General features: G+C 45.7%; 1 protein-coding gene across 1 annotated transcript; it reads right to left on the bottom strand.

The window, feature by feature from the left end:
• Positions 1-29,031: 29,031 nt before the first annotated feature.
• Positions 29,032-50,353, bottom strand: LOC119449076 (protein regulator of cytokinesis 1). Its single transcript, XM_049666632.1, has 7 exons — positions 50,321-50,353; positions 50,098-50,238; positions 43,500-43,655; positions 39,312-39,455; positions 34,961-35,209; positions 31,403-31,510; positions 29,032-29,052 (listed from the first exon to the last, which is right to left on the bottom strand). Exons 1-7 carry the CDS (start codon positions 50,351-50,353, stop codon positions 29,032-29,034), a joined length of 852 nt encoding a protein of 283 aa, XP_049522589.1.
• Positions 50,354-72,089: the final 21,736 nt, after the last annotated feature.

Raw genomic sequence — 72,089 nt, forward strand, 5'->3', positions numbered from 1 at the left:
ATTCACTAATTAACATCTTATAATTACTTAACGCCAAATATTGCGATTTATCAATTGTAGCTGGTAAGCATGCAGCACGTATCCCGTTGATGGCATCAGTTACGAGATACTATTTCCCAAAGTGTGGAACGAAATACCTGGGCGTTCTAGTTACTTTTGTGCTTCAATACACAAGAAGGTTTGATGGCAAATATCTCCAAACTGGCGCCTTCTGGAAATTCATTCCAAGTGTATACGCCTTGCATACTACAATTCAGGAATTGCAATATGTGTCATAGGGTAATTAATTCCAAAAATAATTCAAAAGATTCATTCAAGTGTATTTTTGTTAATTAGTGGAATATGTGTTTCCATTTCTCGTGCAAGAAATGTCCGCCTGTCTGAGTAACCCACAACCCCAGCAATTCCGGACATCACCTTTAGTTCCCAGCTTTTACACCACGTGGCGTACGGACCTTTAAGATTCGAAATTCGCGCGATCACGCACGAAGTGTACTGTACGATAACAGAATACACGTTTTAACAATACAATAAAAATAAAAAAGGACCACGCCAACAGCTTTCACCGTCGAGCATGGACGAGCGCGAATCAGGAACAACTGATCTGATAACCGCCGCGCGTATAAGACGAGCGGCCAGCTAGTCTACTGTGAATCAGCAGTTTTGCGGCTATTGATAGTCGTTTAGAGGCTCAGCCCCGCTTCAAGAAAGCGGGTGCAGAATCTTGAAAAAGCGGCCTCCGACCCCCGCCCCCCCTTCCGTCCATCTTTTCCTCGTCCAACTTTTTGTCCGATCGAATCAAAAAAGCAAAAATGCCCTTTTGTCGCTTCATTTCTCGAAAGCTGATGCTAAAATAATAATGTAAGCTTGCTAAATGGTCGCGATGGGCGCATGTTTCAGGATATGCATTAGCATGATTGACACCCTTAATCTCGGTTGGCCTCAGTTTACGAATCCATTTGCGCATTTGCGTGCAGGTGCCTGGTCGAGTTATGTTCACTGCCGCGGAATTTCTGTTTTTCGAAGGCGAAAGCCTTAGGTGCATGGCTATATTTTCGGTGCCATTGGCAGTCACCTTGGCGAAACTGCGCCATAACGAAAATGGCCGACACCGCAAATCACGTCAACAAAAGCTCGGATTGACGTAAGTTTTCTCAGGGAGGTTCCTGTGAACAAAGTAAATTGGTGGCTTTGTAAAGAAAATTTGGTACATTTCAGCCGAACACCTTTTCTAAGTTCTTGGTAAGCGACGGGTGTTAATGCAGAAAATCATCTGTAACTGGTCAGTGTTCGAAGACCTGCTTCCCTGCACAGTGGCATAGCCAGAAATTTTGTTCGGAGAGGGGGGGCTCACGTTGCAGCGCGGCCTCCTCCTTATAGAATTGGTCGAGGGATCAAATATATCAATAATAACTGCATTGCCATTGCCAATGTCATTGTATATTAGAGGCTGCAAATGAACTACTGAGGGCTACCCACTGTCAAGTAAAATATGTATTTTTTTATAAAAGAATATATTTGTATGTCCCAAAAATTGTGGCAGAAATAACTGATATCAAAGCTTCCGCCTTTTTTGTCTATTTAATCAGTAAAGAAAATATCACACAAACTTTAGAACATCAGAATATCATAGAATTTCAAACCAGCAAAGCAGTGCATACAGCTGGTGCGAAAAACGTAAAGGACATGAAAAGAACAAGTTGGGCACAAATATTTTGATAAATCTTTGTCATTAAAGAACCTTGTTTACTTTTTTGTACAGTCGCGAGCAGAAGTTTGGAGACCATGGCATCAGCAAAAAAATTTAATATATTCAAGCGGAGCTCCACGGCCCCGAATTGGCTTAATACGTTGTATTGGTCCATCACGCGCACGTAGGCTTGCGCTCTTGATTTCAGCCGGAATGCCCAGGCTGCGAAGGAAAAAAAATAAAATCGTGGCAGCAGAGAGACTCGGCCTTTCTGTTCCGACGTGGGAGCGGCCCGCTACGTGCTGACGCGCGTTCCGAGGGACCGTAATAAAGCTTTATCATACCATCATACCATACCTTTGGTCCACAAACTTTTGCTCGTGACTGTACATATGCAACGGCCAGGGAAAAACCTCAATGGCGCTGTCCTTCGTTGCAATAGATTGCGCATGAGCAGTTGTTACGGGTCGTGTATTGTAATTACACCGATAATATAGTCGCAGCAGTGAGTACATATAAGAAGCAGGAGTTCTGCAAGATGTAGATTAGAAATGCGAAAATAGAATGGAATATACAAGTGCGAAGATACAAGTTGATAAAGGGCACAAAAGTGTCACTGGTAACAAAATGCACTTTTTGTATACACAAAGCCTCGCAACAAGATGTTTAAATATATGTATAAGTATCCAATAAATTCAAGTATTTAAGCAAACGTCACTGTATGTAATGCGTCAAACAAGACAAATAGACATGTTGCGGAGTCACACATAGTAGTAGCTTTACGCATAGAAAGACAGACGATCCCGGCAAGAACAAAACTACGATCGCAGAAGTCGTGATATGTTCCAGAAGGACCGCCTGTTGGGCTAGTTGGTCTAACATAGTTACTTTCAGTTTGGCAGAACAGTTTGGTTCTCCTAGAAGCTGACAAGGAAGGTGGATTTGTTGTGATGCCGAAAGGCATGTTCAATGAAAAAGCCCAAGCGGCAGTGGACAAGAACTTTGTGGCTGTTTAAAAAAAGTGCAGTGAGGGTTAAGACTAAGTTTATCAAATTTTGTAAGGACTTGGAATTGAATGATCTTGCTAGTGCTATTAGAAATAGTAAGGGGAACAGTCTGAAGGTTTTCTTTTCTGCAAATACACATAAGGCAGATGTCCCTTTGAGAACCATTGTGAGCGAAGGGGGGGCTTGGCAAAAGAAGGTTAGTCAGTTTTTACTGAAGAGCCTTATGTAACTCACGGTTGTTGATCCTTTCCGCGTGAGGAAATCTGAAGAAGTCGCTGAATATGTGAAACACAACGAGAGTATAGATTATGGCTTGTCAGTGGACGTTGAGGACTTGTTTTCTTCAGTACCTCAAGATGAGCTTTTAGTTGATGTTAGGAAGTGCATTGAACAGAGTGGCGAATGCGATTTCCAAAACTCCGCTTGCTTGTCGGTTCATAATTTAACGCTTTTAGAATTTTATCTTAGTGTAACATTTACTGTTTTTAACGAGCAGCCTTTTCTGCAACGTAGAGGATTGTGTATTAGCTCTTGCGTGGCTCCGATTCTATGCGACATATTTTAGCTGATATTGACAGTGCGCTTGATTTGGCTTTTAATGGGGGGAAGGTATTCAAAGTGCTTCGGTACGTCGATGACTTTTTAATTCTTTTAAAGAAAGAGAACGATTTCACTGCCCTTGGGAGTATTTTAGATGCTTTTTATTCATGCTGGGCAGGGCTTGAGTTTCACTCATGAATTGCTTGGAACTGAGGGCTTACAATTCCTGGATCTCAGGCTAAAATTTAGAGTAGGCCATGTTTGCTGAGAGTACCTCCCACGGGTTAAGAAGTGTCTCCTGCCTTTTGACTCTGCCCACGCTAAAATAGTAAAAAGGGGCATCGCATTACAATGTCTGGATGCTGCGCTCCGTAAGTCATGCCCGCATTCAATGCAGCATAGCTTTCCCAATCAGATTGGTCGCCTTTTAGCAGCGGGATTCCCTGAGTTGCTTGTTGTTCCGGTGGCCGAGTCTATCCTGCAGAGGGTAAAGAAGAGACCTGGAGCGGAAAGGGCTCCGACCCAGCGATGGATGGCTACACCCGTAGCCATGCCTTATATGCATCAGGTCTCGCACAACATGAAGAAGGTCGCGAACAGGCATCGTATTCCTGTGGTCTTCACGGCTCCTAATAAGCTATCCAGGCTCTGCCCTCGAATTTGCGGTGATAGGAAAGGAGGTTGCCAAACCAGCCACGATAGCCGCTTCGTGGTGTGTGCGACAGGAGTGGTATACTCCGTCCCCTTGTTGTGCGGGAAGGTGTACATCGGCCAAACCGAACGGTGCATAAACGACCGGCTCAGGGAGCATGCGCTAAAATTTAAGGAAAAAGAGGACAAGTATGCACATATGGTTGCCCACATCATTACGTGTGGTTGCGAGGCACGATTTGATGAGACCACTATCTTAGGCAAATCAACAAACTACACGGCTCGAGTGGCTCTAGAAGCATTCTACATCCAAAAGAACTCAGATATTTGTATAAGCGAGGCGTCAATTCTTTTGCACAGTGCCGAACTGAACTATTTGAACTCTGTTACCTGAGGGACATAGTACTGTTAACTTTTTTAGATTTCTTTTTGTCACCTCGCATGGGAAAGGGGCGTGACACTGGTGTACGTGGTTCACCTCATAAATCGGAGGGTTTGTTGACGGAAATAAACGGTGGGTAGTAGCGCTCGTCCGCGTCTGTCGTGTCTTCGTGTGTGTTGTGCGTACTTTTTTGCGCTATGTCTGAAAGTAACTCGTGATATATACTTGGGCCATGCGGCGGTCGCGACAGCACCATATGGGTAGATAATGAGGAATAATGCAAAAATCAGTACGAAAGTGTGTTATTTAACTGCCTGCAGAGCGGCGACAAATTTTCTGCACCCAAAATTAAGGAAGGGTATTGCTTCGGCTAAAAACAGAAGTAAAAGCGGGTAGCTAAAAAGGAAAGAAAAGACCAAACGAAAGCCACAGATGATGCGGCAAGTTAAACTACCCAATATCCGAGTGTGTTTGTTGAGAAGCGCCGCGAGGGCCGGCTTACAATAAAAAGGTCGGTAAAAATTGGTTATTGATGTCCTCGTAATTTTCGTTTTCACACGATAGCTTTGATCATGGTGCTACCTGTTTGAATAAACGGCGATAATTTCTGCGGTTTTACAAACTAATGAACAGTCATACGTTTTCATAATTACGCGTTTATGGACCTGAAGGAACAGAACCTTTACTTGCATTGATTTTTGCCGCTTCCCAGCTAAAGGACAAACTTCACTCGGCGGGGAAGTTTACTGAAGCGGTCAGTGACTTCGGACACGTTGATGCCGACGTCTCTGTGGACGTCGGCATCCTTGTCGAGCCAGACCTTGTCGTCCGCAAAAAAGAACCACCTCAAAAATAGGCCGTTAACTTTCTTCTGTTTTCTCTTATTTTACTTTGCCTGCCTAACCATGGCAAATCTGTCTGGTAAAAATCTATTGCAACGACCTCGTGGTACAAAGTGGTTATCAAGCCTCGTGCGAGATACGACATGTCCACTCTGCCCAACCGTACCATTCGAGCGGCTCTGGATGCATGCCTCGAGAAGCCCAGATTTCAAGGTTTCGCCCTACACAAACCTACCAATACCGTCTCAGTATGGGTGCCTGCTATGGCACTAGTTTATAAGCTTCAAGAACTGCAACAGATCCAAGTCTCAGAAGAATGTGTCCTTCCAGTCCAGGCGTACCTCGCCAGTGGTACTGATTTAAGGTGCTATGTGGTTAATGGTGTTGACCATGACGAAGCACCTGAAAAGCTCCTGCAGGAACTATCATGTCCTACGCACAGGGTCGTCGCTGCTCGCTACCTAGGTAGCGGTCGTACGTGCCTAATCACGCTTCAGGGTCCTAATTCCCCACCTGAACGTATCCTGTACTACGGCTGCGTATTGCGCCCGCGCCCATTCAAACCCTCCGTTGTGTACTGCTACTCCTGCTTTAAACAGGGACACATGAAGTAATCGTGCCCCTTTCCACCTAAGGACGACAACATGGAGCCTGACCCATCAGCATCCTTTCGTTGCGGTCTATGCCAAACAAATGATCATGACATCACTTCCCCGACATGCCCTACGAAGTTGAAAGCTACTAAGAAAGCTCGACAACGCCGCTCTCGGCAGCAACCAAGCACCTCTCAAGGTCCATCGATGAAACAAGTCCCTGTGTACAACCGTTACGCCGTTCTAGCATCGCTGGAAGAAGACGCTAGCCAGGTGACAACAGCAAGTACAGCGACAAGTGATGCGGCCAAACCTACATATAGCGCAGCCGTTAGGGCGTCCATTTCGCGACCACAACGGGAACGGGCGTCACAATCGATAGAAGAGACGCCGCCTCCCTTGGAGAATGAAGAATTCCAGATCGACGCTCGCCTCGCCACTCTCGAAATGGAAATCCAACGTCTCAAGGAACGCCGTACACTGCTCCAGCTTCGTCATGATGGAGCGCGGGCATCACAATCGACGTCGATGCCCATTCCTGCTAACGTGGTTAACCCAGCATCTATGTCACAGTCTCTTTCACCCCAAGAACTCTTGCGCTTCGTTGCGCAGCAGCTCCAGCATCTCACCTCGGTTCTAGTGGCGAACCTCAACCTGTGATGGCTGCTACGTCTTCAAGTGCGCCAGAAGGCATTTTACAGTGGAACTGCCGCGGCATCGCCGGGAAGGTCGGAGAGCTGCGCCAGCGTCTCAGATATGGGAAACTGCGTGTTTGGGCTCTACTGCTTCAGGAAACTAACGCCCTGCCACCCATTTCAGGATATGTGGCATACTCATCGCCTTCAATGCTGGACCGTAGGAGTGCTACGCCTGATGTCCCTCCAGGAAAGGCTGCCGTTTATGTACGATCCACCCTTTATCAGACCCGTGTTGATCTTTCACGGTGGTGCACTTTATGGCAAGAAGTCGTGGCCGTATTGGTTCGTCTCCAACGCACAGACGTTATCATCGTTTCATACTATGCACGCCCCTACAGTGGTCGTGCGACTCGGTTGTGCCTCGGCTGGTTGGCGCACCTACGACAGAAACATCCTGGTTGCCCCATTATGGTAGCAGGGAATTTTAACGCGCCGCATACCCACATGGGGTTACGCCATTTCCAGTGCGTGTGGTACGTGTGTGCTGGACACATTTGAGGACGCCCAATTCACGCTGCTTAACAATGTGTCAGTGCCTACTCGTCGGCGGGACCACCCTCGCGCGCCGCCACACTCACCGGACCTGTCTTGGTGGCTAGGAAGGACGACCGTCTCGTGTTCATGTGAACCCGACTGCTGGGGAAGTGACCATCATCCGATTCACCTTGGTTTACCTTCGGGCGGAACAGGCCGCCTTCGCCGGCTGTGCCGCGTGGTGGACTGAGATAGATATAGGGCGGTATCGGAAAGCACTGTATCCAGCTTCATGCAGGACCCGTCCCATTGTCTTAGTGCGGCACTAGTTCAAGCAACCCGTACTTCGTGGGTGGATGAATCGCGAACCACTCCAGATTTGCAACTTCTGCGTCTCTGGGCGTCGCGCCGCCAAGCAGAACTTGCATCAGAACGTGACCCTTCATTAAATTCCCTCCGGTTGGAGGCCCAACGTCTTACTGCAGTAGCTCGGCGCCATGAACACCGCTTAGAACGTGGCCGCTGGATAGACTGGTGCTCTTCCCTCGGCCCTTCGTCGTCCAATGCCTCTATTTGGCGCACCTTCCGTGTAATGGAACGCGGCCGGCGGCCTCCAGAACCTGCAGGCTGCGCGCTGTTAGCATCTGGCCAGACACCAGCAGTATTCGCCGAAACGGTCGCCCACACCTTTTTTCCTGCTTTGGACACAGCACCGCCTCCTTTCGTTGTTCAAAACAGCCTTCCCACGGACGCAGGCACGCCCCCTACGCTCGCCGACATCGAGGGTATACAAGCTGACTTCACTATGGCGGAATTTTTAGCGGCAATAGACCTTTCGAAGCCAGGCAAGGCACCAGGGCCGGATGGCATACCATATGAACTGTATAAAACCACGGAAGGCAAGGTTCTCGATGTGCTGTTGGGTGCCATAAACGAAGCTTGGGCTACAGGAGCCATTCCTGATTCTTGGCGTCATGCAGAAATGGTCCCTATTCCCAAACCCGGAAAGCCCCCGGACAATATCGCGTATATGCGCCCAATAGCGCTAACCTCAACGTTAGGCAAGCTGATGGAGCGTATGCTTGCGACACGTATTACATGGTGGCTCGAGCGATACTCTTGGTACCATCCTGGCCAAATTGGGTTCCGTCCTCATCTGGGCACCGAGGATGGCATTGAGTACCTTTATTCTATGGTTCTCATCGGAGGTCGCTCCCGAAGAATTCGCACTATTTTGGCAATGGACATCCGCAAAGCGTATGACCATGCGAGTCACGAAGCAATTGTTCGAATTCTCCATTGGCTTCATTTCCCCAGCCGTGTCTGCTCATTCGTCCAAGCCTTCCTGCATGCTCGCACTTTCTCCATTCGCCTGGCTGGCCACGCAGCAGGTCATTTTGTCGCACATCGGGGTGTCCCACAGGGATCTGTGCTCGCACCAGTCCTTTTCAACATCTCCCTCCTTCCTCTAGCTTGGAAGCTAGCGACGATACGTAACGCACAATACGTAATGTATGCAGATGACATCACCGTTTGGTCAGTTCATCCTGAAATCTGCCGCCAAGAACAAGCGCTTCAAGAGGCCCTGAACGTAACACACAACTGGTGTGCTCAGATAGGGCTTGAAATTTCCAAGGACAAGACAACGTACATGTCAGTAGCGAACAAGTATGGGCGCCGTCTACTGGCACTCCGGCCTCTTCTGTTAAATCTGGATCAGCAGCCGCTACACGAGGCTTCAACTCTCCGTGTACTCGGCCTTGAAATGGATGCCTCCGGATCTGCGGGACCATGGGTCAAGAAGGCAAAGCAACAAACCGCAGAAACGATACAGTGGATACGTCGGATTGCGAAGAAATCTGGCGGAGCGCGCACTGACATGGCCCGCCTTCTTGTCCGTTCCGTACTGCAACCACGACTCGTCTACGGAGCCCAGTTTCAACACTTCACGAAAACAGAATGGGCTCGCCTTGAGGCCGTTAATCATGAAGCAATGCGTGCCATAACGGGACTGCCACGTCTAACTCCGCTGCCAACCTTACAGGCCGAGTCCCAACTCAACACTCTTGACGAACTGGTGCACCAGCGTCGATGTGCGCGTGCCCTTAAGCCATCGAAGCTATGCTCGGCTGCTGCACTTGCCCGGTACATGGGACATGAAATAGACAACCCAGCTTCTACGACACCCGATGTAGCTCCTTGGAACAGGGTACAATTAAGTGACAATAAGCCTCTTGGTCGTCTGCATAGCCCGGTTCCTCGCCAGGCGAACGCTCAAGTTTCCCGACTTCGTCGCACCGATGATAATCAAGACGATTCGGCTCTCGTAGCATACACTGACGCCAGTGTTAATGGCACCACGATTCACACAGCTCTCGTGTGCCCATTGATACCAGAGGCAGGCAAGACGTGCTCGTATGTTGCCGATCCTGCACCGCCGGCTTATCTTGCCGAGCTTGCCGCCATACGGGATGCCTTGGCCGCGTTGCTCCCCTTTGTTCAAGCTGCTCGATATTCTCAGCTCATCATTCGCACGGACTCGACTCAAGCCATCCACGACATACGCAGGGTATCTCGGTCCTCTCTTCTCTCGGATAGCATTCACCGTATTGCTGCCACTACGAATTTAGTGATACGCGTTCAGTGGGTGCCTCGAGCAGCCCTGCCGGGTCTACTTGAAGCAGATTTGGCAACCCACCCTGAGAACATAACGTACCCACTTCCGCATTTTCCTGAAGACGCTTGCGGACAACTGCTCCGAGAAAAAGAAAACCTCCGACGTACCACACGAGCTCTTATACCTCCGTGTGGGTCAGACCTCCCTGGTGGGTTAACCCGCCGAGAGGAGGTTACGTTACGGAGGCTGCGTGTCGGGGTCGCACTCACCCCGTCTGTGACCGCTCTCTGGGCACAACAGTACCACGGTCCCTATGATACATCGTGCCCATTTTGTGACACTACGATTCAAAATGTGACAGTGACACACCTATTATGGACGTGCTCAGGACTTCACCTAAGCCGTCTCCGCCACCTACGGGCAACAGGCCTTCGGCCTGGCCGCCCACCCGACCTTGAACGTTGGATTCATGGACCGTATCATCGTTCACTTCTGGATTTTTTACATGAATCAAATCTGGTTCGTGTATTTTTGATATGCTTTGTATTATGCCTAAGGGCAAGCTTTCGAAATAAAAAAAAACCTTCTCTGTGATAGCGTTCATGATCCACCAATAAAACCCGCCGTGTTTGGCTACGTCATAGTGCACACCTGTCGCTTTAATATCAACAATCTTTTTAATCTTCGGCGCGAACGTTCGTCACATCCAATTATCCTCGCGTTGCAACGGCAGCCCCTGCCACATCCGAGTTTCACCCCACCGCCCGTATATTTCGGCCAGCAGCATGCTGCACTGTCAATGCTTGAAGGGGTCTGCTGCGTCACGGCGGGAAGCTCCCCGCCGTGACGAAACCGGTGAAGTTTCTGCGGGCGCTAAGAGTGCATGTTTATTTCCCCTTAAACACTACGATTAGCAACCAACTCAATACAACCAGTCAATAGCAAACCAGTCAAAGCAACCAGTCAATAGCAAGGTTTTAAAATTTTAATTAAATTATCGGATTTTACGTGCCAAAACCACGATCTGATTATAAGGCACGCAGTAGTTAGGGACTCCGGAATAATTTGGACCACCTGGGGTTCTTTACCGTGCACCTAAATCTAAGTACACGGGTGTTTTCACATTTCGCCCCCATCGAAATGCGGCCGCCGTGGCCGGGATTCGATCCCGCGACCTCGTGCTCAGCAACCCAACACCATAGCCACTCAGAAACCACGGCGGGTCGGAACAGATAGGAAATTGAAATGAATCACATGCATCAAAGTTTGCATTGCGAGTATTATGAAGTACAGTTTTAGTTTTTTTCTTGCAATTTATGATATATGACAGTCTTTGTGATGACTTCAATTTCCTGTTTTACGTTTAGGCTACTGACACTGCACAAACTATATTTTTGTCATAATACTGAATACAGGCACCAGAGTGCGGCTCATAAACACATCGGTATAATGAGGTGTAATTTGTGGATACATTTCTCGCTATGGGTAATATAGGAGCTCCTTTCTCGCAAATATGTGTCTTGGGTCAGAGCGCTTATGCTGAAAGTGGACTGATTTTCCGCGTTTTTTCGTGGAGCTACCGAAGTGACTGTGAAAGCCTTTCGCTGTTTAAAGGTGTAAGCCTTTCGATGCCAGGCGCCTGAATTATACACAAAGAACGCGCTCGTCCGGAACCAGAAAAGTCACAAGCATCATGCCAAAGTCGGGATTACCCTTCTACGGGTTAGTCGCGTCCTTGACAAAAAAAAAAGAAAAACCGGGGAGTGACAAGTCATTTTTAACGACGGGTGGTCGTTCTTATCGTGATCACACATGACAACTTGCGCCAACGTACCGTGTTTTGTCGGGAAGCTGTGATGGTTCATTCTTTAGAAAGGGTATTTATTTTTTCCGCAACGTAACTAACGTCATCGGGGTAGATTTAAAAATATAAAGGTCACGAGTCAGGCAGTGGTACCCTAGGTGAAATGAACGCCCGAGAAAGATGGACTTGTTGTCGCTTTCTTTTGGAAACGCTGATAACGTTGCAGTTTAAACCACAATTGAACTTCGTACAGAGTATTTTTACCAACAGCTTAACAGAAGGCTATTCAGTCGTGATATTAAACTTATCTTTTTAGCAGAGACACTCTCACATGACTTCAACATATATACAATAAAGGGCTCTGTAATTTCCACCGTGACTTAACCTAGGTACGTTGGCGTACTTCATGTAATCTCGTCAGCCTACTCACATATACCGCATTACTAATCCCATCTACCATGGCCTCGGCTACATCCCAAGAAGCAATTGCCTACCTCTTCTCATTGCTAAAGATTCGGTAGGCGTAAGACAGGCCAAAATTAGAATATGAATGCCCTGTATGGAATTAGCATGGAACCTTCAGTGATATAGAACGTATGCATTACACTCGAGTCTGTCCAGAAACGGGCAGTAACATTAATTTACTCTGACTATTCATTTATCTTCAGTGTTAATAAACAAAAATCATGCTGAGCTTCTATCGCTAGGTTTGCGTCGTGAAGTCACCTGACCTTGCACAAGTTCTACAATTCTACGCTCTAATATTCCATCATCAAGAGCTCGGCGCTTGTCATCACGTATAAGCTTTTTTAAAAAGCAGCCTGGCCTTCAGAACGTATAGTGAGCGTCCAAAGCTTTCGCACGCCTCAAGCTGAAAAAATATTAAATTTCTACGCCTGAGGCACGCATCGTGGCATTCGGATTTACAGCGTATACTAGTCTAGAGTAAACAAAAGTTTTGCATACTTTTACTGGCTGTGGGCGTAGCTGCGTTGAAAATGAACTTATTCGCAGAATCTCGGCCGCGTAAATTTTTGAGGGTGACTGTGCCATTGAACACCTGTATTTTCTTTATTCTGCATATATTTTTTAATGAATGGCCTTCCAAGCAATGTCATGCAATGCTTACACCTGGTTAATTTTCAGGACAGCCATCTCAGACATGATGTATTAAGTATAAGAACTGAACTACTATGTAGTGTCATTATTATCACCAAGGAGGTGTAATCAATTTGTAAAAAAATAAAGGATAATAAGATTGCCTATGAAATTTTACTAAAATCTCAGGACTACTTCAAAATTTCGCCTGTTCGTCTTGTGTACCTCCCTATGCTTTCTAGGAAACTGAAAGGGCGAAAATCAAGTGTGAAATTGACATGTCCTGTGGCACCATGGCAGAAAAGGGAAGGTTTGGCATTTTATTTATAGGCAGTAGACAAAATGATAAATGATGCTCAGTGCACGCTGGCGTGATCATGACAAAACGACCGTACCGATATGGGTCATAAACGATTATAATAAAGGAACATTTCTGCAAACCGTCACGGTCCTTTCTCATGTTTCTTCAATTATTCAAACATGTTAAATTTAGGGTAGGAGAATATTCGCACATAATTACTAAAGAATTGCACCAGTAATCATATCATGGTGCTGTGACCTGATTCAGCAATAGAGTTAGTCAAGAACAGAACAGCAGAATGCTATATGGCAACTTCGGTAATTGTAGCCGAAAACAGTGCACAACTTTGTGGGCATAATTCAAAAAAGGTGTGGTCTGTGATTGGAGTCGTTCTCTATTTTTACACGACAGGCTACATTAACACGTCCCAGAGTCTTTTCGCATAATTTTCAATACTCCTCTGCGTCAGTTGTGGTAAAAGGGTAAAAGGATATGAAGACTTTTAGTATTTCTGGAATTTTGTGAAGGTATATTGGAATGGTTCAAATGATAGGACACGTGCGCTGCATATTGAGGGTAGAATGTTTATGTTTCGAGATACTGGTTTGTACTAAGCAAACACGCTTGTGCAATAATTCGGATATCCTTCATTTGCACTGAAGCTCAGGTATACGCAAAAATTCTGCTTTGATATAATGCAAATACACTCAGTCAAATAGCTTCAACTGTATTCCTTTGTAAAAATACTACGTCTGGGGCTGCAGCCAACTTTTCTACTTCTGTGTCTTTTAATTGCACACACTGGGCGCTATTTATTTTTGTGGCACGTTTCAAGCCGCACAAGAGTTGCACAAAACACGCCTTTCCCAAGACATAGCTGAAAAGGCAAAATATTTCTTAGTAATGTCTTCATAAATATCCACCTTAAGAAAGAAATGTACTTTGAAAACACCGTTACCTGGGTTTATTTTCCAAAATACAATATACCTAAAGTGCAGAAGATGATTGGAAACACGTTCGCATGTTCTCGAAACCAGCCAGCTATTTTTTTCAGGAAGACGTTGGTACAGTAGAAAGAAACTAAACCGAGAACCGTAACGAAATGTCCTGCATTTCGGAATATGCCATCGGGTGGAAAACTGCCAAACTAAGCAGCGACAAATTGATAAAAGAAGCGTGGCACAGCTGGCTTCGAACCTGCGAACTCACGATCGTGGTTATCAGTGATCTTGATCTGTGGTCGCTCAACACGCTCGGCTACCGCTTCGAAGCGCTGATGTTGGCGAAAACTAGGTTTATATATGTACCACAATAAATTCCGCGACCTTATTATGAAAACTGCGATTTTGGAACGACTTCTTTGCCATTTCAAGAGCTGCTGCTGCAACTAGCTGAAAGCTGATTCATTGAAGTTGATAAATCATTGAAGTTGATAAATCCCTAGGAATACATCAGTCAATGCAATAGGTTAATCGCAAATTGCTTTTTACTGGCCAAAAAAGCCTCCAAAATTTTGGTTTTCAATAGACTCCCATAATTGAAAGTTCGCCCCCAATTTGGAACGAGTTTTCTGCCGTATGTAATGGTACCACTTGCATGTTCTTTCGGGCTAAGCGCCAAGAGCCTATTTACACGGGAATATTTTAAAACATGGCTTCTGTGATTAGTTATTTGGAAAAAAACGACGCTCTCCCGTAGAAAACGCGTATGTTTTCAGAGGCGGCCGGTAGAGGCGCTGTTCGGCGATGTCCGAAATTCCTGGTAATGTATAACAATTTTACACGCCTTTAATTTCAAAATCTTTTTCTTTTAGGCTCATGGTAACTACTGTATGCTACATACTGGGGCCGGATTCACAAAAACGTTCTCACGCTAAAACTGTTCGCAGAAGCAGGTGTCAGCCAATCGTGGTGCAGCACTTACGATCGAAAAGCTTTGTGAATTCTGCCCCTGGTGGTTTGTTACTCTGTTTTAGATCTTGTTTGGTTTGGGTATCACTTCTTATAATGTTACCTTGAAAAAAAGTTTTAATGCGTGTATACATGCTACCCGCTATAATCCTCCTCGAGCGAATATGGGACTGTGTGATAAATAAATGAAAGGCTGTTCCAGTGACTGAATCGTCCTGGTTCTGTTTTCAAGAAGGCTTAAATGTGCGTGCGATGAGGCGAAATTTAGTCACGGTGTTACGCAGTCTAATAACGAAATTGGGCCATGCAACAATAAAACATATACGTACCGCCGCAAATATACACAGGCTTCAAGCGTTGAGTTGTACGAACAATGCTGAAAATGTGTTTTTATAATAACGTTTTACCGCATGGCCTGCACATTGGTTCTTGGTTCACTAAAGTCATGTTGTTCTATTGATGGTCTAGTCGTATGCACGCCGTCATATGCAACAGTTGTCCCCTCGCGTCACCCTTGAATCACCTGTTAACAATAAGATTGTCGAACTTAGTGTGTCCTAGTGCTTTTTCCCACATTCCTTTGGTGCGAGATATCATTTTGTAGTTGGATTCATGATCCGTCTCGTTAGCGAATTTATTGTAAGGATAAGACCATGCCGCGTGCAGTTGGCCTCTTCTCTGTGCTCTATTATGTCTGACTAGCGGCATTTTCAAGCTTAGTACATTAAATAAAAGAAGCAAAACAATGCAGCACTTACACCATAGAACATTCATTTGAAGAGCACAAATTTTTCATGTGCCAAGAAAATGACAACGTAAGGGTGTGTAAATGGTGTCATGCCACCCAAAAAGCGTTTAGCATTTAACGAGAGTGCAGCAATCAGCTGCTCAATATCGTATTTGACCGTTTTTTTCTCCGAATCTCTACACAACGCCGCCACACACGTCGCACTGCGGTAGAAGACGAATACTGTCGAAAATGTTAACTTCCTATTGAGAATGCTTATTGTAACCAGAAAAAAAAAATTCTGCCGACATTTTTCTAGGGCAGTATGGGCTTGAAAGAAAACAAGTGCTAAGATCCAAAGACAAAGAGTTGATAGACTGTCACTATATGCTTTCAAAAGCACAAAGCCAATTTGTCTTGTTTGTGGTAAGGTTATGACTGTTATTTGACCGACTAGGGGGTTGGGACGTTTTTTTGGCGAGAAAACAAAAGTAGTAGCCCTGGCATTGTCCGATAAATGACCATACTCTGACAGTCCACGTCTCGGCCGCACGAGAGTGGAGCCACGTGTGCAACTTTCAACAAAAAACGACTACAGCTCAAAAGCTTGTAATACTCGCCTTCGCGCACTACCGTTAAATGTCGCACGTTTAATAAAAGGAAAAGAAAGATGAAGTAGCACTGTGCTTTTTGATCACCTCGGAAGGGGACCACTTCCAAGAACGCCGAACGCAGATGACTCTACCTACTGCAAAAATGTTTAGGTGTTTCAGTCGAACGAGACAATGACCTTATGTTAATGTATTGAGACGCTGCCCAAAACAAACAGGAAGAAAACAACAAGAGACGGGAAAGAGCGCACACTACCTAATACCACCATTTTTGGGCACTTGTACTTTCGATTCACTTTTAAAGCAACGGCTTGCGCGAGAGAATATATCCATTTTTCCAACAAGGAATTGACCCACCACCCGAAATTCTCTTTCTGCGTGCTGATATGCGCCATCCAATAGAAAACCGGATTTACAACATGTCTATGCCATCGTATCCGCAGTGGCAGACACCAAGCTACTTTTTGTAAACGACACGCTGAGCCCCATTTGCTCGAAAAAAATTATCGGCACTCAGTCGCAAGAAGACAGAACTGCGCCTGTATTCGAAACTTGTATGTGTATTGCGCCTGGCTTGAGCGTAATAAGTAATAATAATATTAACTACAATAATATTAAGAATAAGGTCAATTTAGCCCGACAGGCGAATCACTGATTGCGACAGAAATTTATTAGACAGCTGTGCAAACTAAGGTTAGTCGTTTTATCAGCTGCATAAACGGCTGTAAACATTCGCTTACTAACTAAATTACCCAATTAAGGCTAAGCACTACCAAGTCATTCCCAGCATTTTCCGGAATTTATTGATCATTTATCGATTATCGATTAGCTGCTGGTTGACTATCGATTGTCTATCGATGAGAGACTAAGCTTAAGTAGTCCCAACCATGCTTAGCTAGACTTAACCAGGCTCAGCTTCGCCAGTTCACAGAGGTGTGTGTCATTGCGCTTGGACCCTTTCTGCACTACCGCCTGGATCAGCCTACAATTTCTGTCCGCAGGTTACGAACTAACGCTCGGTTTAAACAGCTCCGCTGTTAAAAAACCGCGAGAGCTACTCACTCTTATATGACGTGTGCACACTAATTATGCATGTGAGACCGAACAACAGAAAAATATTATTTTTCGATTCTAGGCCTTTTTACCATCAGCCATCCGCAATTTGTCAAAAGTTTTCGGGCTGCGTCCACTTCGCCTGTCTGTCACCTTACGTCCAAAAACCGTAAAAAATCACTGCGTTAAGGTGGCTTGTACGCATTAAAGATGCATTATTACGCCGATCAAAACTTAATTTTCTTTTTAATAGCCGGACACTGCCCAGTTCCGACATCAATAGAAGGTGGGTACCCGCCGATCGCTCTGGCACTGGCTAGTCGGAGCTGCCGTGGAGAATGGATTTATTTGCCTATATTGAAAATTTTGCGTGACATTATATGGTTGTCGAGTCCTTTCAGCACGAAAACGACATCGCTATGTCAAGTTTTCTTCACTGAAGATTCGTTTTAGCTACATTGTTACGTTTCCGTTGCACGCCGACGTAATTTTATAGCAGACACCGAAAGCTAAGTAAGAAGAAGCAGGGCAAACGCAGACGCCGGCAACACCCTGCTCATCAGGTTATCTACTTTCACTGCGCTAGCCCGGCCCCACGTTACCCCCTCGACTTCTGCGTGCTCATCGCCCTTGGTCAGCCAATCAGGTAAGAAATATATGTTAAGTTAGGCAATGCTATTCCTTTTGAAAGCAAACAACATGTGACCTCCTACAAAATAGGAGAGCGTTTCAATAGCCTTCTCAAACAATGCTGCGAGTCACCGCCCGATGCTTGCGTTGGCGGTTACGTAAATTGGACATCAGGTGATTAGAAGGAAAACAGATTGGAATAGTTTTACGTTATAGGGTCCCAGCCATCGGCCCGCCTAGACTTTGTACCCAGCGCAGATCGCTTTCTAGATCGGGGCCGCGCGGCCGCGCTCAGCCGCGCCATACGTAGCCGCCACGGGAGTAAAACGTCCCCCACTTTCCCTGCGGCCTTGTGCGCGATGGAAGACGGAACGCTTTTTCCCCGCCTTCCTCCCTTGCGCACGCGAGACTGAGCAACCATTCTTTGCTCACCCTCTCATGCTTTCACTTTACCCATACCATACGGCGCGCAGCCACGATGTTATCGCACTTGGACATTATACGAAACATCACGTCGACGACGACGGCGGAAATGTGCCTGGAGTGTCCATATATTTGCAATCGCAATAAAATTATGTGGATCCAACTCAGTGTAGTAAGCAGAGTAAGCGAAGCTTTCTCTGCTGTTTGCTTTGACTGACGATAGTACGCGGTGATCTTAACAGTGAATGTTTAATTTCTTCAGCATTTAGTGCAACCCGAGAGTGGTGAGTTGATGTTCTGCGTGCACCTGTTTGTCCGTGTAATACACACAATACCCAGCGAGACGTGCTTGCTTGAGGCATTGTTGTGCGCAGTTTTTCATAACCTTCGAGATTGAGCCACCAGGCTTCTAAGATGAATCTGGCACGCTTCCACTCGCACCGGCAACATACGGCATCCGGACGCGATGTTATCGCAGTCGGACTTCACACGGAACATCGCGGCGACAGCGAAGGCAACGCGGATGACGTCGGCGTAAATGCGCCTGGAGTGTAATAAAAAAAATAAAGTTGTGTACGGGAAATACCGCTGCCATAAACTAGAAGCTTGTTTCCCCACAGTACGACTGAGTTTGTGGAGAAACAAACGCATTGTATGTTTCCTTCGTATTTCCAAGCGATTTGGTGCGACTGCATTTAAAAGCCCGGAATCAGGTTAGTCATGTCCGAACGATCGTCAGACCAGTGTTTTGTCGCGCTACGAGGACATTGTAAGAGTCACCTTACGAGAGGAAATATTCCCGACAAAGCGGGGCTCCGAGAAGTATTCTCAAGAGCTTACCAATTTGCTCAGCTAAGCAATCGTGTGGCTCACAGCAGGCCCTACAACAATTGACCCGGTGTAGTTCAGCGGTTGCGGCTCCACTTTCTCAAACCTTCACAACCTTACCTTCGCGTATAACGTGCGAGATTTGCGTACACTTAACAGGCACGCATGATTTTAGTTATACTTCCGAACTGAAAAACGAAATCGCGCAGAACCTCCTGTGGGAGTTGTCTAAGTATGCGCAAGCATTGTGCCGCTTGCTAATCCCCACGCTGCCCGGTGTCATCATCAATGTTATGAAAGTTGATTCGACCAGCATAAACCCTTATAAACCCTCATCGGTCGTTATCAACCTTATCGAACACGATCCGACCCTTACGAACTATTATCGGTCCTTATCAACCTGGATGTCCAGCTAAGCTGTTACAAAACCACCACTACAATTGCTGAGGGAGCATGCAATGTTTATTCATGGTCCGGATGCTTGTTTTGCACTTGTTCTTTGTTGAAACGTGTGCTGTTCTGTGTATTGTATGGGTGATCTGAATGAATGTATGCGCTGTTCGCTTCACTTCGCTGAGCGCTTGTAGCCTCTTCCTTACGTGGTTATGAGCCACGTAAGGCAGAGCTACGAGTTATGACGGACGGAGAAATTTCTCATTTGGTAGGCATAGAAATGCTTATTCATTTAAAACTAAAACGGGATGGTTTATTAAACGAGGCGAAGCTGCTGATTTTCGCTGTAACACGGGGACTATCTTTTCCTCTTTATTTCGTTCCGTCACGCGCACTATAGATCATGAGTTTTTCCTTTCAATTTGTTTTACACTGATAATATTCAAACCTTCGCATTGTCGGCACATTGCACTAAACACACGTAACACACGTAACAAATTAATAAACACCTAACAAGTAACACGTAAACACACGTAACAAGTGCTCTATTTGGCGATGTCCTTTTGTGTCAAAAATTTGCCTAATACTAAATCTGTCTAAGCACCTTATCTTTCTAAATACCAAATGAAACACTTTACCATGCAGCGAAACTTGAGAAAAAGGGGGGCGCGCAACCACGCTTCGCGCTTCGATGGCACTCCATAAAGCCATTTGGCCCGCTCCTTCTTGCAGAATCTAATACCATCATCTTTCTTTATACGTCATGGCGCAAATATGCATCACAGCTGCACATTCGTGTCCATTTTTGACATGGTCCGCAAGCTCTTTCCCATCAATTCCACGGCAAAGGAATATTTTGGCCCTGTAGAGATGCTTTGCCGCATAGTAGCCAAACAAAAGCGCCCCAGGAAAAAAATTCAGCCAGCGGATTAAAACCAAACTGGACCTACATATATAGAGAGACCTAAAGTATGTGCCACTAGAGTGCAATTAGCAGATGAGTTTTTACTGTGCTGCAAACTACATTTTAAAAATCACCGCATGCATTTTCAATGGGTCTACAAAAGTGCCCCAGGAAAAAAATCCAGCCAGTGGAATTAGACTACACTCGACATATAGCGTGAGAACGTTGTCGGGATTTAGTGCCTAAAGTGCAAATCGCGAAAAATGAGCCATTGCTCAGTAATCGATTTTTAAAAAATGCTTCCCATAGAGTTACGCCAACCGCATCGCCCCAGGGTCGGCTTCGCCGCAGTAGTCGATGTCCCAGATTGCTGGACTTGGATGCTCTCATGGTCGCTTGGTTAACTTGTGTACCAAAGTTTGCATAGTATGACAAGAGTGTATGACGAACATAAATGATTGGTCATGACAGGGATATCATGACCTGTAGGTGACGTAGATCAGGAAACAGGCGCCTTTGTCTTGGTGCTCTCATGGTCATTTCGCGCACTTGGTATGTCGCTGGAAAGGGTTCGGACATGGGTACTAAGTGATGGAAACACTAAAGATGATGGTAGAAATCAGTTGTGAGCACGAATCAGCAGTAATGACAACTCAGCGAAAACTGATTAACACTCAAATGCCACTGAAATGGGCTCGGATGTAAATGATAGGTCACGTGACATGAATGTCACGGCATGAATGTCATGTAGGTCATGAAACAGCCGCCAACGTCTTTGTGCTCTCATGGTCGTTCGGTTAACTCGGTTGGCTTCGCGCGCTCTGCTTCACATAACATCGATTCCCACAGGGCGTGGGATCTGCCGCCTTTTTTCCTGCTACTATTGCTACCTGATAGTGAAGAGTAATTAGTGATCACAAGTGATAAGCTCTGTTTAGTGTTCTCTTATTCTTATAGAGCCTAGTGTCATGGATGTCAAATTATAAGTAATTCGAAAGGCTATTCAAGATTAAAATGATAGAAACAACCCTAATCATTGACTTAGGTGTCTGCTAGTGGCATTACCACCTCGGCCTTGGTGTATCCTTCCGTATTGTTTGCGTTAACTTTGTTTTTTCCTTGAGTTACCTTTTGTTAATAGGTTAAAAAAGGTTTCCTTTTCAGATGAGTTCAAGCACCGTCGTCGCTGTGTTCGCTTCCTAGCGCATTACAGCAGCTTACATATGTGCGACATACGGGATAAGTGACGGGATATATCATGTCCAGGGACTAAAGCATATAAGATCCTACACATCTTAATTTAATTACCATACTAATGGCTGGTCATGTAATACCCCCACACTGAAGCACTGTAAATATCCGACAACGCAGAACTGTGCAAAATCACTATTTATCGCTAATGACTCGCTCATGTTCTTCAGATAATTGCTGGTATATTGACACTTCATTCTATTCCATGGCAGCGCGTATACGTAAACGCTATAATGGTAAAAAGGTTATTCATATTAGCAACTAAGGAGCTCAAGCTCCTCAGTTACTAATTGTCCTAATTGAATCACCTTTTAAGCGACGTTTCATTTTATGCCCAGGAAGGTCTGATTTCTGAAAAGTCGGGAAAACTGAAGTTTACATAATCATGAGTGAACACCGCTGTTTCGATCACATCTGCAATATCAGAGCATTGTATTCATGCTAAACACATTCATAACTGTGGCAAAATCAATGAGTGATAACTACCGCTGTCATGCAAAAAAGTGATTTGTGATCACAAGTGACTAATGCTTAGCTTCTCCTAGTTATTAGTGGCACCGAGCAGCGAGTGACACTCTTGTTAAGCGGTGACTTCCGGTCGACCACCGACTTCGGTTGGTGCGAAATAAAGAAATGGTTGTTAATTCAAAATAAATCAATACAAACAAAAACTGTGTGAAATAGATGGTTCTACATAACGTACATGATAGATATGACATCATATTATAAGTTCAATTACAAATTGGGTTAGTTAAGTGACAGGAATCATAAGAAAATATTTAGAAATCTTTAATAGCCATACAACCAGGTGCGTGGAGGTTTGGCTCCATATGCGTGGGCGTTTCCTCCATGTGCGTGGCCGTTCAGCTCCTCGCGCGTGTTGGTTTGGCTTCATATGCATGGCGGTTTCTCGCCAGTTCTGTTTGCTTGCTTCTCCGAGTTCCGTTTTCCGCCCGTTCCGTTCGCCATGGAAGTAGACAACGAGGACGCTGGGTCTTATGTAGTGTTGTGTAGTTTGCATCGTTTACATCAAGAATTCGCCAGCATTCTCTGTGTCTGTGTCATACTTCACTTTATTAACGCAAGGTAACTCAAGGAAAAAACAAAGTTAACGCAAACAATACTGGAAGGGTACACCAATGCCGAGGTGCTAATGCCACTAGCAGGCACCTAAGTCAATGATTAGGGTTGTTTCTATCATTTTAATCTTGAATAGCCTTTCGAATTACTTATCATTTGAGATCCATGACACTAGGCTCTATAAGAATAAGAGAACACTGAACAGAGCTTATCACTAGTGATCACTAACTACTCTTAACTATCAGGTAGCAATGGTAGCAGGAAAAAAAGGCGGCAGAATCAACGCCCTGTGGGAATCGATGTTATGTGAAGCAGAGTGCGCGAAGCCAACCAAGTTAACGGAACGACCATGAGAGCACAAAGACGTAGGCGGCTGTTTCATGACCTACGTGATACTCATGCCATGTCATTCATGTCACATGACCTATCATTTATATCCGAGCCCATTTCAGTGGCTTTTGAGTGTTTTTCAGTTTTCGCTGAGTCGTCATTTCTGCTGAGTAGCGCTCACGACTGACTTCTACCATCATCTTTAGTGTTTCCATCACTTAGTACCTATGTCCGAACCCTTTCCAGCGACATACCAAGTGCGCGAAACGACCATGAGAGCACCAAGACGAAGGCGCCTGTTTCGTGACCTACACGTCGTGACATCCCTGTCATGACCAATCATTTATGTTCGTCATATACTCTTATCATACTATGCAAACTTTGGTACACAAGTTAACCATACGACCATGAGAGCACCAAGACGAAGGCGGCTGTTTTATGACCTACATGACACACATGGTATGATATTCATTACATGACCTATCATTTATGTTCGTCATACACACTTGTCATACTATGCCAATTTTGTACCTACCAAGTTAACGAAACTTCCACCATGAGAGCACCAAGACGTATGTGGCTATATATATACTCTAATAGTGGGAATTGTGCGCCAAGAATTGCTTCTCGTTAAAAAAATACTTATTTAATAGCATTTGCATGGATATCAATGACTACGTGCACGATTGATGGCTATCGCTGCTGTACACAACAAAGTGATTCGTGATCTCTCGTGACACGCACCTAGCATCTCCTTGTTATTAAACTTGAATTGCCATTTGACTCCCCTTTTAATTGGATACTCATGACTGTATGCCGTATGAAATTACAAAAACATTGAACTGAAATTCCCTTCCTATGATTCACCAAACTCGAATCGTGACTCAGCACTTTATTTTGCCGAGTCACTCTCACTTAGACAATCAAATCTCACATATTTTTGCAAGTCACTCCTCCACTCCATAACTCCTTGATTCACTCTTGCTTCGGCCTGTCACTGCTTGGTTCACCTTCATTCACTCTATCATCTTGGTTTTACTTCCATCACACTTGGTTTGCTCTACTACTCCAAATTTCCAATTTTCATCACTCTTCATTCACCCTATCACTACTTAATTCACTCATTTACTTTTCATTATCTTAGCGCTCTCTGTATCATCAATAACTTTCGTTTGACTCCAATAACCCATGAACCCCTTTAATTGACCATCTATTCACTCTAATTTCACCTTCATTCACTCATTTACTTTTCATTATCTTAGCTCTCTCTGTCTCATCATTACCTTTCGTTTAACTCCAATCCCCCAACTGAACCCCTCATATTGACCATCAATTTACTCTTAATTCACCTTCATTCACTCTTAATTCACTCATTTGCTTTTCATTATCTTAGCTCTCTCTGTCTCATCATTACCTTTGGTTTAACTCCAATCCCCCAACTGAACCCCTTATATTTATTTATTTATTTATTTATTTTACCCTCAAGCGCAGAGATCTTTACAGAGGGGAGTGGGGTACATAAATAGTAAACAAAGTAGAAAATGTAATAATATGTACAATTCTAATGACATCTACAATACACAGGACGAGACAATGTTAGGCTAATACAACAAAAGCAGGAATGAAGATACAATGCGAAGAACCACGTTAAGAAAAAGAAACTTCAGGCGTCATCAAATAAGTGACTGTAAATGGTTACACAAAACTGATCATGGTCCGAAATGGAAACAATATCTGAGGGAAGGTGCATGGTTCCAGTCACTGGACGTGCGTGGAACGAAAGAATAAAAAAAAGTGTTAGTGCGGCAAGTAGTAACGTGTACCTTATGGTGGTGATCTAAGCGTACTGAACGATAAGATGGGGTCGTAACGAACTGGGTTTTCAGAACTGGATGATGGTATATTTGATGGAAAAGTGTAAGACGACATGCTTTGCGACGTGAAACAAGCGACGGCAAGGAAAGGGTGTGTTTCATCGACGTGATACTGCTAGTATGATTGTAGTTGGATAATATAAAGCGTGATGCGTTATTCTGTACCATTTCAAGTGAACAAGTTAAGTGCAATTGAAAGGGGTCCCAAATGGAGCAAGCGTATTCAAGTTTCGAGCGCACTAGTGTTTTATACATTGTTAGTTTCACACTTACAGGAGCTCTACTAAAGTTACGTCGTAGGTACCCTAGCATACGGTTACCATTGTTAATAACGTAGTTAATGTGATGTTTCCAGCTTAGATCAGTTGTGATATGAATTCCCAAGTATTTATAAGAGCTAACAGATTCTAGAGTAGCGTTATTTAGGGTATAGGTAGCAGAGGGTCCGTTAGTGCGTGAAGCACGTAAAGCTTTGAATTTGTTAGTGTTAAGTTCCATGTTCCAAGTTCTGCACCAATGAGCAATATTAGAGATATCGTTTTGCAGTGAACGAACGTCTAGGTTACTTGAAATTTCGCGGTAAACAACACAGTCATCTGCGAAGAGGTGAATTGAGGAGGTTATACAGTCGGGTAAGTCATTAATATAGATGAGGAAAAGTAAAGGCCCCAATACAGAGCCTTGGGGCACGCCAGAGGTAACAGGAGACGATGGTGAGGTGGAATTATTGGCAACAACGTACTGTGAGCGATTGCTTAAAAAAATTCAATCCAAGTAAGAATTCTGCTGTCAACGTTTAGGCTCCTAAGCTTGTAGAGTAATATGTGGTGGTTAATCTTGTCAAAGGCTTTGGAAAAGTCCAAGAAGATACAATTGACCCAGGAACCACGTTCTAGAATGACGTGTGAGTAATGGGTAAAGCAGAGCAACTGTGTTTCACATGAGTATGATTTCCTAAATCCATGCTGTGACTTGCTAAAGAATGAGTTAGATTCTAGGAAGGTGACCAGATTAGAGAAGATTATGTGCTCCAGAATCTTACATGGTATAGAAGTGAGACAAATAGGTCGGTAATTAATCACAGATTGTTTGCTTCCAGATTTATGTAGGGGAACCACCTTCGCCTCTCTCCAAGCACGAGGTACCACACCTTATCCAAAGATTGTTGAAATATTTTACACAAGAAAAGAGATGAGCACAGATTTGTTTCTTTAAGAAATCTTGAATTAATATTGTCAACAAGATGAAGGAAGCACGTGTATCGGTGATACATAAAGGTGGCGACAGAAATGACATTTCTAACTATCGGCCGATATCTGTGTTGCCTGTTTTCTCGAAGGGCCTTGAAAAAATAATTTTATCGCGACTAAGTGGCTTTTTTTCTAAGCACAACATCTTGTCCGGCTGCCAGCATGGCTTTACAAAAGGTAGGTCCACTGAGTCTGCGCTTCTAGTGCAAAAGGAAATAATTCTACAGGGCATCGAAAAGGGTCAATTAACACTTGGCATTTTCATAGACTACAGTAAAGCTTTTGACTCACTCCATCATGGTATACTGTTAACTAGACTACAACAATACGGCATCCGTGGAGTGACGCACTCCCTCTTGCATTCTTATCTCACTAATCGGCAACAGAGCGTGGCGATTAACGGTTTTGTATCAACACCTAAGAATTTACCGACTGGAGTTCCTCAGGGCAGCATCCTAGGCCCCTTTTTATTTAACGTATATGTTAACGATCTAAATAAAATTGACAATGAGACTAAATTTATTTTATACGCGGATGACACTAGTCTTTTTGTTACTGCTGATAACGACATGGACTTAGTACTGCGCACGAATTCTGTCCTCTCAAAATTACATGACTGGTCGCTTAGTAACTACCTTCACATCAACGCTAAAAAATCTAAGGGCATCATTTTCACTGCCAAAAACAAAGCCGTTGCTACCATAAACTTGACCATGGGGCCCCATCCTATTGAAGTAGTGGCAGAACACAAGGTGTTAGGCGTAACATTTTCGAACCATTTGCAGTGGAATTCACACATCGACATGCTTATAAAAAAGCTGTCCTCAGCTATTGGCGTGTTGTTCAGGTGTCGACACATGTCCCCCTCTCGAATCCTCTTCCAACTTTATCATTCACTATTTCGATCGCATTTAAACTACTGTTTATTAATATGGGGCACAACAACAAAAAGTAATATTAATAGGCTCTTGCTTTTAGAAAAGAAGGCCATTCGCTGTGCAAGCCTTGTCGACTATTTTCACCCAACAAAAGAACTATTTCAGAGAAACAAGATAGTTAATATCGAGCGCTCATACAGCTACCGTCTTTTGAATCAGCTTCATTTTGCAGAAACAAAAACTGCTGAATTTCTAAATAGCGTGTCTAATCCTGTAGAACGTTCCAGTATTCGTTTGACAAGGGAACGCGAAAGGTGGTTGGTACCGTGCCCTAGAACCAATTATCTTTTGCAATCTGTAACTCATAATGTACCAGTGCTACTGAATAAACTTGAAAAGCGTGTAAATAAAGATGTTGGGTTTTCACGAGGGCGATTGCGCATTATGTTTGTATTTGATGAATTTTATTGATACACTGTATTTATCTCGTCTTATATACGAGTATTACTTGCATGTTTTATTAGTGCATCTAGTATGTAGTGCATGTATTTGCATGTCTTGTATGTATTTGCTTATAGTGTATAGGTATTTATTATTGTGACTGTTGCTTATAGTATTGGTATAGGGTTTTTGATGCGTCTTCATGTATTGCCATTTAATGCTATTACTAATTCACTGACACTGCTACCGATTATTGGCCCCCCTGGCCTCCGTCAAGCTGTATGCTTACAGCTTTTTTGCCAGGGGAGCCTTCAACACAACTTTGTATGTGTGTTGTGAATAAAATTGAATTGAATTGAAATTGAAACACCGCAAGCAGAGGACATTCGGAGGGATTCAATCATTTTCACAATGCCAGGCACTTCGATTTCTATTGGAGACATAGGTAAATAATTGCGCATTGACAAAGAAACAGACGTGCTAGTGACCGAAACTGAAAAATTGCAGGTAATGTTTTCATTCAAAAGTGTTGCACACTTCCCAGCCGGTACGGGAAGGCCGTCAGTGTCAACAAGTACAATTTCACTGTTGTTAGTATTTGTTACAGTTTTCCAAAACTTCCTCGGGTTATTGACAAGCATTGCAGGTGGGGTGTTTGATAGAAAGTTAGCTTTAGCGGCTGAAACTGCCAAAGAATATGCTTGTGTAGCAGATTCGTAGGCACGCCAGCGTTCGTCAGTAGCTTGCAATTTCGGCCCGCGAAACAAGCGTTTCTTTTTATTAGAGAGACGCTTCAAGTATGTGTTATACCAGGGTGCGGAGCTGCTAATAGGGATAAACTTCCGAGGAATAAAAATTCGAGTAAGTTCATAAATTTTGTTAACAAACAAATCCCAATTTTCCTGTACGGTTCTGTGATCAAAATCATGTAAGTAGGTGTCAAAAAAGAGAGACAGTTCGTGATTAATTTCTTCGAAGTTTGCGGCATTGTAGTCGTAGATTATCATGCGTTCCTTAGTAGCAGCAGGCGTGCTGCTGTTTATGTAAAAGTATAACATGCAGTGATCGCTAGGACCAGGAACGGAAGATAGTGAATGAATAGTCTCAGGCATTGATGTCAACATCAAGTCAAGAGTGTGCGATGAAGTACTGGTAACACGAGTTGGAGTAGTCACCATCTGCGTTAAATTAAAAAGGTTGCAGGTACCAAGGAAGCACTGGCTGTGAGAGGAAAATGGCATGACTTGGGGTAATGATGACGTCCACGCTATGGAAGGATAATTAAAATCGCCTAGAATAGTTATTGACGCTGATGGGTACCGCATTATAATTGCATTAATGTTATCGTGAAACTCATGAGCAAAGCTAATGTCCGTATCCGGGGGACGGTAACAGAAACCAAAGACATGTGTCTTATTGTTAGCAACTACCCCACACCATATCACTTCCAACGTTGACGTCAGGTTAATGAGGAAAGACTTGAAACGTTTTGAAATAGCAAGCAAAGTGCCATTGCCCTGTCTTCCATCTCGATCGCAGCGATAAATTTGCAATGACTTGGATATTGTAAAACTTTCACTGTCGCGAACATTAGAATTCAACCATGTCTCGGTTACAGCAATCACGTCGGCTTCACATGAATCGATAAGTCCTTCGAAAGCGTCACGCTTCTTCATGATGCTACGAATGTTGGTATACAGCACAGAGATAGGACGCGATGCTTTTCCGCTGCGACTTCCCTTCACTGATTGTTAAGAAGTAGCATTAGAAGTCTGCGCATGTGGCAGAGGTGCAGAATTAGAAGATGAATATGCTTGACGGTCGCGGTTCTGACCAGAGAAAAAGTGCGTCCTATTTCTGTTGCGAGCTCGGTTGCCATCGGTCCGAACATGCGCAGTAGTTTCGCAAACTTCGTCCTTGCTGGCGTCATAGGCAAATCTTTTGTGGTTAACAACAAGCTTGTCGTAACGGAGCTTAAAAGAAGGTCTACCGGGCAATGATTTGGCATAGTTGAGTAGCATAGACCATCAATTCACTATTTCATTCACTTTCATTCACTCTTAATTCACTCTCATTTACTTTTCATTATCTTGGCTATATCTCTCATTATTACCTTTAATTTGACTCCAATCCCCGAACCGAACCCCTTGTATTGACCATCAATTCACTACTTGATTCACCTTCATTCACTCTTAATTCACTCTCATTTACCTTTCATTATCTTAGCTCACTCTGTCTCATCATTCCCTTTCGTTTGACTCCAATAACCCAATTGAACCCCTTTAATTGACCATCGATTCACTCTAAATTCACCTTCATTCACTCTTAATTCACTCTTTACTTTTCATTATCTTAGCTCACTCTGTCTCACCTATACCTTTCATTTGACTAATCACCAGACTAAACCCCTTATATTGACCATCAATTCACTACTTTATTCACCTTCATTCACTAATTCACTCTCATTTACTTTTCATTATTTTAGATCTCTCTGTCTCATCATTATCCTTTCGTTTGACTCCGGTCACCCAACTGAACCCCTTTTGTCGACCATCAATTCACTCTTAATTCACCATCATTCACTCTAAATTCACTCTCATTTACTTTTCAATATCTTAGCTCTCTTTGTCTCATGATTACCTATCGTTTGACTCCAATCACCCAACTGAACCCCTTTAATTGACCATCAATTCGCTATTTGATTCACCTTCATTCACTCTTAATTCACTCTCATTTATTTTCATTATATTAGCTCTCTCTGACTCATCATTACCTTTCGTTCGACTCCAATCACCCAACGGAACCCCCCTTAATTGACCACCAATTCACTTATAGTTCACCATCAATTGACTCTTCATTCACCTCATTGACCTCTCTGAATACCCATTTTTTATCGTTATGATTACCATCGTTACCCATTAGCATAATTAATTTTCGGTTATTAGCCACTTTTCGGGTTTTTCGACCCATTTTACCACTTTCGCAAGCTGATTTTTACAATTAATTTAATGACTATTAAAGTGATTAATCATGTATTTAATCGATATTCCTCATGTAATTACCTATCGATTGATATATAATGTTATGAGGTTTGTGATTACCTTATTGAGTTATCGATTTTTGTTTACATGTTTTACCGATGTTCCGCCCGCTTTTGGCTCCACTTCAAGGTCGCCTCAGAACGAGACATATGTCTTGGGCAAGAAACCCTCCAAAGGTTGCCGTGAGTCACGTGGCAGGAAAGCTATTGATCTCTCATGTGGTACTTTTATTTTGGAGCTATTAACCCCTAATCTTATCACAAAATTTCAGTCGCCCTAAAGTTCAAAGGTTGTTGAATTACGTTATGCTTGGATTAAATTCACTGGCGTTTGGATTATTTCGGCTAGCGTTTGGATTAAATTCAGCGGTGCTTGGATTAAATTGAATGGCGCTCGGATTAAAATGGCTGGCACGTGGATTAATTTGAATGGCACTCAGAGGAATTTACTGGCGCTCGGATTAAATTGACTGGCACTTGGATTAAATTGAGCGGGCAAACCTGTAGTTAGACATGAATGACGGTCAAGCTCTCACTAAATTTCCCACAGATAGGAGGTTCATCGCCGGTCAACAAGTGGTTGTGTGTGCCGTACGTGTGTCCTAGCCATACTCAGTCGAGGACATCGGCTTCTTGCGATTTTGTTTTCGATGGCCAAATGCCTAACTTTGGCTTAATTATATGAAGCTTATTAGACATTTCAGCATCCCAGAGGTGTTGCCAATAACGTCTTAGTTTTCTCCGCAGGAAAGGGTTCAAATCTATAGCCGGGATAGTTGCGAGGGCGTTGAGAGTTCTCGTTGCTGTGGATGTAGCTAGTTCATCGGCTATCATATTACCCGGAATGCCTCTGTGACTAGGAACCCAACATATCACCATACGCTGTTCAGCTGCATAGCTAGTGCACAAAAGCGAAGAAAGTTCAATTATTACAGGGTTTTTGTGCTTTTAGGGACATTAAAACCTTCAGTACGCTTAATGCATCTGTAAATATTATTCCCCTCTCGAAATGTTTTCCGATTTTTAAAGCTTCAAGTTAACAGTGGTTTGCTTACATTAGCAGCAGACTTTTCCGCACTCACTGCGAAGCTGTCCATGGAGGGGAGCCCACCCACAGGTCCGGCTGTGCTGGTGGATGCCTCGTCGGCTCCTTTGCCTTTGAACAGCTGTCGGCTGTTGACACTTTTCTTCTGCAGCAGCGATCAAGAAGAAGAGAAAACATTGCTACCCGCACCAAGAAACTGCTCCAAGTACATGAGCTGTACACGCGAAATGCATATTAGCCATTACAGTCAATACAGTGCCAATGGTTGCAAGAAACACTGCAAAAGCGAATGATGCCAGCCGTACTACTATTGAGAATGTACGGACTACAGGCTTTTGAAAATGCCCTGCAGTGAGGGTGCAGTGGCAGGCAGTCATTTTACTTTGTACTTGAGTTGCTTCACAGTTGCCCAAGCCTTTGCAGTGTGTTTAGAGAGGAGTTGAGGGACAATGCTCCTCAACGAGCGCCTCTTCCGCACAGTCGGTTGACAACTGTAGAACATGTCAGCCTACAAGGAAGTTTTCGTTGTAGCAAGCAAAGTATTCCACACTGCCATGGCTAACTGATTGTGCCTTCTCTATTGATCAAACAATTTAGTCCCTGACTGATTATTTTGACACCAATAATTCGGACGCGCCCGACTACTTCGAAAGTTCTGTGGGGGTGCCACTAGCCACATAAGACTTTATGTGTAAGGATTACCAATATTTTAGACGCCTTGCTGTGCACTGTGCGACCAAGTGCTAATTTGGCTGCCGAGTTTTGCAGAAATCGCAATATATTTGTTCTATAACATCGCCGGCGTCTCTTCGAAACATGAACTAGCAAAGCAGTTGCCGATGAAGATTCGCTGCATTCATTGATTTTACCATCGTCATGCTGTTCGTACCGATAGACGAAAGGAGTAGAGATACAGGCTGCGATTTTGTGGCAATGCCTTCTGGTCTCTCAACGACACACTTATCATCCACCATTCATGACTGACTGATCTCGTTGATAACGCATTCGGAGCATCGCTCTGACCATTGACGAAGCGCAAAAAGCTTGAAAAGGAATAGCATAAATGGCACTGCTAGAAAATCGCCGTTACGGAATGTCATACGGAGTTTCATACAATAATTACTAGTGGGTAGTGCCTACGGGAGCTGCAAGCGGGGTGTTTCAGCCAGCATGGAAATTATGGGAAATACGTCGATTTGCATAAACTTCGTCCTTCTGGCTTCAAGCGGCTTCGTGGCTCTGTAAAATCGTCATTTTAAACTAAGTACTGCGTAACAAATAATTGAATAAACATTATTAAAGGTGTCCGACATCAGGATTCGAGCCCAGGACCGCGAGTACAGAAGCCCGACATTAAAGCCATTACGCCACGGACACATGCGTCGACAGGCTGATTAGAGAGAGACAGACCCCGGCAAGTACGTGAGCTTGCTTAAAATGCTAATCCAATGAAATTCCGGCAGAATCCACCTAACAAAGAATGTCAATGTTAATGCAATTAGCATTGAAGCAACGTAGCGACACACCATCTTGCCGCCACCGAAATGTGCATGCAGCCGGTCTCCTCTCTCGCGATTCCCACTGCACATCAGGTCCGTAACCAGGGCGAGGATTAGGGAGTTCGACACCCCGCGAAATCGCTGCTGTGGCGATATACTGCTCAGCACAAATGGGGCTGTGTATGTACCTATGTACGTTTCTGCCTAACCATTTTGGCGCCAACCTTGGTCACTGGGTAGTCCGTGGTTGTATGGCTGGAGGATCGGCTGCTGTGCTAATGGAAGAGGGTTTGAAACCAATCATTTGACCAACATGGGTCACCGAGTATTCTTCGATGAACCTCTTTCTCACCGACACGGGTCCCTGTAGACGTGGGACTGGGTAGGTGTGTATTCGATGAATGAATCCAACTTGAGTAACTAGGTATGTGCCACTTTGAAGTGACAAGAAAGATCCTTTAAAATGTATTCGATGCTGCACAGAATCCAACCGACATCACAAGGGTTCCTCAAGAACAGCAACCCGACGCATTAGCAGGCTGTGCCACAAATGCACCAAGTATGCGGCAAGCGAGAGAACAATTCTCAGCATTCTCAGGCACGCTTCTCGTCTCGGAGGCCATGTTCAGACTTCTCTGAAGTGCCACTAGATGGCGCAGTGTGTCCAGAAAGAAGCGCAAGAGAGGAGCCCGGTTGCTGCGTGACTCGTTTCTCAGCGTTCGTAGGCATTGACATGCCATGCATTTCGGAGGCCACGTGCAGGCTTCGCTGCGGCCGCGCTAGATGGCGCAGAGTCTTCTTAGGAAAGCGCGAAAGAGCAATCCTGCTGCAGTACACACCTCATACATAATTTGTTTCGACAGTGGCAATACCTTGTGTCGCTATATTCCTACTATGCTAAAACGCATTAGCGTCGACAGTCATTGCGAGATGGGATTCCACCAATTTTTTTCACAAATCTTTTCATTTCAACCCCCTTTTAAAAAACCCTTTTCGCCCCTCCGTCTTGCATTCCGTCCTGCACTTACCGCAGCCTGCAAGTCGGTGTGCTAATGCACCTTTAAAGCGACTCCTTCGTCTGTAGGATAAGTGCGGACTAGAACTGACTTGCTTTCGATTTCACCGAGCACTAGAGAATCTTAAAGGATCTTTTTTTTGTCATTGCAAAGTGGCACATTCCCAGTCACGCATACCTAGTTACCGAATTTGGTCCGACGGTTGGTTTCGAACTCGGTTTAATGAGCACAGTAGCCCGATGCTCTACGCATTAGACCATTGACTTCATCATCATAGAATCAAAAAAAAGTTCACCGACAATTACGATACTCCCTAATGCGAAATTGGAGCGCAGCTCTATATGTGTTTTCATTTCGCGATATATTGGCTGGCGCGGACAATCTCCAAACGGAGTAAAGTGTGGCGCGACTGCCTCGCTAATCGGGAGATCACGAGAGGCAGCGCGTGTGTTACGCGTGGGCACGGTTCACAGCAGCTGCCATAGACAGACCTCTGCCCATACAGTGCTTTGTTTCCATATAAGGTATCGTGGGCGTTATCAGGGAACAGATGCGCGCTACTAGCTGGCACCAAATCGTAGTCATTGTTGCCGCAGAGCCAGTCTGGCGTGGCACCACACATTTCTTCTCGCGCTTTCGCCATACCCTCCCCTCCGGTTTCCTCCTCGCACTCTCTTCGCTATTGCCATCATTCATTCGTCGTTGTGCTCCGCATTCGCTCTATCATCCCTCACTGCTCATTTTGCTGAGTTACGAGGGAAGCCGACGCTCGCCGCAGAACGGGCGTACAGCTGCGCTGTAAAACATCAAGAACGCTGTACAGACCATCTATTGTTAATATTTTTACTGCATTTCGTTTTTACCACCCCCCTTCTTGCTGTAAGTGACTAAACATAAGGACTTCATAACACTACCAGTGAGGCCACTTCCTGCTTTGCAAGGCACGTTTTATTCAATCATGCCTTATCTTAAAGACAAGTGCCTTCCCCAAAACGGGCCACTAGGGTTGGAGTACACAAATAAAGCCCCCACCCCCGTTCATCCGAATAATCTTGGAGAAGGTGCTTGTTCCAGTCGTACCTGGGCCTTCAGTGAGCGCTGCCGGGTGCTCTTCGCAGCTGCAATGGCAGCAGCGCCAGCGCGGACCGGTGTGCCACCGTGCGCCACCAGGGTGTTCTTGCTGGCTGGTGTGGCTCCGCGCCTGCTGGATCCGAGGGTGGCACTGCTTGTTCCAAGCCGGGAAATCCTGGATGCAGTGCCGGAAGGTGTCCCACAGAGGGCCCTCTTCACGTTGCTCGACTTTGTGGGAGTGGCTTTGCGACGGCTCTCCTACAGGAGAAGTCAGCAAGCGAACCTAAGTCAACAGCACAGTGGCTGATACAACTACAATGCACCAAGAAGGGTTTTGCTGTCTGCAGGTCAAAAAACAAATGCATATCCCTTGCAGATGCTGCATGTGCGGAGGTACTATTGCGTAAAAATCAGAATTAGTACAAACGGCGATAACAACACAGTGTATTGCCGACGTTATTGAAACACTCCTGATTGGACCTATGTTGTAACATTGACTGTTTTGTTAAAGGCCCAATGCAATGAAATCTCCGACTGCGCAAAGCACCTAGTTTATTGCTGAATTCAAATGGGAGAACTGCAGTGCTCCTAGTTTCTGCTCTTTGGAGCAACACTGTCCCAATGGCAGATTGGGAGGATTGGGAGCGTGGATTTCTTATGCCAAAGACAGATCAAGAGGGGATCACAATCCGAGATTACCCTGCAAAGCAGTCCAGACCACTCCGCCGAAATGGACATATTCAACTGGAAGTCCGAGAGACAGTTCCTCCAGCAGCCATCGACGGGATAGATTTGTAGCAGTGGGCATAAAGAAGACAGAGCAAATAATACCAGACAGTAGGCATCATAGAGGTAAAGGTAAGAGAGACATAGCTTTTTGTAAGCGCAAATGTTCTTAGATAAAAAAACGAAAAAAATAAAATCAAAATTCACGTCATAAAACCATGATTTGATTATGAGGGCCGCCATAATGAGGAATTCCATATTAATTTTGACCCCCTAGGGTTCTTTGCAAATGCACAAACGGGTGTACTTGCATTTCACGCGCATAGAAATGCAGCTGGAATTCGATCCCGTGCCCTCTGGCTTAGTAGCGCAACGGCATAGCCACTACGGCGAGTGTAAAACAGTAACAGCTTTTTTCGTTTCTACTGCACTTCACTCCGCATCAGAAGCACCATACCTGTCGTACAGGTCGCTGGTCCACTTCCTCCACATCATGGTTCCACAACAGCTCGTCCTCGCAACCACTTCCGGCCGTCTACTGTTATCGCAAGCATCACGATGAAGCGCTGCTTTTCAACACCTGTTGTTTTGACAAGCACGCTGTATGCATCTCTTTCCTCAACCATCTTACTCATCGGCATGTCAAAGTTTATCAGCGTCTGATCAGCGCTTCCATTTTGCGAGCAGACAAACTTCTTCACTTGGACTCTTTAGTGTGCCGCGCCCAGCCGTGCATTGCGCGCGCACTCACTCCTATTACATCAGCGTAAAGTCCGTAAACTGCATAAAGTTACTGTTGCAGAGAGCCAGTTGTTTTTATTGCGATAGCAATTATATGGACACTTCAACCGGATTTCTGCCGTCGCCGTCGCCGTGAGGTTCCGTATAGATAAAATCTTCGCTGCGCGCCGTATGCCCGAGCGGAAGCGCTATCACGGAGACCGAACGCACTCAATCTCCGACGCGCAAGCAAGGAAGCGGGAAGCCAGCGCCGGAGGGAGTGGGGGGGGGGGGGCGCACTTCTCTGCCAACAACCGCGCTCGTCGCTCGCCCGCACCGTCGCTTATCTCCACACGGCTCTGACCTTTCTATGCGCTGTGAATTCGCCGCTCAGTTTCCGATGAAGCGATAGACCGCACGCACCTTCGCCCACTGCGGCGTATGCGCTTGCTGCCAGCGTTTTGACAGTTGTTGTCTGCAGTTATTCAGTGTGATCTATTCACGTTTGTTTGTGCGCGCTCGCACCATGCTTGTTCATTCAGTTAGTAATAGTCGGGCCACATTTTCTACGCCCGCTACACATGCAATGCTGCCCGGATCGGCAGTGCAGCGCTACAGGTGTGATCCTTCGCACGCGCTGCCCACGGAAAGTGCTTCTCATCAACACCACCATTTCACACGCGCCTTCTCGTGGTCATCGAGTCTCTCTTCATGTCGGTCTACTTACGCCGCAGCACACCTGCTTACTTAATCAATTCATGTTTACTACAATTCATATTGCTACCAAAGCCGCTCACCTTACTTCGTATGGCATTGCTGTGTTGCTATCGCATTCATTGCTGCGCCCTTAGGGCGAAACTGTGACATTTTTTTTCTCTCTCTCGAGTCTGCAAGGTGCCTTTGTGCCGGCACTGGCCCAAGTACGTGGTAAGAACAGGCTGAGCGTTATCGCAGTCGCTCTATCCATTAGGTCTCAAGCAATCGTGATAGCGTGCAGCCAGTTCTTACCGCTTGTATGCTGCCAATATTCTCTCGTCATAGCTTTGTTGTCAGCTTTTCAGTCATCAAGCCCTACGACCAAGCCGCTGTGCAACCCTGGCATATTGTCGTTCGTGTTGATGTGCAGCCTACATAAGTGGGCTGTAGAATTTTGTTTATGTAATCTTGGCATTTCTCATGCGGAATTATTAAGTACTTCCAACACAGTGAAGGACATCGAGATTTAAGTGCGCTTGCTCTAAACACATGTACCACAGTAAAGGATTCTAGTCTCTGCGGAAAAGTAAAGCACAGCCATTCGATCGTAGCACTGCACATTAGCAAAGTTAGGGTTGCAAGTATTATACAGGCGAAAACAAAACAAAAAATTTCTAGAGCAAAATTGGAGGTGTGTATTATGCGAATATACATTAGACTCTCGTTACAACGGACCCTCGTAATCCGACAACACCACCACCGTCTATGGTTGCTATGTCTGCTTTTTCCGAAGTCCCTAATATCAGAAACGTTTCACTTTCGAAACAACGTTATTGCAAAGAGTGAGTGACGAACGTGCAAAGTGCCGCAACCATGCTGCCAGTATTTTCTATACAGCTATACGAAGTAATAATAGTAGTTCTATCGGCTGTATAAAGTGGTAAACATTCACTTACTAACTAAATTATCAAGGACGGTGTCACGCGTGCACAGGTAAACATGAGCACATCTGGCTCGATGACCGCGGAAAAGCGCTGCAGTCAAAGCGCTGCAGTCTGGAAGTGCGGCAGCAGCAGCGAGCGAACTAAACGTTGAAGGCACGGCGCATACGAAGCTACCAACACTGAGCGCACTTTGTCCTTTCAAGATGAGATCGCTTTCAAGATACGGCGACCGTGCAGTAACAGCAGCCGCCGGAGTAACCCCCCCCCCCATCCCTCCCTTCCTCCCTCTCTCTCTCTACCGTGCCTCGTGCGCGAAAATGACTGCGCGCTTCCGCCCCACCTCCCTCCCTCACGTGATAGAGGGAGAGAGAGAGCCGTGATGCGGCTGACCCTCGAAAGTCTTGTCAACCCATGTCGACACGGCAAAAAAGCGCTTTATACGCCCGATTAAAAAAATTTCTACTAATGTTGTTCACTGTAGCCGATAATACGTTGTGATATGGTACGTTAAAAGCGAACCTCGTTGCAATAATAAAGTAGGCCGAGAAAACTAAGGTTGAAGTATGGTCCTTTATATCCGAAAGTCTGTTGTAGGTGCGTTCGTTGTAACGAACGCGGACTGCATATGTACGGTATGAGTTGCACAGTGGCGGTCGGTCTCCTAAAGTCATCCAAAGCATACAAATGCCACAAAGGTGTTTTAACCTTTGTAGCATTTCATGCGAACCTTCATGCGGACTGTGCACGAGAAGGATCGATGGATGGATACTATGAGCGTCTTTTTTGAAACAGCGTGGTGGGTGGGCGTGCACTTTGCACCACAGGTAATGCTACGAAGGCTGCAGTTAGCTGGCTCATTCCTTACATTTGCAACCAAGTGCGTCACATATTAACGATATCGGTTGCTTCGTGCGATTCAATGCCACAGTAACTCTCATGATTTTACGTTGCTAATTGTGAAGCGATTGTTGTACGAAACCTAGGTGTGTGGAGAGTGACCCGTTTTTGCAAACAGCAATAGCAGCGCATCACTTGCGTTCATAAACTGTATGTTGCATACTGAAAGCACATAATAGTTTGAGGCAACCTTCTGTACACAGGTTGTAGTTGTACCACATGAAGCAAATTTTCAGTAGAAAGCATTGCTGATCAAAAATCAAGTGCAGTGCGAAATTCACAGAGTGAGTTCTGTGCAATCGCACTGATGGAATTTGTTCTGCGTTGCCCGTAAGTAATACATGATTACGAAGACAAATGCTGCAAGTGTCCTCTACCCTTTCGAGGCGTTCGCGCTCTTTTTCTTCAGCATGCTTGCGCTGCTGGGAATCCAGGTGGCTGAGCAAGTCTCTACCCCACCGCGCGAATGTATCGCTCCTGCCGCTGTTGGTAGCAATGTATTTTTCAATTTCTTGTCTGAGCTGAAACCAAAATTGAAAACATCTTTGAATACCACACTGAAAAAAAAATAGTGCATAGGCTGTCAGTAAAGTGTCCAGCATCGACTGCAAAACTAGATAGACATTCAATATGTAGGAGCATTATGCAGAAATGCATTGGAGAACACGAAATGAACATTACGAGAGCTACACTGACAAGGCGACTTCAATGCTACAGGTCCAACAATATGCTATGATCAAAGCTTGTTGCGTTTCATGCTTTGACCATTGATATAATTAATGCTGGAATAACCAAATTCAACTGTTAGTGCACAATTTGCAACAGTTTTTTCTCACGTATAACCCGCGCCTTCAATTACAACAACCAGGAAAGAAGAAAAATTCCAGGCGTATAACCCGCAGAAATAAGTGCATACAATCCTCAAATGCACGCAAAAACAGTCTTAGTTCACGGATGCACAGCTCATTTACATTGTATCTTCAGCCAACGGCTCTGATCATTATTGTTTAAAAGCATCGAAGGCTTGATGAGCTAACGATAATAAATAGACAAGGTACTTTTACGCATTATTTTTAGTGCACTGGTCCGTGCGTCGTAATGCAGCGCGTACCAACCAGACACGGCATGCCATAAACAGCGTTTTCACGCTAACAAGGTGCCGGACTCACAAAACTTCATTTTATTTTTCGCAAACATATGTCACTTGTTACTTGCGTTGCGGAATGGCCTTCGAAGTGGAGATTGCAATACTAAGCCTAAATGGCCCCGTCGACTGGCCTGCAGCGAGGTGCCCTTCGTGCAAACAGAAACACTTGTGCAGCATTTTTATCTTCCAACGCATTGCGGCTGCAAATAGGCCTGTATTGAAACTGCAACATGCCAACACATTCAAGCCCGAGCCCCAAATAACATGTGAACGGTTCCCGCGTGTCTATCATCTGATGGCAACAACAGTCGACCGGGCAGACAAGTGGCTTTCAGTGCGCAGAACTCCCGACTTGATTTCCCCTCGCGTGTTAGAAACTGCACCTCGATCGCTGCTCGCAGACGATACCGTATATGACGTGCGATGGCTTTGTTAAATCCAAAACTATGACGCAAACTTTCTCGACAATAATAAACTGTGGAAGGGAAAGGAAAAAAACGGGATGGGGTCAAATTCGTTCCAATCACTCGCGGAACCCTAAGATGCCATTCGTGGAACAGAAATCGAGAACCCTTGCTTTAGACAGTCTATTTTCATTTGGATGAAAAATATCTGGGTCTCAACGAAGCCACCAGTTCCTGTTACGCATTTATCCCTTTAACCCCCAATGTCGGACCAGTTAATAACGAACTCGACAGTTCCGCGAAAAGTGGTTGTTGTGTCAGTAGTTCGTTATATATATATATATATATATATATATATATGAACTCGGCCGGGAAAACTCTCAAAAAGTGACCGCTCTGAAGCTGGCATCAGCAGTGACAGTTCGGCAGCACTTTGGACCGAAAATCAGATTTTGGGTGTCATTTATGTTCCTTGTGCATTCTTGCACTTAGTTGAAAAATTCTGTTAGAAACGTCCATCCAGAAAACGAAATGCGGCTCTTTCAAAACAGCGCCCTGTTCCGATGACGCGTCATTTCAAAACTGGAAGCGCAGCCGCCATTTTTTATTCGGGGTTATTACGATATATATTACTGCCGGCGGGGACACGACCGTATTCTGCATAAGAGATCGAAAAATTCTAGTTGACTGGAATGTAAACTTCGGAAACTACTGCGAAGGTCTCGGACAGCCTGTTCTCGGCATTATGACAGCACATCAACCACACAAGAGCCGTTCAGTTACGTTACTCGTGTCGCTTTGGGCAAAAAATGCAATGTTCGAAACGTAGAAAGTTGCTGCGAACCGTTAACAGCAATCGGCAAAGCGTTAACGAAGAATTAGCAAACCGCGATCATAACAGTGTCGTAACCGCCGCTCCTTTGCAACATTGCATGGCGCCAGCGCAGTGACTCTGGCCGCCTGAATGTCGACACACGGCAAGAATGCTTGAGCTCCTGTTCCCCTGGTGGATTTCGAAAGCGTTGAAATAGGCATAATGCACGTGCTGCCGCACGGACGAGTGCACAAAAGAGCTTTCGCTAGTGCACCTCATTTCTTCTCCATTCGGCTCTTTTCTGTGTTTTCTGCCTTCACAAGACCGAGCTGACGCCTGTGTGTGTGCCATAGCTTTGACGACATACAAAGTGCGGTTCCTGTCCCATTGCTTTAAGTGTGTTTCACCACCGCAAGAAGTCATTGCTTTAAGTGTGATTCACCACCGCAAGAAGTCAGCGTGCTGTATGCTTTAGAGTGCTCATCTGGTCACTGGAGAAGCATCTGCAAAAATCATCCAATCTGAATATTGGAGACAGGTGAGGCACTTAAAAGACTTGCTGAAGTCCAGCGTCCGTCCGTGTCCAACTCCTTTTCCTTGTGTACGCGTCCTTGTGTATTCGGCTGGTACTAATATCTGGGTCTCAACGAAGCCACCAGTTCCTGTTACGCATTTATCCCTTTAACCCCCAATGTCGGACCAGTTAATAACGAACTCGACAGTTCCGCGAAAAGTGGTTGTTGTGTCAGTAGTTCGTTATATATATATATATATATATATATGTATATGTGAGGGCGCCTATATATATATATATATATATATATATATATAGGCGCCCTCTTTGAAGTTCATCATGGACCAACTGGCCCAATAATGAACCTCACGACTACGGCGGCTTGCGTTATAAGCGGTCTATGCTGTAGCCGGTAAAAGCGTAACTGTATTGGGTCATTTATTGCACTCTCGCTCAAGAATGTTGCCGCCGGCAAATCGTATTAAACGGAATTGTATCAACGTTCTGACCAACATGTTCACGGGAGCCATATCTACAATTTGGCAACATTTTTTATTATGTTCAAAAGGTGTTCTGCGAATCATCTCTGAAGGATGGATTAACCGGCAATTTTGGGTGGATAGCTGAACGGTTGTGATGCGATAGCCATCCCACACGCGAAGTCGGCGCCACAAACTGGACCGAGTGTCACCACCCTACCCACGGGAATGAACTTTGCACGTGCAAGCGCTCGAGCGTAGCAGCAGTGGGTGGTCGCATGTACTTTGCAGCCGAGACGCAGCCGAGAAGAGGAGCAGAGAAGATGCATTGGCTTGGTTCGCCATCAACATTTGAGAGACGAGAGAGAGAGGGGAATTCAGCTCGCGAGAGGGGAAGGCGGTTTAGCACTCAACCGGGTCCCTCCGACAGTTGTTCAACTGTCGGAGGGACCCGGTTGAGTGCTAAAACGCCTTCCCCTCCCGTTGCCCAGCAGACGCACACAAGTCTGCCTGCAGTCTCTCCTCGATCAATCCATTGAGCGACACTAAAAAGCCAGCATGCAGTTTCCGTCGAACCCTGTATAAGAGACGATTTGCAATGTTCTCGCATGCCGGATGCCTTACAACCGGGCAGGTTGCCATTTTTATTGGACGCATGTTTGTGTGCCGTGCTTGGTGCCGTTTCTTGATGCCCTTGCTGGCGTTTCTCGCTCGCACAATCAGGACCGCTTCCCGAACCAAATGTTAACAGCCGTAAAGAAATTTGGCCTGACCATGGCAAGAACGCTATTCGCATTAAAAGGGGCATCGGCAATTTTGGCCGATATTTTTGTAATGAACGATGTAATTGCATTTTTTGGGATCTGATGGCTGCTATAAAAAACAAGCTCCCCTGATGGCTCCCGTACGATTTGGGAATATAAACAACTTGAAATAACGCAAGTTTGGGCATGATGGTGGTTCATTTCTGCATCTAGCGCACAACACAAGACAAGGACAGAGTGAAAACCGATGAAGACGGGCAACAAAGACAGACGTAGCGCCCGTCTTCATTGGTTTTCACTCTGTCCTTGTCTTGTGTTGCGCGCTAGATGCAGAAAAAGTGAGTTAGGCCGTAGGCTGGCTGGTTAATCCAGCGTTGACATCACTCGCACCGATCCCCAAGTCGTACACACAACACCCAATTCCCACAGCTGCAGGCACATACCCTCGGGAGCTCGATCTGCAGCCGCTGCCTCTCCTTGGTTTCATGAAGGAGGCGCCCTCCGCGGTTCATCAGTCGAGCTGGGTCCGCGGCAAGCTTCTCCAGCTCGAGAGATCGCAACCACAGGGCTTCGTGACGCTCCGCCTTGGCTATGATGCCCTTGTGTCGGCATAAAAATTTTTCAGGGACTTCAGTTCATCTTCTAACTTTTCCAGGTGTTGCTCGGTGATATCTGGAAAGGCGCATGGCTAACATGAACAAAAGTCATTCCAGATACAGAGCACAAGAATCTTGGAAAGACCACTGTAGCGCAAAAGACAAGACACCAGAAGTGCCCGTAATGTTGTCCAGTGTGGTCTTGTGTCTGCGATATTTGCGCTATTATGGCCTAACCAATAAACCAACCAGCCCAAAAACAAGATATCTTGAGAGAACAAGAGGATAGCTCCCTGACATTCACGAAGTCCTGGTTACAATCTTGAGAGAACAAGAGATAGCTTCCTGACATTCACGAAGTCCTGGTTACAATGCACAAAGTCAGCTGACGACAACGTGTTATGTCCATGTTTTCTCGTGTGGCCAGTCTGAACCGTGCCAAAACAACCTGTGCCGTGTGCTTTTGTTTGGCTCTTTCAGAAGTGTGATGGCCAAGAACTGTAATAGTAAGTGCAATAGCTGTGTGCCCCAGTGAACAAACCGGAAAGTTGATCAAAACCCAGAAAGTTGAACCGCAGTCGGCAAGTGAACATGCCGAACATGCAGATTCCGTGTGACAACATTGATTGCACAGTTGCATATTTGTGGCGATGCAAAGCTTGCATGTGCAGAATATTTTCTGCGCACATAGCGCACACCGAAATTTAAGCAAATTATACAGTGCAGTCCGGGCACAGAATTTTGGGAAATTTCACCTCCGTCTGTGATTTCACAGCAGCATGTGCCACGCCGACGTGAAGATAACAATGAGATAAAGAATTGCAGCCATTCCAACAATTTCTCATCAAGTTGGTGTCCTTCCGCAGTGTGGAGCTCCCGCACTTGAAGAACACCAGGTCATAAGCGCGCTTGTACTTCTTTTACCAATAGGTGTGTACAAAGTGACAGCACTTGTCGGCCTCCCACAGCAGCGGCAAATACTAGACTACATTACCACAGCCCTGGTGAGACAAGAGATGCCCAGAAACCTTTGTAATCTCTCGGGGCCCCCTTTTTAGACGAGAATCCCTAGAAATAGCTGCGCGCTGGGCCAGGGGACACCTCTACCTGTCAGAAAGACTGGTGGATTCCCAGTGACACTGATATTTGATGAAAGTATGTCCCACATACGAGGCTGTCACTTAGCCATTGCACCACTACACAGATAAGATTTGATTGAGTTAAACAGGATTTCAAGCTGTGCGAGCTTAAATTATTGCAAGTCGGCTGTATAACATAACCAATTTGGCCCAACACCAGCAGGACACCCGATTTCCCGCGTTCATGGTTATGTTTTGTTCTTTTAATAAAGCTCAAGGTACTCACTGCGATATCTACAAATGAGAAAAAAAGTATCAGCAGCTGGTAGCAGAGGTGGGGAAAATGAAACAGTTTTTGAGCAATTTTCCGAGCAGAATAATGTTGGCTTTGGTACAGAATAAGTATTTTGAATTTGGAGCAGGTTAAAAGGGGGCAGGCTGGAAGGACAGTTTTGGAGCAGCTCAATCAAGTAATCGCAATGTTTAAGCTAGTTCTATAATTTTCGAAAACTCCCTGCAGGGTTTTTAAAAACTGCCTTATAAAAATCAAACTTCACAGGCCCACATTGTGCCGCTTTCTAGCGTTTGCCAATTCCAGTGAAGTCCCATCAATTACAGCTCCTTAAATTGAAGGAAGTAACACGAACAGCATTTTGGGTCCTGTCACAGCACCAGGTATTTAACTGAAGAAAAAAATTTCTGCGGGAACAGTAAATGTCAATGTTAATGCGATTAGCATCGGAACAATGTAGCAACGCAGTAATGCCACTGCTGAAATGCATCATGTACGAGGCGCGTATCGCATCCAGGATCCTCTGTAGCGCTTCGATGATGATTAAATGGCATCGCCTTTGTAACAGGGCGTTGACAAATCACCTAACCTACTTGATTTATTCAGGTATGCTATTGTCACGCATACTTTCGGAAATGAAGATCCTTGGACCATGGCCGTATGCGTCGATGGCACAGAAAGCCACGAAAGCCTTGTTGCACTACCTCAAGTCGACAGGTCTTGGCGACCGTCTGTAGACTTCGTGCGAAGTGTCAAATGTGCGCGAAACTGTGCTCTCTCTATTTCCTTTCTCTCTCTTTTCATCCCTATACCCCTTTCCCCAGTGCAGGGTAGCAAACCGGACGTGCGTCTTGTTAACCTCCCTGCCTTTCCTCTCTTCTATTTCTCTCTCTCTCTCTGTTTATCTTTCTCGAGTGACCGCGTATCACAGTCAACAAATGTCATGGTTCAGCGCAGGACGCGCCTGCATGTATCGGTAGTTTCTCGAATGTTATCGATGGTTCTATCCGCTGTCTGTTGTCGCCAAACCTTCTGTAATACGATTGCATGTATGCGCGATGCCAATTGTGCAGTACTTTCTGCAATACACGCGGGCACCAGCGTTTACTCTGGAACCTTCGATGACTCTTGAATAAAAGCCGACGCGCTTCACCCGATCAGATTTCACTGACCGCCGACTGTGTTCGCTGCTGTCGTTCTTCGAGTGTAGCCTATTTTTGTGGGCACACGCTTGCCCAATAAAAAGCTAATTTCGTCATTCACAGTATTGCCGTTTTCATCATTACTACATGACACTATACATATTTTTTACCTAGCATTTTTTCTCTCTAGACAAGAGGTGCCATTTAGCGGCGGCACCGTGAAGTGCGCACATGGCCTCCGAGATGCGTGGCGCGGTGGTGCATGCTAACCCTGAGAATTTCTTGGTTGCTCACAGGCCCGCGGCCTTGAGGAACCTGTGTGGCGTGGGTTCTGATTCCGCCCAGCCTACTGAAAAGTGGCATGCATTACCGTATTTTTGCGCATATCGTCTTCAGCCTATATTTATGTCCACTGCAGGACGAAGGCCTCTCCCTGCGATCTCCAACTGCCCCTGTCTTACACTAACAAATTCCAACTTGCGCCTGCAAATTTCCTGCTCCAAAAATTCAAGATATTTAACAGTAAAGTCGGAGTGCGAGAATACGATGCGCATGAATATGCACATTCATGGCAGAGTTGCGCGCGCTGCCGTGAAGCCACACCTCAAGGCAAGGTTCTCCGCCTTTCAGAGTTTCGTTATCTATTGGGAACCCCGCCCCTCTCCCCACCTCTGCGTGTTGACGCTCCCTTCTCCCCTACTGCGTGGTCGCCTAACCTCCTCCTCCTTACGGGTTGCCATTTTGTGTTCAGTAGTTAGCGAATAGTGCACGTGGAGCTGACAGACTCGTACGTCACCCGCTCCCGTTGCGCTCCCTCGGTCCATGTGAAGTGCTCGGTCCATGTGAAGAGCCAAATCACCGTGGGATTTTTGGTTAAGTCGCGTTTGCTCCGTCGCCATTGCCCATGTGAGGCCTGCTGCATCTGATGTCATCACCTGTCGTATGAATACTAGCTGCGAGGTGACCCCATACATGTCACGTGACTGAATCGTCCATGATCACGTCTATCGTGTGAATCTGGCTTTATCAGCGTTGCCAAAATGTCGCAGTTTCGCCCGAAAGGCGAAGCATCAATTGCGATAGCAAATTAGCAGAGAGCTATTCGGGGTAGGGATAGTAGTTTTATCGGCTGCATAAACTTGGAAACATTTGGACTACCTGAATTAACAAGCGTGGTGTCAGCACGCACAAGCAAACAAGAATAGATCACACCGAATAACCGCAGGCAACGTCAAAAACGCTGGCAGCAAGCGCAGCCGCCGCAGCGGGCGAATTGTTCGCGCGGTCAATCGCTTCAACGGAAAGTGAGCCGCGAATGCACAGCGCATACAAAGGTCAGAGCCGTGTGGAGATAAGAGACGGTGCGGGCGACCGCCAGCGCCGGGCAAAGTGCAGAGTAGAAGTTGGCAGAGAAGCTGCCCCCCCCCCCTACTTATCGCGCTGCCTTCCCGCTTTCTTGCTTTCGCGTGGGAGATTGAGTGGCCAGTTCCCCTTGCGCCCGATTCCAAGATAAGCATTTGGTGAAGCAGCACAGCGTCGCCCCGCCTCCCTCCCTCCCTCCCATATCCCCACGGCCTTTCGCGCGACGGTCGCGTTTGCTTTCCGCAGTGCGTTCGCTCTCCGTGATAGCGCGCGCTTTCACTCGCGCATACGGCGCTCGGCGACGGTTTGTTTTATCGCCCTTGGAATCTATACGGAACCTCACGGCGACGGCGACGACGATGGCGACGCCGACGGTAGAAATCCAGTTGAAATGTCCATATAATTGCTATCGCAATAAAATAGGAGGGGGGGTCCCAAGCCACTGGCCGAAGATATGATGTGGACGAGTCGTGTATCCGCGAATGGAGACTTGAGCGCTGTTGTATGCAGTTATTTTCGTAGGTTATATATGCGGATTTGCTTTTCTTTCTGCGTTGGGGTGCGGGTTATACGCGGTGGCGAGTTATACGCAGTGGCGGTGCCGCGGTACTAACCGCAGCTAAAATCTTTATCAAGCCTTATGAGGTTTCTAGTGTGAGCTTTTTCATGCCTATCACTATCCATCAGCACAAACATATGCGTGCAGTTCACCTTTTCTGTTTTAGTTTCCATGTTAACCCTTTAAGACGCTGTGTACACAATTGTATATGCCAAGAAAGTGCGGCAACAGCAATAGCATGATGAAAGTAATAGTATGTATGTATGTATGTATGTATGTATGTATGTATGCATGTATGTATGTATGTATGTATGCATGTATGTATGTATGCATGCATGCATGCATGTATGCATGTATGTATGTATGTGTCACATCTTAAAACTTTTCTGGAAGTTGAAATTGTGCTGCAAGTTTCAATAAACGTTTCAAAATGTTTTAGTAAAACGAGTGCGAAGATAGACAGTTGTTTGTACTTGTGTGTACGTGTGTGTACGGTGCGAGTATATCGTATGTAGTGGGTGTACTCCTTTCATTGTTTTTCACAGTGTGTTGCATCAGGCATAATTTTCAAGTGCCTGGATGAGTGCTTTTCGAGCCTTCTAGACATGAAATAGTTGATGTTCTCATATATAATGTTCCTATAGTGAGTTTTCACACGGAGTCGGACGTTCTGTAAACTTGACAAAAAAAATTCTGCAGCTGCATGTTTTTTAATATTATGAATATACAAGAAATGCGGTGAAAGTAAGTTTTCAGTGAACAGAATCATTAGTGTCCGAAAAGGTTAAACTACACTTGTACCGTTACAGAAAAAAAGTAACCGATTACAAACAGAATTACTCCATTCAACGAAGTAATTGATAACAGTTACCAATTACTGTTGCTCGAAAGTAATTAAAGAATTATCTATATTAATTGATAATTTCTACGTTACTTACCTTGGAACTTTTATTAACATTCCATAGATAAAATAAACACAACGTGTAATTGGCCTTGCCCTTTCCAGTTAATTCTATGCTGGCCTTCATACGATGCTTATCTGCACTAAGAATTGCTTCTAAGATGTTTCTCAGTCATCGTCCCTCGTTTTTGTTTGGAAGACATCAGCAGCAACACTCAAAACTTGCTCGAGGTGGAAAAACAGGGAAAGACAGGATGCTTAGGCAGTTTGCTTGATGTGTGCACTGGGGGTAGGGCAGTGTTGTAACGTATAGGAATCTTGCGCACAATATTGTGGTTACTCAGCACCTAGATAACTTATGAAGCCGGTTGGGCCAGTGAAAAGCTGTAAAAATCATATGTATGTAAATTACTGGCCCTAACGTCCTAAGTGGCCTTCGCTAGCTATCAAGACCTACCCACACCTGTTCCAATTTATCGGCGAACATCTGGTGGAGTGTTAAGATCAGGCAACGATTATGCTGAGCATCCGGGCTCGCCTGTCTGAAAATGCACATTCGGGAGGCTGCTGCGTGGCGTGATCTCGGGCGCTGTACTGCAGTTCTTGCAAATTCAAGTTCTCAACGCTATACTGCTTGTTACAGCTTTCCTCGTCAATAAAGTATCTGGTTACTAAAAAGCAATGGAATTACAAGTAATGAATTACATGTATTCCGCTACGTACAAGTCTGTGTTAAACAGCTTATTTATTTTAAGGACATAAATGGTTTAAGGCTTAAGGACGTAAACGCTACGGCCACCGCATACCAAAATATTTGCAGCGAGGCCTCTACTAGTATGCTTTAGCACATAACAGAACAAAAGCAGTAACATTCATGGGTGCTTCCAATGAATTTAAATCGTACGTCCTTGGACTTAAACACGACCTTCGCATCTGCTGCGGTGTCCTCACACTCCATTCAAAACTTTTGCATTTTAATTTATATTTCGCAACATGGCACGTAGAAAATGTTGCATATTGGCACAGCTGTACGACTCCTGCAGTAGCAATGAGAACAATGTCCTTTCTCCAGTTTTGCACAAAACCGTGCCTACAAACAATAGAGCCCACCTTCACAGTCATCGTCGTCGTCGACACTGTTTGGTCGACAGCACTTTTTTTCCAGGTCAACAATTCGTCCTTGACCCGGTTAATAAACTCCTGAAGGCGCTCTCGCTTCATCTGGTCATAGTTGTACAGCTTGTCCTTGAGCTGCAAGGCAAGGAGAACATCGAAAAGTGTGAGAACACAGCCAAACAAGCATGTTCTGACACCAGTTGCAGCGCAGACACACCAAGGATCGGTCAACTTCCGTTTTTGTGAGCATGCTGGCAGAGCGCTGGAGGCCTCTAATTTCACACAATGCACGTCATTCGATGAAAGCAGGGTGAAATGCTGCGTTCTTTAGAAGCATCGACTAGCGTCTTATGAAAGGCGCTCTTGCCTGTCAATCTTAGAATTGACAAAAAATAATAATAAAATGCTAGTAAGAGCAAAGAGGAAAAAATCCTACAACTTGACGAAACCAGCTAAAAATTGATTAGTCAATATTTTGATTGTCTATTAACCGTTTGCTAACTTTGTTCCGTAGAGATGCTGTGGACAGGCACTCTACCCGTATACAGTTTATTCATGAAATATTCGCATGACTGCAGCCCAAACTGTGGCCGCTGTTATTTGTTCATTCTATATTTGGTGTCACTGCTGCAGGTTCTTCAGAATATGTGACGGTTCCGGAAAAATTGGGTCAGCAACTGTATTTATGTTCTTTGCAAATCAATTTTGGCTTTAAACTAGACAGAAAAGAAATCAAATTTTGAACAACAACAATAAATCTAATAAAGCGACGTTTTGCAATAAAATCACAAACATTAGCACTTATGCACGTTACATGAAATGAAAGCAAGGGTGGGACTGCCTAAATTCATTTTGGTGCAACGTTTGGTGCAAGTTAAATTACGTTTTAGAGCAGTTTGTAGCAGAATTAATTTTATTTTGAAGCAGGCCAATCTGAATTTTGGGGGAATAATGGAATATGGCAGCGCCCTTCAAAAGCACGACTACACACACAATAAACGAACACAAAGCGCATAGTAGAAGCTCGCTTTGTAGCTAAAGCTAACTTGAATATGGAAGAGTGAGTCTAACGGAGGCACGGTGCATGCTTTTCTGTAAAGCCGAAAACATTGGTGGCAATATCCAAAGTTCGGCATTTCGAAGTTCGCAGTACGGAAATATTTTTACCTTAAAACAAGAAGGTATCAGCAGGGGATTCCAGAAAAGTTCACTAATGTGGTGTTCGTAGTAGCGAGGCTTTACTGTACTGAAGGAAGCAGTTATCTGATAAAAAGCAATCTTTCACTGTTCTTTGGTGGTGCAAGGCAGGCTTTCCCAAAGATTTTGGCTGATTTCTATTGTAATTCCGTGCACCCTACAGTGAAATTGGGAAGCTGGTGTCGATAGCGAGATAAGTGATTGTTGCATTTCAAGTGGTTGGACGTCAAGCAAGTTCATGGGTCCACTTGCCCACAAAGCATTGGTTGTTGAGTCCATCAAATGTTGCACAGTGAAAGGAAAAGAAAGGCTCCAAATAAAATGCGAGGTGCTTTCTTGAACTAACAAATACAGTCGACATTTAGCAGTAAATGCAGTAAAGCAGGTCACAAGTGACAAGTTAACTTCACAATCAAGCCAAAATTGATCTGCTCTCCAAAATTTCCATCAATGCTCCACGACTGAGGCAATACAGATGACCTTCACCCTATGAGGGTTCGGAAATCGTCAAACACTAGAGAGGTTTAGCTTGTCCGGTAATCGGGTAAGCGCGAGCGGACCGGGCGTTGGGGCGTTTTGCCGGAACCGTAAACGTGAGCGGCCTGTATGGTGCTACCACCTGGTGGCGCAGAAATCAAACAGACAAAAATACCTAATATTGCAGTAACCAAATGCATTCTACTTCGCTGCTGATGTAAATGTTCGACAGTGGCGTAATCGTATTGCGGCCGAAAAGTTACACCAGCAGAGAAGAATACACATGGTTACTGCAATATTAGCTGTGTTTTGTCTGTTTGATTTCTTCGCCACCTGGTGGCAGCACCATACCGGCCGCTCACGTTTACGGTTCTGACAAAACGCCCCAACGCCCGGTCCGCCCACCAGTACCGCACCCAGGATCTCTGCCAGGGGGGTTGAAAGTTTGCCAATGCCATCTAAACAGCACTAATTTCGATTTCTTCACGGGAAATTGTCAAACAAATGCGCTTTTTGCGAGTGTGCCGACGATTGCGCGTCTTCCATCTTAGTTGCAATACTCAAATGCGTAAGGAAAGAAAAGGGGTTAAAGAAAAGGGGGGGGTTACAACGCCCCAATTCCCCCCCCCCCATCGGTGCGCCACTGCCGCCCACGTTTACTCGACTACCGGACAAGCTAAACCTCTGTACTAATACACTTACCTAGATTTGGGAGAGCACGTATGAGAGCCTACTTAAAGTGAGGGGAGTGATGGTGTGTTCTATTTGCCCACATGGATAATAGACCAACCACTTTTTCTGCTGCCCTGATGCAAACAGCAAAGAACAGCAGTAGCCCTCATAAGGCGAGACCAGTGACTTGACAAAAAAGGAGACCCTTGCACATGCGCAACGTAAAAGCATCGAACCACACCTCCCAACCCACTCATGAATTTCGGGCAAGGACTTTGGGCAAGCAATCAATGAAACTAATAATTTCCCACACCACCACCACAACTTTGGCTCCTCAGAGAGTTGCATGCATATATTTCAGATGCTGCCCTTTTGTCATCGATGCTTTAGTACAGTTATAGTTGCCACGACAGCCTTGTTCTAAATGGCCCCGAAGGAAACCGAGCATCATACCGCAGCCATTGTCGCAGGAGTGAGGTCACTGTTGGTGTTCCGAATGTGGTCCTGCTCTTCGGGTGGGATGTCCAGCCGGTCAAAAAACAGGGCCAGTTGGTCCAGCAGGGCCGCAAGCTCCCGGCGCCTCGCCTCTTCCAGCTGCTTCAGCTGACCATGCAAGCACATACATAAGGCCTCCAAGAATGTCTTGGTGGCAGCTTCAAGGTGCCAGGTCGGCCTAGTCAGGACCTATCAAGTGCGGTTGACAAGATGGGCTCGACCTATTCATCATCATCATCATCAGCCTATATTTATGTCCACTGCAGGACGAAGGCCTCTCCCTGCGATCTCCAATTACCCCTGTCTTGCGCTAGCGTATTCCAACTTGCGCCTGCGAATTTCCTAACCTCATCATCCCACCTGACTTTCGGCCGTCCTCGACTGCGCTTCCCTTCTCTTGGTATCCATTCTGTAACCCTAATGGTCCACCGGTTATCCATCCTACGCATTACATGGCCTGCCCAGCTCCATTTCTTCCGCTTAATGTCAACTAGAATATCGTCTACCCCCGTTTGTTCTCTGATCCACACCGCTCTCTTCCTGTCTCTTAACGTTACTCCTAAGATTTTTCGTTCCATTGCTCTTTGTGCGGTCCTTAACTTGTTCTCGAGCTTCTTTGTTAACCTCCAAGTTTCTGCCCCGTATGTTAGCACCGGTAGAATGCAATGATTGTACACTTTTCTTTTCAACGACAGTGGTAAGCTCCCAGTCAGGATTTGGCAATGCCTGCCGTATGCACTCCAACCTAATTTTATTCTTCTGTAAATTTCTTTCTCATGATCAGGGTCCCCTGTGAGTAATTGACCTAGATAAACATATTCCTTTACAGATTCTAGAGGCTGACTGGCGATCCTGAATTCTTGTTCGCTTGCCAGGCTATTGAACATTATCTTTGTCTTCTGCATATTCATCTTCAACCCAATTCTTGCACTTTCTCGATGAAGGTCCTCAATCATTTGTTGTAATTCCTCTCCATTGTTGCTCAATAGGACAATGTCATCTGCAAACCGAAGGTTGTTGAGATATTCGCCATCGATCCTCACTCCTAATTCTTCCCAGTCTAAGAGCTTGAATACTTCTTCTAAGCATGCAGTGAATAGCATTGGAGAGATTGTGTCTCCTTGCCTGACCCCTTTCTTGATAGGTATCTTTCTACTTTTCTTGTGGAGAACCAAGGTAGCTGTGGATTCCTTGTAGATATTTGCCAAGATATTCACGTATGCCTCCTCCACTCCTTGATTACGCAATGCCTCTATGACTGCTGATATCTCTACTGAATCGAATGCCTTTTCATAATCTATGAAAGCCATATAGAGAGGTTGATTGTACTCCGCAGATTTCTCGATTACCTGATTGATGGCATGGATATGGTCCATCGTAGAATATCCCTTCCTGAAGCCAGCCTGTTCTCTTGGTTGACTGAAGTCAATGTTGTCCTGATTCTATTGGAAATTATCTTGGTGAATATTTTATACAATACTGAAAGCAAGCTAATGGGTCTGTAATTCTTCAATTCTTTAACGTCTCCCTTCTTATGGATAAGTATAATGTTGGCGTTCTTCCAGCTCTCTGGTACACTTGAAGTTGTGAGGCATTTCGTATAAAGGGCCGCAAGCTTTTCAAGCATGATATCTCCTCCATCTTTGATTAAATCTACTGTTATTCCATCTTCTCCAGGCGCTTTTCCCCTGGTCATGCCTTTCAAGGCCCTTCTAACTTCATCGCTAGTTATAGAAGGAGCTTCTGTATCCGGTTCATCACTATTTCGAATGGAAGAAGCTTGGTTGTTTTGGCTACTGTACAGGTCAGTATAGAATTCTTCTGCTGCTTTTACTATGTCATCGAAATTGCTGATGATATTACTATGCTTATCTTTCAGTGCATACATCTTGCCTTGTCCTATGCCTAGTTTTCTTCTTACTGATTTCATGCTGCGTCCATATTTTACGGCTTCCTCAATTTTTCCCACGTTATAATTTCGAATATCCCTTACTTTCTTCTTGTTGATCAGTTTTGACAGTTCAGCGAATTCTATCTGATCTCTTGAGTTGGACACTTTCATGTTTTGTCGTTTCTTTATTAGGTCCTTTGTTTCTTGGGAGAGCTTCCCTACAGGTTGCTTTGGTGCTTTACCTCCCACTTCAATTGCTGCTTCTGAGATCAGCCTAGTTACGGTTTCGTTCATTATCTCTATGATATCTTCATCTTCCTGTTCTAAAGCTGCATATTTGTTTGCGAGCACCAGGCTGAATTGGTCTGCTTTTACCCTTACTGCCTCTAGGTTGGCCTGTTTCCTCTTGACTAATTTCACTCTCTCTCAATTTGGTGGCGTGGAGTAGAGGTAGAACACCCGACTTCAAATCTGAAGGTCGTAAGTTCGAATCCTGGTCCATTCCACTACATTTTCAGGCATGGAGTGGTGCCTGACACCGGCAAAGAAAAAAAATACATATTGCCGAGAGCTAGTGGGGCTATACTAGTTCAGGTGCAACCAAACTAGGCAGGCCCACTAAGCTTCATCAAAGTCACTCCCTCACCAGAACACGAATTGGCCTCCCTGGTGCAGTATTCGGCCACTACCTCCCTCATGACTCCGACCTATTCAGAGGCGACTTCAATTTCGCTTTTAGTGCAAGATGCATCGATGTCTATAAGTGACGGCATTCTTGGCACAGTGCTATCTTTCGCGTAACTAACTGTCCGAATGATCGGTTGTTGATTATATAACAAAGTGAGGTGCTGATTTTACCAACTTTGTTATATTGAAGTGTACCTGTAATTTCAGGAGTTCTTCAAATGAATGTAAGGAGTAATAATTGCAGCCTCTACGACACAATTCTCTCCTATGGTGTGAACAGAGATTAGTCCAACCAATCTCGCTCACTCGTTCAATATAAGCTCTGGCTTTGTCCATGTTGCTATTTGAGAGAATAAACCCCTCCTGATCTTATACCATCTGGATCTCCAGCTTTGCTTCTGGCTGAACACCAAGCAGGTTCAGCTTGGCGATGACGCTGTTCCGCAGCGTTGAAAGTGTGCACGAGCGAATGGCCTGGAAAGAACAATGTTACTCAACGACATGCGGACATCGGCTGCAACGTCATCTTGCAAATGCAGACTCGTGAGAACATTGTACTTCTTACTGAGACCATCAGTAGTACTTTTTTCAGATCGATAGCTTAAGGAAGACTCAACTTTGATGGCATCCGTGAGCAGTATCATCCCATCTTATTCGAAAAAAAAAGATGCGATCCACACATCCCACACATTATGGCCATGAATGTTATGTGACGAATTTTGCAGGTAGCTGACTCTCTTCTGTCATTTGAGGTTCAGGAAAATGTTTCCAAATGGCACAACAGTTTCCCAACCAACTGTACTTCCGTTACAACCAGGGTCCATTTAAATGGTGCCACAATGTCATGTTGCATTTCAAAAAGCAAGCTGCAGCGACATAAGAATTGGCCAAACTGTCATGCTCTTGAACGATTAAAACAAGCTGTTATTTTTAAACATAAGGAACACCAACTGTGCGTCGAGCTGGTAGGGCCCAAGCGCCCAGACTCACACTATCGTTTTCTTATTGCGCAGCGTTTCAAGACTGCGACGGGAAATATAAACGAAATTAAGTTGGTGGGCAAAATACACCAGAACGGCGGCGCGTTCTACACCCTGTGAGACATACAAGTGAAGATGCTTATCGCAATAAGGGTGGCAGTGACGGCTGCGAATGCAATGTGCGACGATCCGGGAGGAGATTTGGTGGTAACGGAAGTAACTTGGTGCGCACCAGCATTTTCACGTGAGGCGGGTGAGCGAGTATTGCGGGGAAGCTGCTGCGGTGGACGGCTGCTGTTCTCGATAGCGCGCGCCTTGCGCAGTTTCTTGCTTACACAAGATCTAACAGCTGAAAAACATCACATAATTGCAGTGTGGCAACCTACTGAATGTTGGTGCCTAAAGATTGCATTTCCGGGGAACGTATGAACGGGCAAAAATAAGTGTGACTGTGCAGAGTCATCTTTATGTTGTGTTGTCGCCGTCGAGTAACAGTACACAACGGAATCTTATCAACGAGGTCTTACTGCATATGGACACTCCAAGCGAATTTTTGCCATCATCGCCTCCGTGGGGTTTCCACATACTGTGATGTACTGAATCACGTACTGCGACAGGTGACAATGGGTGCACGCGTAAGCAATACAGTCGAACCCGTTTATAACGAACTCGATAGCTCCGCGAAAAGTGGTCATTATATAAATAGTTCGTTATATACGGACTCGTCCTTAAAAACGCTCCAAAATTAACTGCACTCAAGCTGACAACAGCTTGAGTGCAATTCGGCAGCACTTTGGTCTAAAAACCAGATTGTCATTGTCATTTTTGTTCCTGGTGCGTTTCCGCACCTAGCTGTAAACTTCCGTTAGAGAAGTCCATCTAACAAATGAAATGTGGCGCAGTGTAGCTTATTCAAAACGGCGCCTGGTTCCAATCACCTGTCTTTTTGAAACTGCAAGCGGAGCCGCCAATTTTCATTAAAGAACTTGTGATATGTTTTACTACCAAGAGGAACATGGCTATTCTGCATGCGAGAGCAAAGCATTCTAGTTGGCCGGAAGCGTAAACTTCGGAAACTACTGGTGCATGGTGCTATTCTGCAAAGTCTCAGAATTACTACTGCGGGTCAGCCACACAAAAGCTGGGCGAAAAAAAAAACAACACCGATGTTCTAAAGGCAAAATGTCACTGCAAATCATTATCAGCAACAGCAACGCGTAAACGTTGCGCTGCTGAATCGTGATCTCCTGATAACGGCGTAGTAACCGCCCACCCTTTTCAACGTTGCGTGACGGCAATGTGTGGTGCAGCATTCTCGCCGACTCGGGCAGTGTCGACAGGAATGCTTGAGCGGCTTTTCCCATAATGGAAAGACAGAGATGGTTGTTCCAAATCGTTGAAACAGACTTACTGCAGATGGTGCTGTGCGGACAATTGTGCAAAAACGAGAGTGACGTCGTTGTGACATCCGATATCGCACCGGCGCATGCCCTTCACCATGCTATGCTGTACGCAGTACGCCTCCGCCCTGGAGGCGTCCCTTGAAACTCGTGACCATTGCGGATTTCGAAATTCGCGCGAGACGGTCACTTGCTCATTACAAAGGCCGTATCACCGTTGCGGTTAAGCTGCCATGCGCCTAGTTTGCGCTTCCGTGCTTTGGCGCTTCGCGTGGAACCATTTTTTACCGTGACCGGGTTCGAAGTATTCGTTGTAGCAGTACGGCGATTAAAAAAGTTGTCGCAGTTTCACCTGAAAGGCGAAGCATCAATTGCGATAGAAATTTGTAGAGAGCTATACGGAGTAAATGATATTAGCTTTATCAGCTGTATAAACTTGGACATGCAGCAGCACCGGCAACACGCAGAACTGTTGTCGACGCCGTCGGCGTTTTGCCCGCGTTCGCTCAAAATGCGTGCGGCATGGTGACTGTTGCCGGAGCCTCTGATATAAATAGGCACTTGGTGCCGCAGCTAAACGTCGCCTCCCTTTCCTCCCCCCCTCCCCCACGGCCTCTCGCGCGTCGGAATTAGGTGCGTTGGCTCTACATATATGGTGATTGTAAAGGAGGAAAGAGACGCCTACTTCTGCAGCCCTTAACCCATATAGTCCTGAACTTGGAGAAAATAAGGAAAGTGATTTATTTTCCGGTAATAAATGCTTCTGGGACCTCTGAAAGCAGAATCAACCTTTTATTCAAAAATTTTTTTTCTAACTGTGTTTTTGTAGCCGTCCTACATATAGGACATTTTGGCACGTAAAACCCCAGAAAGAAGAAGTACATATAGGACACTAGGCACATATACTACTTATTTGAATGATACAATTTGAAGCATTTGACATGGACTCCGATGTCGCTTTTTTCACAACGTCTGGTGGTCTTCCCATGGCTATGACCACACCTTGTTTGCTTGTATTGAGGGATCACTGTGTGGTAAATGCGGTAAAATCGGCTTTGGGCTTCCAGTAAAGATTGCATGCTTTTTCAACGCAATGGAGCCATAACTCTTCATGTATGAGATCCCTATCGTCCTTCGAAATGTGAGGAGCTCTGTTTTGTCCGTTCCCATTCTGTAATTAATTAATTATGGGGTTTTACGTGCCAAAACCAGTTCTGATTATGAGGCACGCCGTAGTGGGGGACTCCGGAAATTTAGACCACCTTGGGTTCTTTAACGTGCCCCATTCTGTAAAACTGGAATGCGTTATTCACACATGCATCAACAAGATACGTCAGGAGTGAAGAATACGACTTCTTTCCTCTAATGGCTGTGCGGTACTTTGCAACATTTTGGTCCAGTCTATCAACTCCTCCCATGTTGCCATTGTACCTAGAAATCAAGAATGGCTGCTCCACCATGACTTTGGACCCTTTCTTTCTTGAATATGTTTGTACCATTTGCGTTGGTTCGACCCCGTGAGCATTTGAGACGACGGTCACTGTGCTGTTGTCCTTCCAGCGACATACGATATTTTCTGATTCGGCGTCAACTCTATAATAATAGAAGCCTCCAGTCTTAGTTTTTAATTTCTTTCTGTGTGAGGATGGGGCAGTTTTCTATTCGGTTATCACGCACGGTGCCTGTGCACTGGACACCCATTGACGAAAGCATTCTAACAAGTTTGAGACTTGAAAAGAAGTTGTCAAAAAACACATGAAAAGAGTAATCAAGCTTTCCTTTCATCCTGAACACCATTTCTATAGCAACAGATTCTCCTAGACCAAGCTTGTTTTTATCCACATTGCCTTGGGCTCAACAGAAAGCAAATAGCCCAATGCAGTGCAAACGCGCCACAATTTAGAGCCAAACCGGATTGGTTTCTCTTTCATAAACTGCTTGCATCCATGCTTTCCGAAGTACTCGCACGTGGTTTCATCAATGCTGAAGCAGTCTAGTAATGGAGCATACAACGGTGCCTTCTTCATCAATGCTTTCTTTCTCTGTCACTGCCGCCACGTGATTTTCGGGCGGGAGAATGGCCACACTCGACGGTACATCTTCCCCAGCGTCAATGCGGTTTAGAATGTCGTTGACCGTTTGGGGATCTCTTCTGCGCTAAAATGAACTGTAAGGAATCTCCTGACTACAAGTGGAAAAAAGTTTCTACTATACGTCCATATGTCTTTTATTACGTTACTTCAACGCTACGCGCTCCACGGATGGCGCGTTCCACAGTGACTGCTTTCATAAACTGCTTGCATCCATGCTTTCCGATGTACTCGCACGTGGTTTCATCAATGCTGAAGCAGTCTAGTAATGGAGCATACAATGGTGCCTTCTTCATCAACGCTTTCTTTCTCTGTCACTGCCGCCGCGTGATTTTCGGGCGGAAAAATGGCCACACTCGACGGTACATCTTCCCCAGCGTCAATGCGGTTTAGAATGTCGTTGACCGTTTGCGGATCTCTTCTGCGGTAAGATGAACTGTAGGGAATCTCCTGACTACAAGTGGAAAAAAGTTTCTACTATACGTCCATATGTCTTTTATTACGTTACTTCAACGCTACGCGCTCCACGGATGGCGCGTTCCACAGTGACTGCTTTCATAAACTGCTTGCATCCATGCTTTCCGATGTACTCGCACGTGGTTTCATCAATGCTGAAGCAGTCTAGTAATGGAGCATACAATGGTGCCTTCTTCATCAACGCTTTCTTTCTCTGTCACTGCCGCCGCGTGATTTTCGGGCGGAAGAATGGCCACACTCGACGGTACATCTTCCCCAGCGTCAATGCGGTTTAGAATGTCGTTGACCGTTTGGGGATCTCTTCTGCGCTAAAATGAACTGTAAGGAATCTCCTGACTACAAGTGGAAAAAAGTTTCTACTATACGTCCATATGTCTTTTATTACGTTACTTCAACGCTACGCGCTCCACGGATGGCGCGTTCCACAGTGACTGCTTTCATAAACTGCTTGCATCCATGCTTTCCGATGTACTCGCACGTGGTTTCATCAATGCTGAAGCAGTCTAGTAATGGAGCATACAATGGTGCCTTCTTCATCAACGCTTTCTTTCTCTGTCACTGCCGCCGCGTGATTTTCGGGCGGAAGAATGGCCACACTCGACGGTACATCTTCCCCAGCGTCAATGCGGTTTAGAATGTCGTTGACCGTTTGGGGATCTCTTCTGCGCTAAAATGAACTGTAGGGAATCTCCTGACTACAAGTGGAAAAAAGTTTCTACTATACGTCCATATGTCTTTTATTACGTTACTTCAACGCTACGCGCTCCACGGATGGCGCGTTCCACAGTGACACAGCAACGACCCCCGATCTGCCCAGCGTCCTAGCGCTGTTTGACCGACGGCAAACAAAAACCTTTTGCATATATCGCAATGACATTGTTTTCATAGCATATTAAATAATTCAGGAATAACTGACAGAAATTTCGACATCAATAATTATTTGCAGTTATATTACTTGCATTTTCTTCTGCAGCATGGCGTTCATCCAAGCTCACACGGAACGACAATTTTGCGACTGAAAGCACGCGGCGAGGAGTGCTCCCACGCTAACCAAGACTTGCACGCGAGAAGGGTAGGGCGGCAGAAACACCCGCGAGGGGGCACTAGCTTTTTTACAAAAAGAATGTTCGAGTTATTTGGAAAATTGTCAGCGTCCTACATATAGGACGCTGGGCATATATGGGTTAAGCGAGCACGGCGCAGAACGCGCGTTTGTTCTCCGCCGTGCGTTTACTCCCCGTGAAATCGCGTGCCCCTCGCTCCCTTTCATTCGCACATACAGCGTTCGGCGCGCGGCGACGATTTCATCTCCATTGACGTCATACGGAACCTCACGGCGACGGCAGAAATCTGCTTTTGAGTGTCCATATAATTGCTATCGCAATAAAAGAAAATGTTGCAGTTTCACCCGAAAGGCGAAGCATCAATTGCGATCGCAAATTAGTACAGAGGCATACGGAGTAAGGATAGTACTTTTATCAGCTGTATAAACTTGGACATGCAGCAGCACCAGTAACGCGCAGAACTGTTGTCGACGCCGTCGGCGTTTTGCCCGCGTTCGCACCGAACGCGCGCGGCGTTGGTGACTGTTGCCGCTGGCTCTGGGGGCGGCTCAGAGGTTTTCGACGAGATCAGAACGGGACACTAGTCGAGCCGCGTCGGAAATCTTACCCACCTTCTCTCCTCTCAATGTTTTAACACGAAAGTGTTTTATTCCGGGGTCCACCAAGACTTCACTGACGTATTTCCGTCACGGAAATACGTCATAGAACATAATACAAAGAAAGAAACCAGAAGAAAAAGTTCCACAAACATGCAAAATTTGGGAATCGAACCCACGACCTCTCGGTCCGCGACGATAGATCGCCGAGCGTTTAACCCATTGCGCCACAAACGCATTCGCAGAGAGCTACACAGACGCGCCTTATATATCTAACACTCCTCCGTGTACCCGCGCTCTTGTTCGGGGCTGTGCCGCCGCCTATGAGCAGAAAAGAGAAGTACTGCATTATGACACTAAAGCCCGGGATACATGGAGCGAACTTTCTCGACGAACTTCACGCGTCAAGTAACGACGCGGCGACACGACGCAGGATGTTTGCTGTGTTGCAATACATGCGGCGAACGCCGCCGCGCGTTGGCCGCCGTGTTGGCGGCGGTCCCGGCCGCCCGCTTCGAACTGAATTTGGCGTTGTCCTTGTAGAATTCACTTAGTTGGAAGCAAATGACTGCGTAAACGGCTTTCGCTTAGTCTCAGGCCGCTTCGACGACAGAGTATTATGGATAACCTTGAGTAGTTTTCGAGATCGCTTCTCGTTTCGAACGCGTCTAAGCCTAGCGAAAGAAATATCCGATGCCAACGCCATCTATCGGGGAAGTCGGGAGATAGGCATGACGACAGCATGTGGCCTCTGAGATCAGAAGATTTCTGTTGAAGGTTGTTGTAGAGAGCTTGCACTGCTTGTCTGTTTCCTCGCAGATCAGCGGATATGGGATGTACAAATACAACGCGATTCCTGAGAGATCATACTAGGAACTACTCAATCGGTGCAGAGACATGCAGACACGGCAACACCAACGCGATTGCAGACGACGCGAAAAGGCGCGCGCGCGCGAAACACCAGCATGCATTGCGACCGGAACTAGTGCCTCCTGATTGGCTGTCGTCCACCGCTGCGCGCTAGACGCTTCCGGCGGCGGCGTTCGCCCGACGAAAATGTTTGGACAGGCAGATCGGCTGCGGACGGCAAATTTCTTGACGCCGGCCGTCGGACGTTCGCCGCCCGACGAAGTTCTTCGCTCGGACGCCGGTTATTCGCTCCATGTATTCCGGCCTTAACGCGCACCGACAGTGAACGCTTCGGTGGTCTCAGTACTACGACGCCTCGATGCCAGCATTCGAAGGGACGCTGGCATCAAGAAGCACTACCAACGCCACCTAGGTGGCGTTCACCGTACTCAGCACAGCGGAGCGTGGCCTCCGCAATTAGCTCTGAAAATGTTTCTGAAGTTGATCGCGGAGGCTGCAATTACGACGCGCTGTACGCGCTGATTTGACTCGGTGACGATTCAGTTACGTGCTTTGTCTTGCGCGTTGTATTAGTGTGTCAGTTACGTGCTTCGTCTTTCGCGTTGTGCTAGCGTGTGCAGCGTAGTGCAGCTTCCATATGCACGACGGTTGCTCATGGTCATCGACGTTGGTAGTCGTGATGGAGGAGACGTGCCACCAGGCGTCAGCGTGGGTGCATCAACGCCTAAGGGCGCTTTAGCCACAAAACACCAATAGACATTATATATCAATGTGCAATAAACATTACACTACTTCTGTGAAGACACGTTTCACTTTCGTGTTCTATACCGATTCCTATATAAGAGGGATCAACCACATTTTTTGTATAAATACGCATTTGGTGCCGCAGCTAAACGTCGCCTCCCCTCCCTCACTTCCGTCCCCCCACGGCCTTTCGCGCGATGGAAGAAGTCGCGTTTGCTCTCTATATCAACGTTGCTTTATATATGGTGATTCATCGCATTTCCAAGCGCATTTAGGACAGGCGATGCGACGCCGTTTACATGTAGCACGTTAACTATCGCGATAACGTAGCGCCACATGCGTGAGTCGACTCGCTCCCGTAAATCTACCCTCGCCTGGCGCATTATTGCGATGCGCCTTCATATCGCATTGCCGCTGTTCACGCATTGCCGCTGTTTATGCGATGCGCCACTGTCGCATTCATGTAAACGCGGCTATTGTAAAGGCAATGGTAAAGGAGGAAAGAGACGCTTAATTCTGCAGCCCTTCAGGGAGCACAGCGCAGAACGCGCGTTTGCTCTCCGACGTGCGTTCGCTCCCCGTGAAAGCGCTCGTCCCTCGCGCGCTTTCAGTCGCACATACAGCATGCGGCTCGCGGCGACGATTTCATCGCCGTTGACGTCATACGGAACCTCATGGCGACAACGACGCCGACGGCAGAAATCCACTTTGGTGTGTCCATATAATTGCTATCGCAATAAAACTATCTGGAAGCAGTTACCATAGGGAGGGTCGGAAAATCGTAAATGCACTGAAATGCAGTCGTTATAACCAATATATGGTTATAACTGGGTTCGACTGTCCATACTGTGTCCCATGACACTTGCCTATTCCCACTATTTGCATGCTACACCGCAATACTTCGCCTATGCTTCGCAGCTTAAGAATGCTGTATCGAGTCGAAGCTGGCTTCGGAAACCGGCTTTGTGCTGCGCAGTATGCTTTCCGAGCTTGGAAGCCAATGGAAAAGATTACAAAGGCGAAGTCAGCGCCATTGCTGAAAGTGGCGAATTATTTCCTAGAAATATGCGAGAAAAATTAATCAACAATATTGGTACTCCCTAATGCGAAATTTGAGGCTCTATATATCTTTTAATTTCACAATATATTGGCTGGTGTGGAAAATCTGTCTGATGCAGCACGTTGGAAATGTGGCGAACTGTGTCCGCGACTGCCTCGCAAATCGGGATTTGCGAGAGGTAGCACGTGGGTGACGTGTGGGCTTGAGTCACGGCAGCCGCTGACGACAGACCTCCGCTCATGCAGCTCTTTGCTTCATTATGTCTGACGCGCGCTACTCTGCCCACAGAACAGCCCACATTCCAAATTGTGTGCACAAAATTCAGTGCATGCAAGCATCACTATGCTGAAATCTCTGCTTTACAAGAAAACAAAGCATGCTGTTCTTGTGTGCTCTGCGATTCAATTTTGCTCCAGAGCTGCAGGTAAAATTGAGGACGCTTCAGCGCGGCGTCGGCGACGTGAAAACCTACGCCGGTGGAGAGCCGGCGGGAGCTCGCGCTCTCCGCCGGCGGACAGCGCGTAGGCCGGCTGCTCCCGGGCTACGCCATTGGCCAAGTTAAGAAAGACATCGAGGTGCATCCTTTAATGAGGCCGAGAACGTAGTGTCTCCTTGTGTTTAGCAAAGGTACAGGCGCTAAGTAATGCAGACAGCTAGCGTTGCTACTTTTCAGCAAAATTAACCTCCTCGGGAAAAGGAAGACGATATCGCACGCCTCAGGCTATGCTGGTAATCCTATCCAAGGCGTTTTCTATTAGTTCTTGCCCGGTATAGTCAGGAAGAGTACGTCCTGCTGTATAATCAGAGAAAAAAAAAATACACTAAAACAAAAATGCACCAAAATGAGGACACTTCTAGTGGCAACAAAAAGGCGCAGTTTCGCCCAAAAGGCGAAGCATTGATTGCGACAGCAAATTAGTGAACAGCTATACGAAGCAAGGATAGTAATTTTATACGCCGTATAAACTTGGAAACATAGGCATATTAACTAAATTAACAAAAATGGTGTCACGCACACAACAGCAAACATGAACACATCTTACTTTACGACCGCGGAAATTCTGTCAAAATGCTGGAATGAGGAAGCGCTGTAGTAGCAGTGAGCAAATTGACCTTTCAAAATGCTGAGTGAAGAAGCGCTGTAGCAGCAGTCAGCAAATTGACATTTGTGCAGCTGCTTGCATCAACGCGAACTAAGTCGTGAAAACAAAGCGCAGTGCATCGGCGAAAGCCCTCGCAGATGGCTTTCAAGATACAGCGACCCAGGCGCGGTGCGCGCCGCCGCCCGCAGTAGGACGCCCCCCGGAGGCTTGCACAAGACGTAAGACGGCACGCTTCCTTCCCACTTCCCCCCCTTGCGCACGAGAGACTGAGCCGTGATCATCGGCTCATCCTCGCACATACAGCCTACAGAGCGCGGTGATAATATTATAGCCCTTGGAGTTGAATAGGAATATCATGGGGACAGCAGAAATGCGTCTGGAGTGTCCATATAATTGCTATGACAATAAAAACTTGAAGGGCCTCTCACCAGGCCCTATCGCAAAAATTCGTTATACACTGGAAGTAGTTAACCATTGCCTAGGAGTGCTTCAATGAAAGAACTTTTGAAGTTTTCAGCTATCGGAGGACATAAAAGATATTGAATGCCCTGTTACCATACGGTCAGGAGACGAGCGCGACTATTATTAGAGACACCCGCACCATGCCTCGACTAGCGACAACAAACATGTTTCCTTTCCTGCCTTCTGCCATGCTGGGGTTGAGGGAATGCGCGACGCCACACGATAAGCACCGCCTCATTTTACTTCTCTTTGTTTTGTTCCTTTTTTTCTGCACGGTGCACTTGCACTGGCAGCATTTCATGTCCTGCGTTGGATGGCTTACCAAAGCCACGTGCCACAATGAGCGACGTTGCAGGGAGTGCATTTTATGATGACATTTGTTTCTGCAGCCTTCACTCTCTGGCTGGGAGGGAGGCTCCCGAGCGAGAAAGGGCACGCGGGGTTTAACATGAAATTTCAGTCATTTTCGCTGTGTGGGGTGGTGCAATATTTACACCACCCCACACAGCGCGTGGCGATACACTACGCTTGTCTGTTAAGAATGGTCAAGCCTGGTTGAGGGCCCATTAGCAACTTTGCTCTAATAGAACCTGCCACTGGATTTGCTCTTTTTCCTGCTTGTGAGACGGTCAACACTGATTGACTCTTCATGCCTGCAATCCCATCTATGCAATTTCACACACACATACACAGAAGGTCCCTTTGCAGACCCAGCCCTTGGATGCCACGACGCTAGAAAAAAACGAACCTTCTCTCGTTCCAGCTGAGCCACGTGCTGTTCCAGCTCTTCTAGGTCATTCTCGGTAGGAGTGGACGCGTTGGAAAGGGCCAGAGCTGGCTCGCCCAGCTTGGTGCACAATTCACTTTCCTTGGAGCGCAGCTTCTTACGTTCTCGCTTGCGGAAACCCTTGATCTGTTTAAGCTGCCCCAGCCTCTCCCGGATGACATTCTCCTTCTCGAGCATCGTGAGAGAATCGTCGATCTGAGGAAGAACAGACTTGGAAACGTCAGTGCTAGCCTACTTACACGGGACAGTGGAAACGACATGAACATGTTCGTCCATGTTTTTCCCACTGTTGTACCAATATACCCAACTGAAGTCTCATTAGCAACGGACAGTATACAGACTGGTTCATTGTGTGTGTGTGTGTGTGTGTGTGTGTGTGATGGGATATCACTGTGGCGTGATTCTTGCGCCTTGTACCTGTAGATCTATTGTTGCGCAACAACCGTGTACCTTATGCTATATCCTATACCGTTGCAATCCACTGACTAAGAATTACTGGAAGTTGTCCTGCATAGTGCGAGCACTTCTTGAAGCAGTGCATGGTTCGGACAGCCTTATCAACATATCTAGTGCATTCGTCCTTTATGGGAAAATCGTGTGCTCTGTACGGTATTTAGAGCGACTGCGCCAGTTCAGAAAATTCATTCCAAAGTCTGGCCATGCTTTAGTATCAACCAGCCAAAGAGGTCAATTGACGGGACACCAGTGCTCAAGGCACTGTCATTGCATGTTAAATTGTGCTTAGAAATGGCAAACCTGGCTGAAAAGAAAAGCTGCTTATTTTTTCATGCGATTGCAAATGAGTTCTGCAGAATCCCGCAAGGTGGAGCAAGTATCATGAAAGGGAAAAATTGTCATCTGCCTGAATGTACCAAGAAGCTACGTAGGGAAACGGGTTTCTCAGAAAGAACACTTCGTAGTGGAGGAAACATTCGCCCTGGTCCTACATTCGGGTGGCTGAGAATTTTTCGGACATTCTTCTCGCTCCCTAATAATACATTTTTAACCGTAAGCATTTAAATGGAATGCTCTAGCTGGCCAAACTAATTTAGCATATCTCATACAAAAATAAAATATTAGGTTAAGCTGTATTAGCGAATGAGTTTGTCATGTTGACAAACTCATTCCTATATCATGGGAAGCAAGCAAGATATTGCTGCACGACATTCTCATGACATCACGTGTTCCGATCTGGTTAAACCTGTATAGACAAATTTGTGCTTCTCGCTTTTAAAAGGACTAACAATAAAAAAAGTTGGCAAATGTAGGATAGAGTAATTTTGTGCTAAACCCTGCCTCAGAATTTCAGCAGTCACTGACACTGTCACATCATGCAGCATCCACCTACCGAGTCATTTCAACTCAATTTAATTCATGTTCGATCAACACGATGGAGGGAGAAAAAAAAAGAAAAACACTGGCTCTCACAGCTTCCTTGGGCAAATTACATAAGTCGATAACGAAATAGTTGCACAAATAAGTTTTGGAACAGATATATACTAATAAATTCTACACTATAAAAAATAGAACAAATTCTGAAATTTATAAGTTTACAATACCGCCATAACACAACGCATTTGTGGTTATTCTGACGCATACATGTAACAGAAACATGGAAAGGGTAAAAAAATGCACGTAACAGGAACACTGTAGTTCATCACTTGTAGTTCTACAAGGATAAGATGCTTTGTATATGCTAGTATCAAGTGTCATTGATAGTCATCGTGTAAGATGTTATTCGTGTACTAAAAATGCTCTGCGATTTACTGCACTCTCGTAGCTTGGTAGTACTACATTTGTTCATTTATAAAGAAGAAATAAATTTCATTCTAGATGAAGCAGACTGCCTTTCCTGAGGAGAAAAATAGCACAAGTATAAAAAAAGAACTGAAAGTTGTGACATTACACATATGTACTGGTGCTGGAGTTCAGGCATAACACTAAACAAAGGCTGGCCATTGTTTTTTCCCCACTACCAATCAACATTTTATATGCGAAAGGAATCAGAACAGAAATATGAAACGATATATCAGCAGTCTAAATTAAATTTCTCTATGGTGTTCTTTCAGGAAGCAGCAAAAATATGTGTGAACTTACGGCAGGGCTGGTAACTGAGAGCTCCGCCGACAGCTTCTGCACTTGATCGTCAAATTCAGTGATATTTCGTAGTAGTTTCTCCCGCATTTCATTTTCGCCGTCAAGCATCTGGTCCAAGAGCGCGTTGATGTGGGCGCGAGTCCGCTCGAGCCGGCTTCTTGTGGCGTCGTAACTCACGCCAACGTCAGACCATATATTCGCCAATTCGTTTACTTTATTCATGACCATCTCACAGATTTATTGATTCGCTTCTTGTCTGCATTCAGAAAGAAACAAGACAGGCATCATGTGTGCCCTTGACAATGCAGATGATGGAACACCTACAAGCCATTCAGAGAGTGGCGAACTATTCCTGACAAGGTGCGGTCGTCATAAGCCAAAAAGCGGCAATCGCTCGCTACATTATTAGGTTGTCAAGAGCACTTAGGGGTTAAAGATACACTAAAGAGATTAAAGGGACACTAAAGAGAAACAGGAAGTTCAGCTGGAATAAAAGAGGGACCTTCAGGAATGCATGCAGTTTTTGTTGGGTGCAAAAATACGAGTTATTAGCGGAGAAATTCGTAAACAAAGACCAAATATCTCTTCCTCAATTTCTCTCACCCCAGATTTGGCTCTGAAGCAGTGTCGTCACAGATTTCATTGCTCTCGGCGAATCAGAATGCGCCATTATACGTCACCGCTTGCGTAAACGGCCGAGGCACTGGATGCATCATGGCTGCTTGCATGGTTGCTGCGTTTGCGTTCGCCGCGGTGGATACCGTTGCTGCCGCTAAACCTTGCAACGAAGAGCTAGGCAGGGAAGCAGGACTGCATTTCAGCGATATTCAGTGAAACGGAGCGCGAAATGATCCTCCGTCTCGAGCGGTAGGTGTTTCCGCGTGCGATGGCGGTGAGCCGCCGGCCGCGCCGGCGGAGAGCTTCGTTTTCGTCGACGGAAGGCGAAGCGTCCGGTCCGCCAGGCGACGATGTTCCCGACAGAACAAGCGTAGAAAGTTGCGCACGTACTCGGTATGGTTATTTCGTGGCTTTATTTAATGACATTCAGCACTCACCGAGCCGCCAGTTTGCTGCTGCAGGGGCACCGGAAGGGGGTTTGATGAAGGCCGCATTAAGGGAACAGCTGCTCGAGAAAGGACTGGCCTCTGGGGCACGCCAAGATACTTTACGAGGGCAGGATTATACACATAATCCGAGAGCGAGAAATCCAGAGAGCACACCATCGGTTTCTCTGGCTCTTTTGCCGTTTTATCATCGGCAGAGCACTGAGCTATTGCGAACGCCGGGGAGCCGGGGCTCACCGCGCGACACCACATAAAAGGACACAATCGAGTCAACACTGCCGCTGCCCCTGAGCAAGCACCTTGGGCCATTTATACAGCCCTCAACACTACACACACGAGGCATTTTCTGGCTGTTTCCCGCGAAGTCAATGTATTTTGAGCCACGCAACACGCAACCAAACATCGTAGAGCGGAACAGATGCGCGCGACGATGCATTGACCAAAAACGAAACTACGAAACTATCACGACCGGATGTATCGCCATGCCATTTTTTCTTATTTATTTAATTTTGTGCTAAACTTGTACTTCCTCGCTTGAAACGGTTTAAAAAGTTGGCAAATGCTGTTTATGTACGCTTAAGGTGTATTTCATTTTGCGTTTCATTAGCAGCGATAAATCGCTCTCAACCAATCGCGACCGGCCTGCATTTGTAATCTCCGACGTCAGAACGTGTAGTGCGGGAAATTCGAAGGGGCCTCAGCCCCTATCCTTCAGTTTTTCGCTATTTTCTCGCCTATTAAACATCTGTTTGCAGTAAGAATGGCATGGCGGTGATCGTGAAAGGATAATCTACCATTTAAGCTCAACTTCCGGCTTCTCTTTAGTGTCCCTTTAATAACTTGTGCTGTATTAGTAAGTTACGCTTCTGCAACACCAAAAAAAAACCAAAAAACTGCAGGTGCAATTATTTAGAAAAGACGAGAATGTGGGAATATCATCTTGAACTCTCCTACCAGCTCGCACTGGCATCAGTGATGACGACTGCTTGGGCATTTCGCTTAACACTTAAAAAACATGTTTGTGCTTACCACTGCACTGTTATTGATCAATGTTTGCAGAACGATCGCATTTTTGAGTCAACTTTTAGTGTAATACTTACGACAGTTGATTGCCTGGTTTTTAAGAAACATGCGCAATTTTGCCTTCGCTTACGGGGACGCAAGCTGCTGCCATGATGATGCAAGCACAAACTTGTGTTGCTGTCTGCTGGCAGCTGCAGAAGGCAGCATTTCAAAGGGCTGCCGCGTGTTCCAGGAGCGGGCAACCCTAATTGAACGACTGCTCTCTGCAATGGCCGGCAGGCAGCAACACAAGTGTGTGCTTGCACCATCACGGCAGCAGCTTGCGTCCCCATAAGCGAAGGCAAAAGTGCGCATGCTTCTTAAAAACCAGGCACTCAACTGTCGTAAGTATTACACTAAACAAAGTCGACTCCCAAATGCAAAATTTCAACAAGAACAGTGCAGCACTAAGCGCAATATCTTTTTTTCGAACATGTTAAGCGATATATGCAGGACGCGGTATGTAGTAATTCTTGCTGCACAGAATCGCACCAATGGTTTTCTCATTCAAAACATTGCAGTAGCCTGATAAAGACCAAATACCCCCCCCCCCCACCCCGATATCTTGTCTGCGTTGCCTTCCAACTAGGATTAACTGTCCCGTATTTAGCGGGACAGTCTCAACTTTTGAGTAAATGACCCGAGTTTGCACAGGCAGCTTGGTTAGCTAATTGATATCAGTGTATACTAGACGTGTAAATATCCAAGATT

Source organism: Dermacentor silvarum, chromosome 4 (assembly GCF_013339745.2).
Source record: "Dermacentor silvarum isolate Dsil-2018 chromosome 4, BIME_Dsil_1.4, whole genome shotgun sequence".
Classification (NCBI taxonomy): domain Eukaryota; kingdom Metazoa; phylum Arthropoda; class Arachnida; order Ixodida; family Ixodidae; genus Dermacentor; species Dermacentor silvarum.

Coding starts and splice junctions, on each gene's coding strand:
- LOC119449076 (XM_049666632.1), bottom strand. CDS start 50,353: ATGCTCACAAAAACGGAAGTTGACCGATCCTTG. Junction 39,456..43,499: donor TGCAGATCGAGCTCCCGAGG/GTATGTGCCTGC, acceptor TTTTGGTTTCAG/CTCAGACAAGAAATTGAAAA. Junction 31,511..34,960: donor AGCGCTCACTGAAGGCCCAG/GTACGACTGGAA, acceptor TCGCTGCTGCAG/AAGAAAAGTGTCAACAGCCG.